At 34.5% G+C, this 72089-nt stretch overlaps 3 protein-coding genes across 4 annotated transcripts; 1 reads left to right on the forward strand and 2 right to left on the reverse strand.

Moving 5' to 3' along the window:
* Positions 1 to 28169: 28169 nt before the first annotated feature.
* Positions 28170 to 29256, forward strand: LOC114174143. The gene is made up of 2 exons (XM_028058914.1): positions 28170 to 28734; positions 28850 to 29256. The coding sequence occupies exons 1-2, from the start codon at positions 28335 to 28337 to the stop codon at positions 28900 to 28902; spliced, it is 453 nt and encodes a 150-aa protein (XP_027914715.1). The 5' UTR covers positions 28170 to 28334; the 3' UTR covers positions 28903 to 29256.
* A 298-nt stretch (positions 29257 to 29554) lies between these two features.
* LOC114174184 (transcription factor TGA2.2-like) lies at positions 29555 to 34048 on the reverse strand. The gene is made up of 11 exons (XM_028058973.1): positions 33801 to 34048; positions 33548 to 33651; positions 33237 to 33307; positions 32914 to 33117; positions 32183 to 32260; positions 32028 to 32087; positions 31627 to 31704; positions 31491 to 31542; positions 30768 to 31039; positions 30422 to 30667; positions 29555 to 29993 (listed from the first exon to the last, which is right to left on the reverse strand). The coding sequence occupies exons 1-11, from the start codon at positions 33872 to 33874 to the stop codon at positions 29847 to 29849; spliced, it is 1386 nt and encodes a 461-aa protein (XP_027914774.1). The 5' UTR covers positions 33875 to 34048; the 3' UTR covers positions 29555 to 29846.
* A 16537-nt stretch (positions 34049 to 50585) lies between these two features.
* Positions 50586 to 55085, reverse strand: LOC114174199 (CTL-like protein DDB_G0274487). 2 transcript variants are annotated; one of them, XM_028058990.1, is made up of 7 exons: positions 54637 to 55085; positions 53709 to 54204; positions 53422 to 53605; positions 53093 to 53317; positions 52855 to 52971; positions 51962 to 52195; positions 50586 to 51070 (listed from the first exon to the last, which is right to left on the reverse strand). In XM_028058990.1, exons 2-7 carry the CDS (start codon positions 54119 to 54121, stop codon positions 50855 to 50857), a joined length of 1389 nt encoding a protein of 462 aa, XP_027914791.1. In that variant the 5' UTR covers positions 54122 to 54204; positions 54637 to 55085; the 3' UTR covers positions 50586 to 50854. The 2 variants fall into 2 exon arrangements, with proteins under 2 accessions (XP_027914791.1, XP_027914789.1); XM_028058988.1 differs by having other exon boundaries at positions 53709 to 54209.
* Between the last annotated feature and the right edge of the window lie 17004 nt (positions 55086 to 72089).

Here is a 72089-nt window from a genome sequence, read left to right on the forward strand (position 1 = left end):
AAACAATGTGTATATCAAGGCAGCCAAGTATCCAGCCTAGGCTGAGTTAGCCTAACTTGTACCGGTTTTAACCTATACATCTGAAGGAATGATCTACACCTCCTATAACCAATATAAGTCGTCAAGGTAGGTAGCCGGTCCGGGCCGCCTACTCCAGGCTGATAACTCTAAAAGACAGTAAAATAGAAGCCCCCACCTTCAATAGGTCTTAAGGGCCTAGGTTAGGGCCCAGGCCCACTCATGGCCCAAGCTAGGACCCAAGTCAAGGCCCAGCCCATGAGGTAATCAGACATAATTAATGCTCTATAAATATGTATGGACCCCAGTAATTAAAGGTACGTATTCATTAATCACTGATTTGACCTTCTGAGAGTTTTGACTTACTTGAGCTTCGGAGACTCTTCTGCAGGTAACCCCTCCTGGGTCCAAGCTGACATGTATCAACCGGGGAGAAACCAACCGAAGAGATAGCGGTCTACATGGTAAGGTGACACTTTTGCCTAACTCATCTTATTTGTTCTCTGCAGGAACAATTGGCGCCTACCGTGGGGCACGAGACAAACACCTGTAGTACCCGTTTTTCTCTGAAGATGGTTTCCACTCGTAGCAAAGCTGGAGTGAACAAGCAAGCGGATGCTGGTCCCTCTGGATCTCCTGGCATCACCCCTGATTTGGCCACCATCCTAGATGGCCAAGCAAAGATGCAACAGGAACTCGCAGATCTGAAGAAACGTAGTGCTGAAGAAATGGAGGCATTGAGACAAGAAAACTCTCGCCTCAGGCGAAGGATCGAGGTTGATCCCAATCTGAAGGGAAAAGCCAAAGAAATCTCAGAAGCTGTGAAGTCTCCGGCTTTCCAGCCTACAGAGGAAGAAAGTGAATACAATCCCGCCCCTCACACCTTCACCACCACCCAACAGACACCCGTTACCTCTGCCCATCCCCATTACTTTCCATCTGGTCAACCGGGGCTTACCGCACCCCCAACCCCCACCGCCACCCTTCCTACCACCCAGATCCCCTACAACATACCCACCACCCTACACACCACACATATTCCACCCTATAACCCACAATACCTTCCCACAACCCACATTCCCCCTCACAACATCACCTCCACCTTTCCCACTATGATCAACCACCCCGTTCCGCCTCACATGCTCCCTCCTCACCAGCCCAGACGCCGTCACCCATTCACGAACTTTATCGCCAACACCCCTCTCCCAGCCCAGTGGGAACCTTTCACCCTGGATCGCTATACTGGCGAAACTGACCCTGACAAGCACTTGAAAGTCTACATCACCTATGTCGCCTTGTACACATCTCAAGACGCAGTGTTCTGCAAAGCTTTTCCCACCACCCTCAAAGGCCCTGCCCTAGAATGGTTCACAACTCTTCCGCCCTACTCAATCGACAGTTTCGACATCCTCTCCCACATGTTTTCCACCCACTTCGCCAGAAGCCGTCCCCATCAAACCACCACCATATCCCTACTGGGCATCAGACAAGAACCTAACGAACCACTCAGAGCATTTATCGATCGCTTCAGTAAAGCCGCCCTTCGTACACCACACTTCAACCAAGAGATGATTCTCCAGTGCATGACTCTTACCCTACAACCCGACCCCTTCGCCAACAACGTCTATCTCCACCCACCTGCCTCTATGCACGAACTCAAGTTGCGTGCAGCCGACTATGTCCGCATGGAGGAAATGCAAACACTTCACACCAAATTCTGCAACGACTACGTAACCACCACCGCTAACCCCACCCCACAACCTAACCCACGCCCTGATACCCGCCCACACGAACCCCGCCAACCTCGCTTCACTAGATACACCCCCCTTACAGTAGCCTGTTCCCGCATTTTGGACGAAGCCCTCCAAGCCGATCTAATCCCTCCACCACGCAAGACAACCACACCTCCCAACGCCGACATGACCAAATATTGTCGTTACCACCGCAACCATGGCCACACTACAGAAGAATGCAAAGCACTCCAGGACAAAATAGAAGAACTGGTCCGTGCTGGCCACTTTCGCCGCTTCATCCGTAGAGACGACCATTCCTCCTCCTCTCAATCCTGTCACCCCCCGCGACTTGACCACAGACGTCCACCAAATGACTCCCATCACAACAACCACCCCGCCCAACCCAACAATCAGCAACCAGAGCCCGCCCGCACCGACATCACCCCTGCCGACCCCCCCTTACGAGGCACCATTAACACCATCTTTGGTGGCTTCGCAAACGGAGGCTCCACCTCTTCTGCTAGAAAAAGACACCTCCGCATTATACAATTCATCAACCACATCACCCATTCCCACCACAGACGCCATATGCCTCCTATTGTATTCACAGATGATGACTTCCACGGCCTCGACCACCAACAAGATGACCCCATGGTCATCATTGTCGAAATCGAGAATTATGTCGTTAAGAAAGTCCTTGTTGATTAGGGCAACTCTGTTGATATCCTCTACTAGGCCACTTACCAAAAACTCCAACTTCCTGACACCGCCATGGTCCCATATGACGAACCAATATATGGCTTTTCCGGCGAACAGGTATCCACCCGGGGCTATATAGACCTCCACACCGTCTTCCGGGATGGAACCCAAACCAAAACCATCCTCGTCCGCTTCCTTATTGTCGATGCGCCAACATCTTACAACATCCTCCTGGGTCGTCCTTCCCTCAATACCCTTGGTGCAGTCGTCTCCACCCCTCACTTGGCCATGAAATTCCCTGCCCCATCCGGTGACATCCTGACCATACACTGCGACCAGCGCTTGGCACGCGAATGCTACATGGCAAGCTTGCGACCACAACTCCCAATCCAACAAACCAACCATATCGAACGGCCCCCTGGTTCCAGCATAGCCCTATCCGGCGAAGACCTTAACCCCAGAATAGGCCGGGATGTCCGCCTCGAACTAGGACACCACTCCTCTAGAGCTTCCCAATGGTCAGTCTATTAACCTAGGCACCAGTTTAAACTCTGACGAGCGTGCCACCATCACACCTATCCTCATCAACAACACAGATCTTTTCGCCTGGTCGGTCGCTGACCTCCCTGGAGTAGACCCCCAGGTGGCATCCCACAAACTATCCATATATAAAGAAGCCCGCTATGTATCCCAGAAAAAATGCAAGCTTGGTGAAGAACGTCGGCAAGCGGCCAAGGTCGAAGCTGACAAGCTACTGAGCGCAGGATTTATAGAAGAAGCTCAATACACCACTTGGCTTTCTAACGTTGTCTTGGTGAAGAAAGCCAATGGCAAATGGCGGATGTGCGTAGAGTACACGGACTTGAACAAGGCTTGCCCTCGCGACGCCTACCCCTTACCCAACATTGATCGACTCGTCGACGGCGCGGCAGGAAACAAGGTACTTAGCTTTTTGGATGCATATTCGGGGTATAACCCAATCCCCATGGCCGTAGCAGATATGCATAAAACCGCCTTCATCACGGACGATGCCAACTACTTCTATAGGGTCATGCCCTTTGGCCTAAAAAACGCTGGGGCAACTTACCAACGACTAATGGACAAAGTGTTCAGCCACCTAATAGGGCACTGTGTCGAAGTATACGTCGATGACATGGTTGTCAAGTCCCCAAGTCATCACCAACACGCTGAAGACCTGTCAGCAGTGTTCTCCGCACTGCGCCAATATAACCTTCGCCTCAATCCCGACAAATGCGTATTCGACGTTGACTGGGGCCAATTCCTTGGTTTTATGTTAACCCAACGCGGCATAGAGGCTAACCCTGAAAAATGCAAGGCTATCATTGAATTGCGCAACCCCACTACTGTCAAGGAGGTCCAACGTCTCATCGGCCGTCTCACAGCCATCTCTCGCTTCCTACCCAAACTAGCCGAACAAACCCAATCCGTAATCCAACTCCTAAAGAAATCCACCCGGTTCACGTGGACTGATGATTATGAACAAATCTTCCATAAACTCAAAACAACCTTAACCTCCCCACCTATCCTCCACAAGCCGGACACCAGCCAACCCCTGCTGGTATACATCACGGCCACCGACTATACCGTCAACGCCGCGCTTGTTCAAGAAATAGAAGGCACACAACATCCTGTGTATTTTGTGAGTAGAACACTGCAGGATCCTGAAACCAGATATCAGATGGTAGAAAAACTAGCCCTATCTTTGGTCCACGCGGCACGCCGCCTTCGCCCGTATTTCCAAAACCATACCATAACCGTTAAGACCGACTACCCAACCCAAAAAATATTACAAAAACCAGATCTAGCCGGACGCATGTCATCTTGGGCCGTGGAACTGTCAGAATTCAACATCCGCTATGAACCCCACGGCCCCATCAAAGTCCAGTGTCTTTTAGACTTCGTTAATGACCTACAACAAACACCCATTGAGGACCAGTGAACACTTCATGTAGATGGTTCCTCAAATCCAAGGGGTGTCGGCGCCGACATCATCTTAGAAGGCCCCAACGACATCCTCATCGAAAAATCCCTTCATTTTGCTTTCAAAACGTCAAATAACCAAGCCGAATACGAAGCCATCCTCTCCGGCCTTTCCCTAGCCCGTGAAGTAGGCGTCAAGAAGTTAACGTGCAAAACCGACTCCAAACTCACTGTAGGTCATCTAAATGACGAGTTTCAGATCAAAGACCCCATCCTTCTACAATATTACCATCTGGTCCATGCAGTTATTCAATCTGCCTTCGAACAAGTCCGCGTCGAACACATCCCAAGAACCAACAACGTCAGGGCCGACATCCTTTCCAAATTGGCCAGCACCAAGCTCAAAAACCGTAACTGATCCTTACTACAACAAACACTATCCACACCTTCCATCACACACACTTGCCTAAATTTAACCCACACCCAGCCAACAACGTCACCCCCTCCCAAAGCCAAAACTGGACCACCCCCTACATTCAATACCTCAAAACTGGCAACCCCCCCCACTCGATGCGGACAAAACTTGGCTGGCTAAGGCCGCCAAGTACACCATGATAGGAGACGACCTCTACAAGCGCGGATATGGCCAATCCCTACTTAAGTGTGTCACAGCAGAGCAAGCCCAATATATCATCAAAGAACTACACAAAGGAATTTGTGGTTACCATTCCAGTGCACGCACCATGGCTACCAGATTCCTCAGAGCCGGATACTTCTGGCCGACCATAGAAGCAAACTGCCAAGATCATGTCAGGAAATGCAAGCCATGTCAGAAACATGGCAACCTTATTCACCAGAAACAAGAACACCTACACCACATACTGTCCTCATGGCCATTCGTTAAATGGGGAATGGACATCCTCGGCCCCTTTTCACCCGGCAAGGGGCAGGTAAAATTCTTAATTGTAGCCGTCAATTATTTCACTAAATGGATCGAAGCCAAGCCCCTAACTACCATCACGGCCCAGCAAGTCCAACAATTCGTGTGGAAAGATATTATATGCAGATATGGCGTACCACATACCATCATCACAGACAATGGCCGACAATTTATCGACAAGGAGTTAGCCAAATTCTATACTGGCCTAGGCATCAAGCACATCACAAGTTCTGTAGAACATCCACAAACCAATAGGCAAGCGGAGGCGGCAAATAAAGTCATCCTCGTAGAGCTTCGCAAGAGATTGGATACCGCCAAAGGCCGATGGCCCGAAGAGTTAATAGAAGTACTATGGGCTTACAGATGCACCCCCTAATCATCAACAAACGAATCCCTATTTAGCCTAGTCTACGGCGTAGACGCCATGATACCAGTAGAAATTGGCGAACCATCCCTATGCCGAGAACTATACGACCCAACCCACAACCACCAAAACATGGCCTTACATCTCGACCTTCTACACGAACTCAGAGAAAAAGCCCAGATACGAAATTTAGCTACCAAACAACGAGCTGCCAGGAAATATAACGCAAAACTACACCCACGATCATTCGTCATCGGGGACCTAGTATGGATAATGGCCAGCAATGCTAGAAAGAAGGATGGCAAGTTCTCCGCCAATTGGGACGGCTCGTACCGCATACGAGAAGATGCAGGAGGAGGAGCTTATCGCCTAGAACAATTATTTGGGGAAGAGATTCCCAACACTTGGAATGTATCCCACCTCAAGTTCTACTTCAGCTGAATCTGTATTGTAATCGAACCAATACCTGTAACCCCGGGTGTACTCTTTTTCCTCACTTGGTCTTTGTTCCCTAAGGAGGGTTTTGGCCAAGGAGGTTTTAACGAGGCACCCCTATTCAATAAATAAAAAGAAGGGTTCCCTACTTTACGACTCTCTATGTGTTTTTCCTTTTAATTCGTTTAAGTTCCCCACCCTTACCCCAAGTAAGCGGCCTAGGTCGAACACCCTTATCTCATGCTTAATTCGTTTAAGTTCCCCACCCTTACCCCAAGTAAGCGGCCTGGGTCGAACACCCTTATCTCATGCTTAATTCGTTTAAGTTCCCCACCCTTACCCCCAGTAAGTGGCCTGGGTCGAACACCCTTATCTCATGCTTAATTCGTTTAAGTTCCTCACCCTTACCCCAAGTAAGCGGCCTAGGTCGAACACCCTTATCTCATGCTTAATTCGTTTAAGTTCCCCACTCTTACCCCAAGTAAGCGGCATGGGTCGAACACCCTTATCTCATGCTTAATTCGTTTAAGTTCCCCACCCTTACCCCAAGTAAGCGGCCTGGGTCGAACACCTTATCTCATGCTTAATTCGTTTAAGTTCCCCACCCTTACCCCAAGTAAGCGGCCTGGGTCGAACACCCTTATCTCATGCTTAATTCGTTTAAGTTCCCCACCCTTACACCAAGTAAGCGGCTTGGGTCGAACACCCTTATCTCATGCTTAATTCGTTTAAGTTCCCCATCCTTACCCCAAGTAAGCGGCCTGGGTCGAACACCCTTATCTCATGCTTAATTCGTTTAAGTTCCCCACCCTTACCCCAAGTAAGCGGCTTGGGTCGAACACCCTTATCTCATGCTTAATTCGTTTAAGTTCCCCACTCTTACCCCAAGTAAGCGGCCTGGGTCGAACACCCTTATCTCATGCTTAATTCGTTTAAGTTCCCCACCCTTACCCCAAGTAAGTGGTCTAGGTCGAACACCCTTAACATACAATTGATTGCGTCACACATACACCACATATAATCAAAAATCGACATACACAATATCATACAGAACCTTAATTGCATTTAAACATAAGTGCAAGAATGTACCAACATAACAAAATGTAGCTAATATTACAGACATAGGCTCATAATATTCTCGAATCAAGTAAAACTAAAATCCTATTCTGCTGCATCAGCTGCTACGTCCTCGGCATCACCCGCCTTCTTCTCGTCCTCTACCACCTTCTCTTGCGCCTCCTCATTCCCACTCTCCTCATCCTCCTGGACCAACTTTACGTCAATAACATCCTTATTTACATCAAACCTCGAGTCTGTTATGTCCACATCTTGATGAAAAAAGTCAACTGTCGCAATCCCTTCTCAAAACCATTGATGTGCTCCTGTATGATGTTGTTCTTCAGATCATGAAGCTCACCGACAGCTCCATCGTACTTGTCCTTCAAATCATCGTAGTCCTCCTCCAATTCCCCTATACGTTTATTCAGTTTTTCCTCAGAGTCCAAGCAACAAACCCTCCATGTTGCCAACCTTTTCCTCTCCGCTTCCCAGCCTTCTTTTGCCTTCTCCAATGCAGCCTTTTCCTCCTCCAGCTTATCCACCTTCCCCTGCAACTCCTCCACCTTCTCCTGACCACCCTCCCTCTTTCACTTCCATCCTATAAAGTGACCCCACACGCCGGCTCAAGACTAAAGCCTTGCTCCCAAATTCGACCATTGTTCTCACAATGTGCTCCGCATCCATGTTGTCAAAAGAATTGACGATGGTATCTAGGAGGGTAATTGAAATGTCCTTCCTCACGGATATCTCCGGCAGCTCGATCAACCCAGCTTCCGGCCCCTTCTCTCCACTAGTCGACCCCGTTCCAAGCAGGGTCGCCCTTACTTTCTTCACATCTTTTCCCTTTTCGGGTCGAGGCGAAAGCTCAGCCTTCCTTTTTGTCCCGTCGTGCACGTGCACCTCCACCACCGATTCTTGTAAGTTGGGAACATCAGTCTTCCCAGCCGCCTTGGCCTTAGAGGCCATCTCTTTCCTCAACGTTTGAAAGAGCGCCGGATTCTTCTTTCCAGACTACGCCATATGCCCTACAATAACACATCACAACTCAGATAAAAACAACTTAGCATTATTAACACAGTTTAAGTAATAAACAGATACCTTCGATATCTATTATCGGATGCACCGAATTATAAACCCTAACTAAGCCCTTAGTGGGCAACTTATCGACAAACTTCAACAACATCCCCACCACCTCCTTATCACCAGCCAACAACTCCTCCATCCCCATGTCTTTATACCGGGAGGGATTGCTGGTCCAACTAAAGGAAAACTTGGTACTCCCATCCGCATTCAAAAAGTGAGCTTTGCCTTCTTCCTTGACAACGACCTTGAAGTACCTATCCTTGAAGTGCTTGAAAGACTGGGAGAAGGCATCCAGTCTGCTGATGCTAGGACGACTTATCAAAGATAGCCAAGTAGCCAGCCGCCGAGGTCTAGTGTCGTAAAAATACAAGAAAGAGTAAGGAGTGGGCTCCAAGTATAGGGACTGGCACAGAATGCGGAAAGCCTGCAAATAGGCCCAACTATTCCGATGTAGCTGTGTAGGTGCCACATTCAACGCCCGCAATACGCCCATAGCAAAATCATCTAACGGCAATCGCACATGAAGTTGAGAAAAGTGGCAGATATACATGTAGAAAAACTTTTCGGTAGCCCCCTCTTGCCCATGGCATACCCGATCAATAGCACTAACCCTCTCCAGAGAAACAATGTCCCCACTGACACCCTTGGAGATAACAGGTGTGCAGTTCAACCAAGAGTTCAGTAGACGGGACCACCTGAACAACGATGATTGCTCACGAACGTCAGCAGCGACCCATCCGTAGCCGCCTTTCGCCGGCCAGTTGCTCTCCTCCAACTCTTCGGGGGGATCCTCTCGAATCTCCCTCACAATCTCCATGGGCATCCCACTTGTAACAATCCTAGAACTCGTACCCTCATCATCAAGTCGCCTATCTTTACTTCTCTCTGACTCGATACTCTCACTATTACTAGACGTAGACATGTTATCACTATTAGACATACCTGGTTTCGTTTTTATGGGAAGATGTCGGTTGATTTTGGGAACTAGTCGGACAGTATAACGCGCACAAGATCTCTGAATTCAGGATTCTCACAAATGAAACAAGTAACCCCTCATCTATTTTCAAATCCATATTTATAGTCCATGATACCAAATGACGAAAACTCTTCCCGCCAAAATAATGCCCCAGACCAATCGACACCATCATTGCGAAGGATATGACATTTAAAAACGATGGCGCCAAAACTTTTTTGATTTGACCACTGATACCCCTTCACCTACCTTCTGACGGTTACCACTTTTTAGCTTTAACACTATTCACCACACTTAAAGGTTGGGGGACTGGTGTATCACACCTAGCCGGTTCTGCTAGCATACCAATACATATCACCCTTGACCGACAACCCATATCGGATAAGGCTGGGGGACTGGTGTACCACACCTAGCCAAACTCGACCAAATAAGTAAACAATGTGTATATCAAGGCAGCCAAGTATCCAGCCTAGGTCGAGTTAGCCTAACTTGTACCAATTTTAACCTATACATCTGAAGGAATGATCTACACCTCCTATAACCAATATAAGTCGTCAAGGTAGGTAGCCGGTCCGGGCCGCCTACTCTAGGCTGATAACTCTAAAAGACAGTAAAATAGAAGCCCCCACCTTCAATAGGTCTTAAGGGCCTAGGTAGGGCCTAGGCCCACTCATGGCCCAAGCTAGGACCCAAGTCAAGGCCCGGCCCATGAGGTAATCAGACATAATTAATGCTCTATAAATACGTATAGACCCCAGTAATTAAAGGTACGCATTCATTAATCACTTATTTGACCTTTTGAGAGTTTTGACTTACTTGAGCTTCGGAGACTCTTCTGCAGGTAACCCCTCCTGGGTCCAAGCTGACATGTATCAACCGGGGAGAAACCAACCGAAGAGATAGTGGTCTATATGGTAAGGTGACGCTTGTGCCTAACTCATCTTATTTGTTCTCTGCAGGAACATGTATCATTCTTGATTCATGCATTTTAACTAACTAAAATGTGAAATCAACATATTAAAAATATAGCCGTAAATCTTAATATTTCTCACACAACAACTATATGTCAGATTTAATTTATTTGATATTAAAGATCATTCCTAGATTTAACCACCACAAAAAAAAAATTGTTGATTGGTTATACAATTGTACCAAATTTGGTATGAAACATACAAATTTTTTTTATTTTCTTGACGAAATCAACTATAACATTAATTCTATAGAAAGATAAAATCTGTGCACACAAGTTTTATATTGGTTCACTCCAAAGGAGTTACATCTAAATAGTCAAGACAACCTTAACTTCACTTTTTCACTATTTTAAGGAATTAAAATATCCTTACAAAGATTTCTTTAAAAATGAAACTACACCTAATACACTTTTCTTGAATCACACAATAAACAAGCATAGCACAACAAAACCCTCTCTTTGCATACCTAGACTCACCGGAACACCAAAAAACACAACGATATACGGGTGATGAAGGATTGACCCCAACCAAGGATGGAGGCACATGCTTAAAAAGACTAAGCATGTTTAGAAAGGAAGTTCACTAATCCTTCATCCCTTTCATTTGTGTTTGTTATTTTTGATTCCCTAAGTTGACTTAGTTGAATCAACTTTAGTTGACTTGTTGACCTTTGACTAGGTTTGACTTGTTGACTATAGTTGACTTGACTTAAGCCAACATGCTAATCTATGTTTATTTGCTTTGTAGGTTAATTAGGAGTAAGAAAGCAATGCTAGGTAGCGCATGGTGATTGGGGAGTATAAATGATGTGGAGGAGAGAGTAAAGCAAAGGCATAAAGCATAAAGTAAAAGGCATAAAACAAGTGTACCTATGTACCTTTGATCTCCTTTGTTTTTAGCACACTTTGGCCACATTTTGGAGACATATGAGACACATTCTTTGTCTCCTTTTGTGCTAGAACGAAATTAGCCTTGCACACACCATAGTTAGCTCTTTTGTCTCTCATTTTTTGTAACCTTATTTGACCTAGTTTCTAGAAGCTAGGGTTAGGTTTTTGTAGAGGCATCCTTAGGTATCTTTTATTTGCTTAGAGGCCCCTAAACTCTTCTATATAAGGGGTGCTCCTAGACATGTAAAAGGGTTAAAGATTTTGAAGTAAAAACACTCTTGTGTCTCAACCATTTGTGAGAGTTTCCTCCTTAGGGAGTGAATACTTTTAAGCCTTATCTTGCATAGCAAGTGGCGGCACACATCCATTCATCTTCAAGGTTGCCATGGCTTCTAGCCTAGCCTTGTAGTGGCGTGCTTCTCACATTTTTACCATTTCTTTCCTTTCCATTTTATATTTTCTTCTTCCTTTAATTGTTCTTGCTTTTCTATGGTTTATGTGCTTTCCATTTCCTTTTTGTTTTGAATCAATCCATCATCTTCTTCTCTTGAGCTTTGTGAAGGAACCTTCACATTTAGATAGCTTGCTATCTTAATGTCCAGTGGGGATTTCACTTAGCTTTCTTAATCAACTCACACCATATTCAATAATCTTAAAAAAAAACAACATAATCCTTCATCATTTGGTATCTAGAGCCTAGGTTATCTTGAATATGGTGTTTTTCATGTGCTAACCTTGTCTTGTTGTAGCTATCTTTGTATGGTTCAAATCCACTTCCATTGCACACAAAAACAATGCTAGCAAAAACTGCTCACGATTGTAAAAGATTAAACTGCACCTGCTCAGTGATCCAAAAATTACGTTCTTGATGTCAAAAGAAAGCTCTGTTAGTCTAGTTTCTAAAAAAAAAGAACCAATGCATTTGGAGTTTTGTGGAGAGAGTTATGATTGAAATAGTGAGCAAAGGTCAGAGCTGTCGAGATCACCGCGAATCAACGTTTTTCAGGTTATGTTGGGCAGTATTGGCTACTGTTTTTCTTACTCTTCTTACTCCTAAATGTGGTTGGATAACATGTCTTTGGATGCTTAGTCTTTGAGCCTCAAATACATGAGTTTAAATGCATGATAGCTACATGTTTGTGTCTTTGTGTATGTCATGTTGAGTCTTTAAATGTGTCTAACTTTTGCTTGAGTCATATGTCATATGCTTCTTTGAGTTTTCTTATTCTTGTTTCCAAGTATTTGAGCTATTGCATGAGATCTATGCCTTTTGTTGTAGCATGCTCATTGAAATTGATTTTGACCTAATTTTTAAGGAACTAAGTGTTCAAGACACCCAAAAATATCCTTCTCATCATCTTAAGTACCTAGTTTTGAAAAGAAAAATTATTTTCATGACCAAAAACATTTTGGCCAAGAGCTAATGTGTTGCTTGGTGAATTCATTTGGCCATTTTTACTAGGTGTTATGCTACCAAATTTTATACTTGGATTTTGGGTGATATTGGCAAATTAGTTCCATGCTTTAACTTGGTTATGATCTTTCTTGGTGTATGCATAATTTGAGGTATAATCTTGGCTTGTTCAAATGCTTTCGGTAGAGTCTTTAAAAGTGTTTTTCATTGCTTTAGTCTTGTTCAAGTTTTGTCGTTAAAACAAAATTTCCTTAGAAGTTAAACTTTCTTTTTTTTGTGCTTTTCTTGCTTGTCACTAGGTGTTCTTTGTTGTGTCTTAGTAGTTTTATTTTCTTGAAACTCTTGGGATGTTGTGGCCGAATCACTTGTCTTGCATTTGAAAGGTTTTGAACAAGTTTTTAAAAGTGTTTGCTTCACTCCTTTGGTGGATTTTGAGTGCTAGCCTTGCCTTGTTACTTTGGGCGAGTGATCTAAACACTTGGGTTACAATTTAGGTTGGATTTGGTCTCGGTTTTCATGTTGTCTAACCTCTAATCCATTTATTTTTTCTCAGATTTGAGTGTTTTTGTTGTAGGAATCATGGCAAGTTCATCAAATGCACCTACAGCAAACAAAAACAATACATTGATGAGATTGCTTCGGGATTTGGAGTTGTCTAGGAAGGAGGCCTTTGAACAATTGAGAAAAGATAAGGAGCAAAGTGACCTAAGAATCCAAGAGCACATTCAAAGGCTTGAAGCTAGGGAGAAAGAAAGAGATTCTAGGAAAAGAGGGCATTCTAGGCGCAACCCATCACAAGAGAAGCAAACTTCAAAGATTCCTAAGTTCTATGGTGGAAGTGATCCCAAAATCTTCCTTGATTGGAAAGCTAAAGTTGATCAAATTTTCATTGAAAATCATGTAAAGGATCAAGCACAAGTTGATCTTGTAGTTTTAGGATTTTTGGAGTATGTCAATACTTGGTGGCATAAAGTTTGTAAGAATTATGACCAAGGGCCACCCGCGGCTTCTTGGATGGACATTAAAACTCTTATGCGTGCTAGATTTGTTCCTCCCTCCTATAGGAAGGAACTTATTATGAAGCTCCAAAGGCTTCACCAAGGTCCTATGAGTGTGAGTGAATACTTTAAAGAATTAGAGTCTCAAATGCGTAGGGTTGAAATAAAAGAAACTAACAAATCAAAAATAAAAATATTTGTGAGTGGTCTTAGGAGAGACATAAAAGACCAAGTAGAGTTGTATGAGTACTCCACTCTTGAAAATGTTTTCACACTTGCCCTTGAGATTGAAATTCAATTGAAAAGGAAAAGAAGGGCAAAGAAGAGTTACTCACCCAACCACTACTTTAGTCACTCATGGAAGGGAAATGATAAAAAGAAACATGATAAATTCCCTTCTAACTCTCATCAAGAACCACCAAGTTAAAGTAAGTCTCCAAGTGATCACATTCACCATTCCACTTCTTTAAGATCAAGTTCCATTAAATGTTAAAAATGTTTGGGTTATAATCACATTGCTTTAAATTGCCCAACCAAGAGGACCATGATCTTAAAGAAGAGTAATGATGTTGAGAGTGAACACTCATCTCCCCATTCTCTTTCAAAAGAATCTTCTTCCTCTAGTAAAACTAAAATTTTTGAGAAAGGCCCTATGTTATTAAGGTGCATGATAGGTCAAGATCAAAGTGAGATTGAGCCAACTCAAAGAGAAAACATTTTTCAATCTAGATGCAAAATTAACAAATGGGTTTGCTCTCTAATTATTGATGGAGGAAGTAGTACCAATGTAGCTAGCACAAGGTTGGTGAAAAAGCTTAGCTTAGAGACCATTCCTCATGCTAATCCCTACAAGCTTGCTTGGATAAGTAAAGAGGGTGAAATAGATGTCAATAAACAAGTCCTAATTAACTTCTCTATAGGAAGCTACAAAGATGAGGTGTTATGTGATGTTGTTCCCATGGAAGTCACACATATCTTACTAGGTAGGCCATGGTAATTTGATAAACAAACTTTACATGATGGTCATACCAACCAATACATTTTCTTCATAAATGGGAAAAAGACCACTTTACAACCTCTATCATCTCAAGAAGTTAATAAGGATAGAAATATAATAAGAAAAGATAAAGAAGAAAAAGAAAAAGGGCAAGCTTTCACTAAGGTGTTACTTGCCTACAAAAATATTCTTCCAAAGCAAGATGTGCATCACTCTTCCTTCTCTTCTCAAGCCAAAAAGGAAGCCCCAAAGCACAAACAAGAGAGGAAGAGTACTCTAGAAAATAAAGATAGCCTAACCAAAGCTAAGGGTAATATCCTTAGAAAGGATGGAACAAGAGCTCATAAAAGGGAGGCGCAAATCCTCCCCCAAATCAAGTCAAGCTCACTCTACAAAGGCTCAAAGAATTTGTGGTCAAATTCTCTCCAAGGAGGGGAGGATGATGAAGGATTGACCCCAACCAAGGATGGAGGCACATGCTTAAGAAGACTAAGCATGTTTAGAAAGGAAGTTCACTAATCCTTCATCCCTTTCATTTGTGTTTGTTATTTTTTATTCCCTAATTTGACTTAGTTGAATCAACTTTAGTTGACTTGTTGACCTTTGACTAGGTTTGACTTGTTGACTATAGTTGACTTGACTTAAGCCAACATGCTAATCTATGTTTATTTGCTTTGTAGGTTAATTAGGAGTAAGAAAGCAATGCTAGGTAGCGCATGGTGATTAGGGAGCATAAATGATGTGGAGGAGAGAGTAAAGCAAAGGCATAAAGCATAAAGTAAAAGGCATAAAATAAGTGTACCTATGTACCTTTGGTCTCCTTTGTTTTTAGCACACTTTGGCCACATTTTGGAGACATATGAGACACATTCTTTGTCTCCTTTTGTGCTAGAACGAAATTAGCCTTGCACACACCATAGTTAGCTCTTTGGTCTCTCATTTTTTGTAACCTTATTTGACCTAGTTTCTAGAAGCTAGGGTTAGGTTTTTGTAAAGACATCCTTAGGTATCTTTTATTTGCTTAGAGGCCCCTAAACTCTTCTATATAAGGGGTGCTCCTAGACATGTAAAAGGGTTGAAGATTTTGAAGTAAAAAAACTCTTGTGTCTCAACCATTTGTGAGAGTTTCCTCCCTAGGGAGTGAATACTTTTAAGCCTTATCTTGCATAGCAAGTGGCGGCACACATCCACTCATCTTCAAGGTTGCCATGGCTTCTAGCCTAGCCTTGTAGTGGCGTGCTTCTCACATATTTACCATTTCTTTCCTTTCCATTTTATATTTTCTTCTTCCTTTAATTGTTCTTGCTTTTCTATGATTTATGTGCTTTCCATTTCCTTTTTGTTTTGAGTCAATCCATCATCTTCTTCTCTTGAGCTTTGTGAAGGAACCTTCACATCTAGATAGCTTGCTATCTTAATGTCCAGTGGGAATTTCACTTAGCTTTCTTAATCAACTCACACCGTATTCAATAATCTTAAAAAGGAACAGGTTAATCCTTCATCAACGGGAAAGATCAAACCTCGAAGATCAACTCTACTTAGCCATCCAAGAACCTTCTTCCAAAATTGCAAATGTTGACACTCAACTTAAACACCCCATAATTGATCTTTTGAATTGCAACACCTCTAACTTTTCCTAAGATAATGATTTGAGCTAACTTTTATCCAAGTGTTTTTAAAAACTTTGTTTGAATTGGCCCTTTTAAAATTTTTGTTCAGTTTAAAATCAATGAGATCAAACCTCAAAGATCAGTTCTTCTTAGCCAACTAATAACCTTCTTCGAAAACCACAAATGTTGACATTCACAACTCCAACACCTCACAATTGGTCTTTCGAATTGCAGCACCTCTGACTTTTCCTAGGATAATGATTTGAGCCAATTTTTTTTAAAGTGTTTTTGTGCTTTCTAAATCTCTCTCCTTATCTCATAGAAAAAAAATAAGAAAGACTATAAACAAGGCAAACTGACATATTAAATCGATTAAAAGTAAATGTCAATCGATTGATTTCACTTTAGTAAGTGAAATCAACTGATTGATGCTTGATTGTTATTTCAACTGATTTGATAAGTTATTCATTTATTTATATGCACACGCTATTTAACCTATTAAACACCTTTCTAATAGATTAAATAATTACAAGAACACATACATTAAGCTACTAGACTTCTATTCTAAGCCAGATTTAAACATAAGTCTTCAAGCTTCTCCGATCTTCAAGCTTCATCAAATTTCAATTCCTATTTAACTAAATATTCAGATGATATTTTATTCATTTTAGTATTATCTACTTATAATTTTCTTATTTTTTAAATTATTTTGCATAGAATTATATATATATATATATATATATATATATATATATATATAATTCTACGATAATTTTAAGCAAGTTTTCAATTTCGTATTACACAAATGTCAAATTTATTTATATTCATAAATATTGCTATTATTACAAATTAAAAAAATAATGTTATTTAAAAAATTAATAAAAATAAATTTTTCTTTCATTTCCATAATTATTTTATAATTAATTTTTCAATTTTTCAATATTTTATTTAAAAATATTAATTATTCACAACATAATAGTTTCAATTATATCAAACACTTTCCATTAATGTTTTATAATTCTTTATTTCCTCTTCCTCTTCATAATTTTTTCATATTTATATTTATTTATTACCTATTTTATCAATTTAATTTCCTTAAAATATATCTAAAAGTAAATATCATTCTTTAAAGATTTATTTTTCTAAATAAATATATTAAATATGTAAGGCCCAGTTTTTCTGCCCTAATGTTTAAGGGCTGCCTTTAATTTAATGGGCCTAAGGGCTAGCCCAAAGAGGAAAATTCGACCCTAGTCTGTCCTAACTCACACTTTTTACTCACTTTCAGAGAACCTTAAGCTGCAGCCATCAATCCCTCTACTAGGGTTTGTTTCCTCACCGTTTTTAAGTTTGTTCGAGCTCTTTCCTATTCAACGTAAGTTACCCTTCATCTCGTACCATCCCTTGCTATGTTTTCGTATTTTTCCTAGTTAGGGTTCTGTAGGGAGCTCCTCTTATGTTTTGTTCCACTGTTTTTCCAGTTTCCTAAACTGTTCCGGAGCTGCTATGTTCACTCTTGTGGTGTCGAGGTCCCCTATTAAACCCTTTCCAGGTAAGGGAAGCTAGAGACCCTTGTTTGAAAATTGATTCCTGCACATTTATCGTTGTTTCTCATGATTATATGGTTGTGGTACTAGTGTAAAACATTGGATGAACGTGTGTTGTTGTTGGGATGTGATTGTGTGGCTGTTGTAGGATGAACAGTGGCGAGACCCGAAGTTCTCGCCCAAGCAACCCAGCCTCGCCTAGGCGAGACTTGCAGGAACTGGTTCGAACTCGCTCAGGAGAGAGAGGCTCACCTAAGCGAGGACGAGTGATGGGTTTGAGGCACATTGCTGCAGGAGTAGCTCAGGCGAGGAACCTCGCTTTTGAGCGAGGGGTACTCTCGCCCAAGCGAGTAGCGGCTCGCTTAAGCGAGAACCCATGAGTCTCGCAGGGTTCCCTGATGACAGTCTCGCCTAAGCGAGACTCTATGGCTTGAGCAAGACTGGCACGGGACTTCTCTATATAACTGTACCTTTCATGTGTTGGGGCTTAATTGTATGTTTGGCTTGTTATGCTTTACCTTGGGTATGAATTGTATGAATTGAGTGACCTTGTACGAATAAGATGGAGTTATGATTCATGAGTTTTAATATGAGGTGAGCATGATGTTTGTATGAGGTGATTCATGGAATTAAAATGATGGATTTGGTATGGGTTTGACATGAGACATGAGTGAAGGTGGATCAATGAATGTGACATGGTGCTGGTAGGAAATACATTCCTACATTTGTGATTTATGAAGAATGAGTGGAATGGATCCAATATGAAATACAAGTGAGGATGGATTGTGAAGGTCTACATGATATATATATATATATATATATATATATATATATATATATATACATTGTGCATGTTAAATATTATTGGTTTGATTATGATTGGTTCGTGTCAGTGCGTAATCCTTGGAGTCTCTAGGTGAGACTTTTAGGGTCGCGCTTCAGTGGTCGGGACGTAATTCCATGGCCCTGTTAATGAGTGTCCATGGTGGTGCCCCATTTATATGGTCTGGTAAGGATTCAAGGTAAGGTTGCATCCTGACGCTCTAAGGAGTCAGTTAGTCTCACTTAGAGCGGACTGACTCCTGTGGTGAGAGTAGCAGGAGGCCTGAAACTCATTAAGGGCTAACCTTGTGCGTGAGGGAATTGATTCATTGTAACACTTGTAACACATAGCTCGGGGGTGAGCAGAGGTATCCACCACAAGTGCAAGCATCCGCTGAATCCGACCAGATTTTATGTATCTGGATGAGTCGAGTCGAGTCGAGTCTTAGTGTATTGATTTGGAAGGTCATAACATGCTTGGGTGATGTGTGTATATTGGACTGCGAAAGTATATCTGATTGCATTGATGAAATCTTTATGGCTCTAGCTTACCCTTTTGTTTGTTTGATTGTTTTGTATGTTGTTCTTCTACCTTTGCGATGATCATCAATTTAATGATGGGAACAGATGCGAGAGGTACTCGTGATCAACAGAGGAGAGATGATCCCGCTACATAGTCTACTCGGATTGGAGTTCTTTTATTTGGGCTTTCCTTTAGGGCCACGACCCATGTTTTGTTTTAGCTTTTGGGTGTATCATCAACTACTGTCATTTACTTTTGTACCTGTTTGGCATCGTGGTGTGCCTTTTATGTTTGAACTTCCTTGGATACTTGTAAGGAGTAGGGTTTAAACTCCGGGACCATTTCTTTTATTAATCAGTGTGATGCTTCCTTTAATTATATTTATTAATTAAATGGAGTGTTACAAAATACACTTTTTAAAATAAATAAAACTCAATAATTTGGATCATATCATAAACTTTCTATTATTTTCTTACAAATTCTTTCTTTTCTCTCTTTTTTCATACATTTTTTATTATTTACATATTTTTCTAATTTAAATTTTCTTAAAATATATGTATTTATAAATATTTATTTTTCCAATTTTTTACAAGTCTAAATATTCATATCCTACACACTTATTGTTTAAATTAAATCTATTTTCTTACAAATTTATTTGCTAAAAAGTTATTTTTTACAAAAAAAACTTATTTTCTTTAACAAAATATTTCCTTCCATTATTTTAAACATAAAACACCAGTTCGAAATTCACTTTACGAAAAATGAATTTTAACTGGTTTTTTCATCAACCTGTATCCAATCACAATTTAAAATTGAGTTATCCAGAAATCTAATTTGAAAACTCAAGGAAGTGCCCCCTGTATATACGTAAGTAAGTAAAGAGAAGAACACTATTTGAGAGGACAAAAAGCAAAATGTGCTATTTAAATGTAAAAAATCATTTTTTTTTACATTTAATATTACTCTTTACTTAATGTCTAAAAACTTGTATGTTTCTTTATAAATGTCAACATTTTAGAACATTTTTATTCTATTTATTTTCGCAATTAAAATTTTAAAAAAACATTATTTTTACTTTCTGTTAATATTTTAATTAAATTATAATTTACAACACTTCAAAAAACTTATTTTAAAAATAAAAATTTACTTCATTTCTTCTTATATATAAAACTTTAATGGTATGAGGACAATATTTTGATGTTAATGTCTCCTTTTAATCAATCAATGTCATCTCATTCTGAATAGAGAAGACGTATGATGGATATAGACATTAGGAAAAACCAACCTTTTCTCACATGGCCCTATTTATATACCTCATTACATCAATTTCTTCTTAATTATCATTACAAATGGAACCAATTCCTTAATCTTTATTTAGAACGAATAACATATGCTAGAAGTGTGAGATATTCTATTAGTTTTCTAATTAATAAAATTTGATGATTGTTTCTAGTAAAATCTTTCTTTCAATCACATTTATCAATAACTTATTTTAGTTGATTAAGTTAAGTATTACTTTTCAGACTAACAATTTGTTAGTATAACTAATTATGTCAATTTAAACTAAAATATATTCAAACTTTTTAACCTATATAATCATTAATTTAAAAAAAATATCGTAATTTTTCAACCATTTTACAGTAAAAAGCAAAAGTAAGAATTAGTTATAGCTATAATGGTATGAATTAACGAATGATGTGGGTTTTATGACTGTTATCTCCTTTTTAATGCAAGTGGTAAAGTTTTCTTGTTTTAATTATATCTAGCGGTATTATTGTAAAATAAACTTAGAGGTTAAAAGATTAAAATTTGAAAAGAAAAAGAAAATAATCCATTTTTGTAGTCATTATTTATTAGTTTTTATTGATATTTGTGGAATTAGCTAGGATTGTGACAGCTAGAGAATAATTTGTTTTACCCAAAGCCAAAACACAGTTGAATGTAATGGGCCCTACCAGAGTTTTCACGCTGTGCTTTAAGGAATCTTTATTTATTTATTTCAAATTTGTTTTATTCTATATATTTTAAGTTTTTTTAATTTTATTCTAATAAAAAATTGTAATATTTATAGTTTAATTAATATTTTATTTAATAATTACTATTTTAAGACATAAATATAGTATTTTATTTTTATAATAAGAATCTTATTTAAAATGTAATTTTTTAAAATTTTATATTATATCATGACATTTCGATAATTTGTTTATAAAACATCGTAGCTTTATAATTCTACAAATAGAAATGTTATTAATTATATTTCTCTGATACAAATTAGCACCTGGAAAAGTACATATAACCTACATTTATTTATTTAAGTAAAATTCTTTTAAGAATTAAACTTATGATAATTTTTTAAGAATTAAATATTTTACATTAGTTAAAGTGGACTTGTTATATATATATATATATATATATATATATATATATATATATATATAAATAATAGAAATAGTGCAAAAATATTTAATTAGTTAAGAATGTAAAATCTTTATTTTTCAAAACTTAAAATATTCATAAATATAAAAAAAAATTAAAGATAGAGAAATTCATTCAAAGTAATTGGACTTGTTCGATTTATCCAAATCTTTCTTGATCTTTTATATATGTAATTACCAATTTATCCATGAAGGTTGAGTGATGGTGGTAAGTTAAGTGATGGTGGAGTGAGGGATAGCTTTGTTAATGGGATAATGATAGGATGACTACTGAATTTTGGCATATATTTTCAATTTTCAATTTTTCTTTTAAATTCCACGTTGGCAATAGAAGAGGGAAGTGAAAGAGGCATTTTTGTTTGAAAATTAGGGTATTGTAGATTTCTGGAAGAAGTTATCCAAGACTTTTCTTTCTCTCTCGAAGAACCTCACCCTTACCAGTGGATTAATCTAACGCACTAAGATTCTCACCAATACAACACATTTGTTTCTTCTCCACCAAACCCTCATGCATAGAGGAGAGAGGCCTACATTCACCATGAATCTTCAAACATTGTAATCTATTTTCTTTGGTTCGACCTCAATTTCAAGGTCACACTCATCAATTGGAAGCGTTGGACTTTCTATTATTGGCAAGCTTCAATCATCACGCCCACCAATGTCCATTATTGAATCTTCACCTGGTTGGGTTATCTATGATGAAACCATTGTGCATTGTGCGTCTTCATCATATTGGGTCCATTTAGCTAGGAGCCACCACGCACAACCTCCATTTTCGCCCCGAACCACTTTGCTTGGGCTTAGTGTTGGTTCCTCTGAGGTTGAATCTTGCCCCCATTGTTGAGCGTCACAAAGTTATCCCACATTAAACTACAATAATTTTAATTAACCTAGCTTACAGTAAATTAACATTCTTTAATTTTCTAAAAGTGGTCTACATATTTTCTCCCTTTATCAGTGATCTCTGATTGTACCACTTAATTGTTGACTGGTCATCAATTAATATTTGCAATGAAATAATGTCATGTGATGTGAGATATTTTGGACAAATTATCTCACATGGAAGTACAATATTTTTAATTAACCTTGCTCACAACAAATTAGCATGCTTTAATTTGTAAAGGTGGTTTACATATTTTCTTCCTTATTAGTCATCTCATATTGTAATGCTATATAGTAAATGATTTTAAGGTCATCACTTAATTGTTGAGTGGTCATTACTTAATATTTGCAGTAAAATAATGTAATGTGATGTGGAATATTTTGGATAAGTTATCTCACATCGAAGTACAATATTTTTATTTAACCTAGCTTACAATAAATTAGCACGGTTTAATTTTGTAAAAGTGGTCTACATATTTTCTCCCTTATCAGTGATCTAAGATTGTAATGTTGTACAGAAAGTGATTGGTAGGTCACCACTTAATTGTTGAGTAGCCATTAGTTAATATTTGCAGTGAAATAATGTCATTTGATGTGGGATATTTTGGACAAGTTATCTCACATGGAAGTTCAATACTTTTAATTAACCTTTCTTATAGTAAATTACCATGGTTTTATTTTCTAAAGGTGGTCTACAACTTCATTCCCTTATCAAGGATCACAAATTCTAATTTTGTGCAAAATGTTATTTGCAGGTCATCATATAGTTCGTCAAGGGTCACCCGTTTATATTTCCAGAGTTTTGATGTCTGTATTATTTCACATATGGACTTACCTTATCCACTTTTGTTGTTTCAATTATAGTGGGTTACATTGATATAAAAAATGCACAAAATAAGTTCAATGTCATAGATTTAGTACATTGATCCAAACACATATATTCAAAAAGTTCAAATTACATATGACAAGATAAAACCGGCAACTTAAATTTAAATACCACAGAAATACAAGACATTAAATAGTTATCCCACATTAAATAAGGGATATATTATCCAAAGCAGATGATCCATCCTTAGAGCTCTCCCCAACCTCAAAACATGGGTTATTGGTCAATGGAGGAACCATCCTCTGCAATATTTCATCCACATTGATAGTCACAATTAGTTGCACATTGTGGTCCACATTGGCCTACACATTGTGTTCCATAACTAGGGTTCAATTCTTTTACGGTGACTCGCTTTGAGTAAATTGTTGGCTTGAAAAATGTATTTCGTGTCACACTTATGCACAATTCTAACCTATATTTACACAAGAAAACAATTTAGATGACAATTCAAAAGCAAAATTCAATTTAAATGTACACAAGGCCTGAAAAATTACCTGTTGGTCCTTCTCTGCCATATTTGCCTTCTTACTTTTACTATATGCTTATGGAGAAGATTTTCCTTTCCGTTTACGAGCCATCTCACAATTCCAACAAATCAATAATTGTACAAACCTCACAACACAAGAAAAATGTCACTATGGACAAATATTACACTATAATATTAATTCTCACAATTGTGCATAATATTCAACTTAATCCAGCACTTAAATGGAAAAATACTTACTCTTACAACATCCTTGCAAAATATAAACCTATGGTCATCACTTCATTCAACAAAACTCATCATGAATTTGAATATTTAGTAACTTTCAAAGTAACTAAATAACACACATTATACATTAATTCAAAGTAATACATATTGACACAATGGTTGTAAAAAATAAAAACCAAGGGTATTCACTTAAGTTAGCATAATTCATTTATTAAAATAATGGGTATCACCAAATCAAGCAATGTCATCATGTGCAATCTCATCAAGTGCACCAATTCCTACACAACAGACCAGGTGTATTGAAATTCATTAAAAACATATCTTTAAAAAAACATAAATCATTGTAAATTGCACAATGCACCAAAGTAAATGACCACATTCAAAACTTATTACTGTTATAATATAAAAGTTCAAAAAATTGAGTCATCCCACATGAACCAAAAAATGCACCACAGGTCATGACTTCTATGCACACACGTCATTAGATAAAATTAGACAATTGGAATCACCCTAATAATCATATATTGACTCACCTATCAAACTATTTGGTTCATCAAAAAGGAACTTAGACTTTGTCATACTTAAATCAAATGCAGACAATAAATTGTAAACTGACTCATACCACACATTGAAATTGACTCAACCTAATTTCACAAGCAACCAATTTCACACCCAATAAAAACATTACTAATTCCATCACAGGAAGACATTCACAACAACACCAAAAACTGAAATCCTACAATCATTCACGCACCTATCAAAGTACTTTGATCATCCAATGATCTAGTCCACTTACTTACAATTCATAAATAAGACAACAAGTGCATTGAAATTCATCAAGCACATATGTACAAAGGAACACAAATCACTATAAATTGTACATATGCACCAAAGTTAATCACCACATTCATAACTTGTCAATGTTATATCAAGAAAGTAAAAAAAATTGAGTGATCCCACATGTTTGTAAAAAATGCACCACATGTCATCAATTGTGTGCACAAAGGTCATCAGCAAAAAATGTAGATAGTTTTAATCAACAACATGAAACACATATATAGAAATAAACAAAGATGCACCAAAGTTAATCACCATATTCACAACTTGTCACTACTATAAGATGGAAGTTCAAAAAATTGAGTGATCTCAATGCTTGCAAAAAAATGCACCACAGGTCATTACTTGTTTCCACACAAGTCATCAGCAAAAAATGCAAACAGTTGTAATCAAACATATTCAGCAAAATGGTAATTCACACACCTATCAAAAGTACTTGGTTCATCAAAAAGCAACTTCAACTTCAACCAATTAAACGCCTAAAAACAACTAAACAACTCCATCACAAAACTCACAGAAACACAACAAACAAAAACCCTATAATCAACAACCATCTACTTCAAATGGAAAAAATCAAAACTTTGGGTGTTTTACAAACTAAAACACGGTAATTCACGCACCTATCAAAAGTACTTGGTTCATCAAAAAGCAACTTCAACTTCAACCAATTAAACGCCCAAAAAAAACTAAACAACTCCATGACAGAACTCACAAAAACACAACAAACAGAAACCCTACAATCAACAATCATATACTTCAAATGGAAAAAAAATGAAAACTTTGGCTATTTTACAGACTAAAACACACCCTAACGCAACAAACAGTAAAAAAAGGATTTCATACCTCCAATGTCTCCCTCCATTGTCTCCCTCCAATGTCGTACAACCACCATGCTTCTTACAACCAGAACCTTCGAAAATAATGTCCAAACAACCCAAAGAAATCGCCTTCACCTCTTCTCCCTAATGTCGTTTTGTGCTTTGCGAGAGAGACAAATAACCATAGTCAATGAAACCAAAAAATCTTCTCCCTAACCTTTTCCACTTCTACGCGAGAGAAAATGAAAACGACCCTTCACCTCTTCTCCTTAACACTTTCTCTGTCTTTGTTTTTTACCTGTCTTCGTAAAAAGACCCTAACAAATTTCGAAGAAAAGCTTTCGTTGGGTTGGGGGTGAAAAGAGAAAAGCGTAGAGCACGAGATAGAAACCACGAAAGACTCCACAAAAATTGAAAGTGGTAAAGTGAGAAAGGTTGTTCACTTCTTTTCCACCACTTCCTACCTCAGTATTTTTTTTTTTAATATTAAATTAAAAGATAAAATTCATCTCACTTGGCCACATCATGGAGTCATTTTGTAGTCAAAATTTGGGAGTCAAATAATCATAATCCCAATGGTGGTAAGGTAAGTGATGGTAGAGTGGGAGAGAGCTTTATTAATGTGACTGGAAATTAATTTTGGAAAGTGTCATATTGATGTAGAAAATCAATTCCATGTTATGCAAAAGCATTCAAGAATCAATTATTGTGTTAAAAAAACTTTATAAATTATTACATTAACTAAATATTATTCTAAATTAATATTTTAAATTTTAAATAACAATTCACAAATTATTTAACATAATTTTCACTGCTTATCTTTAACTTTATATCATATTTATTCTCAGAGTTAAAATTGTAATCATCTAAATTTATCAAATAAAATATTTTTTAATCTTTTATTCTAATCACATCATAGACAAACTTTTATAAACTTTCATTTTAAATCCATCCAAATCACACTCCCTTACTCAAAACAACTTCATATTCTCGTCCAAATTCATCTCTCAATCCAACACAACATTAATGTTCTTTTTACTATGATGGTGATTTTTTTTTTCGTTTTGTCTTATTTTTCTAAATAATTTTAATTTAGTTTTATTTTTTAAATAACGAGTTAATATGATTTTTCTCTCGTGATAAAATCGTTCCAACAATAACCTATGATATAAAAAAAATACATTATTAGTTAAAGTTAATTTGAAAACAAAATTAACAATATATATATGAAAGATATTTAAAAAAGAATGAAATAAAAAAAATATTTTAATAAAATGATAAAAAAGCTATTGAACCTAATAAAACCTATATGTTAAGATTATCAATCAAATGAATGGTAAGTCTTCAATTTGAACACATCAGATGGGTGAGTTTGGGATTTGTCCTTATCATTCTCTCCAAATCCTATAATCAAATACACACATATTAGGAAATATTACTTTATATTTAAATATATATATTTTTATCCGTAAAAGTTAGGTAGATACAAACGCACTTATATATAACTTTTTTAACTCCTCATGGATTAATCTATCAATCTATCTAACAAAAAATCACTTAATTACAAAAACAATGCTGAATTAAAATTTTAGTTCTTTAATATATTAGTTCTTGTGTGAATAACTTGAAATTTTGGAATTAATATTAAAACCTTGAAAACTTAAAGTTTGCTAGTAGTGAAGAATAAGTTAATATACTTTTAAGTCATTATCCATGATATCTTATATAAAAATTTCACTACTTAATCATTGAGTCTTAATTTCATGTATTATGTTATGCTAAATAAATAAAAAAGTTATTTTTGTATTTTATTTCAAAAATAATTATCAGTGATTTGACTCGATTAATCTATTACATTGTGGAGAGTTAAACCAGGCTATTTTTTTTTTTTTTTGTAAATTACACATCTAATGATTGGAGTTGGAGCAACTGATTTATAACGCGAGTCAATGTAAACCGAGTTTAACAAATTAAATTAACCAGTTTTAACAACTATAATTCAAGGTGCAACAATTTAATCCAGTAAATCGACCCACCTAATATTTTTTATTTGATAATTCTGAATAGTATACGAATATCGTTGCCTTTATTCAACTTTTAGATTATTTAAAAGAATTACACTATTTTTGGGCTCTTAGTGATTAGAAATAATCTGACATAACTTTTAAACTCATTATTACACAAATTAATAGTTTTATGAAACATGATAATCCATGATTAAACAACAATGTAAAACATATCCCTACATTTCAATCAAATTCTTTAACCTTTACAAAGATTATGCCAGAATCATTCAAAATATAGAATAAGTTTGACCCTTTAAATGCTAGTTAATTAGTCATGCTACGTGAGTGGTGATCCACCACCAATTTGATACTCTTGTTTAGCCACTTCGTAAAGCACAAACCAAGTCAATGTTAAGAAATAACACATTCCGAATATTATATTATATAATACATGGTTCCCAGAGCTACAAGTATGGTTTATGTTTATATTTGAAGATGAATAACCATTACATTACATTGTGCCATTATTAAAGTAACCTCCAAATACCTTCTAAAATGCTCATACATTTAATTTGGCTCATGTGTTAAATGATTGCAACTTAAAATTCAAAGCACTTAAGGCATACGAGACTTATTCACATATTTAAATAGTGCTTATTCTCCCAATTTAGACACTATTTGAAATGAATTTTGTACAATCCTGCTTTCTTGGACCCAAAACAAAACATTGTCAACAAACAAATGTGTATTTCTATGTTTTATGTGATTCTTTCGTCTATATATATGAGCCTCAATTCCTACGTTTGTTTAATCCCCAAGTTCAATTTTTCATGTATATTCTTACAAACTCAAACCCTATTTATGGAGGCACAGTTTGATGATGATACTTTCTATGCTGAGATTAGGAGGCAGATTCTGCAATTGACATCAGAAGATGAAGATTTATCAGCTGAAAAACAACCTTTCAATGAAGCTTGTGTTGGTGGTTCAACAAGGCCACCACCACTTGCAAAATACTCTTGTTCATGGGAAGCACAAAGTTCGAGTTCATCTCCTTTGCCTGTGAATTTTTGGAAGAGTGGAAGAGGTACTGGGGTGTTCATTCCCCGAGTTGTGACTGGTAAAAAATATCAGAGACCAGGTACAGATTCCTTGTCTATTTCAATCTTTCAACTCTGATTTTAGTCCAAACCAATAGAAAAAGATAGTTAACTATAGCTCATGTTATGTTTGTACTTTTTCTATAAATTTTCCAGGAACAATGAATGGCAGAAAGCGAATATATAAACCAGTGGCAAATAAGTATTGAAGAAACTACTATTCTTTCTAAGTTTGTGTCTAGTGAAAGTAGAAGATTCTACCTTGTTCATCATAACTCAGCCCATTTGAATAATCTGGAGTATCATCAATCACAAGTACAGAGGGGAAGCAGGTGCAGAATATTTATTTTACATCACAAATCTGAGACAGCTATGTAAATAATTTATCACAAACCATCTAGGATATACATACATGTGTGAAGTTGTTTTTTCATATTTGTATTAGTCAATAATGTGTGTAAATTATTAGATTTGACTAATCTTGTTTAGAAATGATTTTGGGTATGTAAATACATAATAATATAGCATATAGATTCGTGTTCATGTATTTTACATTTTGAAAACTACATGTGTCAAAGGATTCGTGTTTGTATTGTATCTTATGTCCGTGTCAATATCCGTGCTACATGGATTATTATCATAATAAAAAAATAGTGTTGATTAATGATATTTACAATTAAAGATGGAAAAACATTTAATTTTATTTATCAGAACTTCATGTGAATGTTTAATAGAAAAAGAAAAGGGAAAATACTGAGGCTTATCTTCCGATTATCACGTTACCATGTTTTTATGCTTTGTTCAAAGAAAATTCATGCTTTTATGCAATAGTACGATTGTTGGTGAAAGGGTGAGGTTGATACTGATATGCATTTACACCAGTCTCAGCTTTTAGATGTAACCCTTGTACAATAATGACCACATAAATATGCCTACTAATATACAGAACATCCAAGGTGATAGAACAGAACATAAACATGGCTACCAGTGACAAGGTTTCTTCACAATAACAAAGGTTTCTTCACAGTATAATGGATTTATTATCAACACTATATTTGAAAGTGGCAGCAACTCTTGACTTTGTTCATATTTAGAACAGACAATGCCATTTAGTTTGAAGGCAACATATGGTGATAGATACTAATGTGAGTCCTTATTCTTTAGGGCGTGCCAACCATAATGAACTAAGTGCTCTTAGTCTTGAAATGAAATCATTTTGGACAAGGAGTGCTCTTGCAGTTTGGCGTACCGTCAAAATTCGTTGCAATTGTTGAAGATAATGTTGCTTCAAGAGATCAGCCTAAGAACATAAAACATACTCAGAACACTGCTGTTTGTATAAACTTATGAATCTGATCATGTTGATGGTGGTGCTGAATTTTTTTTCTTTTTTCTGATAGAAGGAAATGAGAGAAAATTTTCAACTAAACATGTACTGTGATATGTAGCACATTCTAAGACTCCTTTCTCAAATTTTCCTCTTCCAAATACATGAAGCCTTATTTAAACTAGTGAATAATTATGAAACAAGATAAAAGGTTTCCACATGAGATAATCCATTCACAAAAGAACTAGTAAATGAAAATGGAAGTCCATTTAATATCTTAAAAATTTCTAACCAAACAATATTTTTCATTTAGTAAGCAGTAGAAGGACGAGTAGAAAAAACTTCTAAGATGGGTTTGAAATTCTAATCAAATTTAGCTCAATAAAGTTAGTTTTTCATACCTGCTGAAGGAGACCTTCTAGTTCACCAAGCTTGGCCATTGCAAGAGCCATTTGGTCCATATAATCAGCAACATTTCCATTACCATTGGGTCCAAGGGAGGTGGAGGAAAGTGTTTCCACAAGATATTGATGCAATGCTTCCATGCCTTTATCTAAAGCATCCTCAGACTGAAGAGAAGATTGTTGCAAATTACAAATTCCCAACAATTGCTGCTCTGTCAAAGGCTCAAGGTGGTTCTTGATGATCTGAATCCCAAAAGACAACCAAAGGAATTGAACCAGAAAAAATTTAGACACTAACACAAGTGAGCACAAATGAAATGAAAAAGCTAAATTGGTGAATCACCTTTAGCAGTTCAGATGAACGGAATCCACCAAGCCACATAAAACGTGTTTCCACTGGAGTTTTCCACATTCCACTAAGTATGTGAAATATATCAGCCTTTGCTCCTATTCTCTTTAACCTAAATAACTCATTATAATGTGCCCTCACACCTTCAACAAGGATGTGTAACTCATCATCACTCATTTGAGAATTCACAGCCAATCTTAGATCATTGAGCAAACGTTGGTGTTCTTCAACCCAGTGAGCATATTCCAAGTCAAATGCTAAGGCACCTGCATGTTCAATCAAATATCATCAATCACAGTCCTTCTATGATAAAGTAAACTTCAACAGATTGCACTTTAATATATCACACAGCATGCACCATATGAACCTCAACTCCATGCTCATGAAATCTTGTGTCAACAACTAGAAGCAATCTTTGATCTTCTGGCCATAACCTCAATACAGTATTTATTCAGCTGCAAGTATTTCTATGCATTAAACTACTCCAAAACAATGCTGTATATTAAGCTGTTTCTTCACTTTGGATTACAAGTACTTTTAAACGACATATTATCATAAATGAATACAGGAGATTAGTAGGTAACAAGTGAATTATACTCTATACACCATTTGTCTACCAAACTTAAATTTCAAGAGAATGCAAGGAAAGCAATATAAGCATTATGTTTTGGTTACTGCAGGAAATAGTGTGCAAGAAATGTTTCTTTTTGTAGGTACCATTTCCAACAGCCAAATGACCCTGATTCCCTTCAGTGGCAATAAATATACCCTGCAATGAAACAAACCAAGTTAGAAAAAAAAATCAAATTATCTGTGCAACAAACATCAACCAGAAATCCAATACTTCTTACACCTGCTGACGTGCTCGTTGAAGTTCTTGCTCTAATTGAACAAGCTTGACTCGGCTGTTCTCCAATTGCTGTACATATGCCTATTTAAAACCAAAACCTATAAGTGAATGACTGCTCAAATCTTGAACCTAACTAAATTGAAACTTACATAATTTTTACACAAGTATGTGATTTTGCTATTTGTACACTTAACTTACACAATTCTATCATAGTATACCAAAACTTGTAAATTTATAAAAACTAGTCATTGAATATAGTAGTCTCTTCATCAATCATATAGATAACATACGTATGAAAAAGGGTTATCAAGTCAATTAACTTAACAAAAGGATCTCAATTATAGTTTTCTACAAGTCAAAGTTTAAAATGTGAACAATCCAGTGTAAAACTTTGAAGCAATTACCTTTTTCCTTAACCGACTCTTCTTTGCAGCCTCTCGATTCTGAGCTAGTCTACGAAGGGTCTAGAAAAATGGCACCCAAATATATAAAGCATTAGTAATGAAACACAACTTAGTAGCTAACCAAGTTGTAATCAAGTTGTAATCAAACACAAAACCTTCTGATCTTCAGGTTTGATCTTTGTCTGATCCTTGGACTGCATAACCATACGTGAGCCATTCTTACCTCTATTGCACTAACACATGGTCCACAAAACACAATAACACATCATCAAGATTCAGTTATTAATCCAAAACATAAATCTGGTAGAAATATACTCCTATTCACCTGCTTAATAGCCTCACACATGCAGACAAGCACACTTTCTCTAATTCATGGAAAGCATAAATTTCTTGTTTCCCAAAACTGTTTTAGAATGCATAAGCACTTGATCCAACATGTATATAAAAGAAAACCTTATGTTTTCAACTCAATTGGTGATTGGGCCTAAAGGAAATTCTGCAGACACAGTTATTCTGTTCCAGTAGAACTGTAGAAGTATTAACCAGGCTTTTGGTATTGAAATTATCACTAATTTTGAATTTTGAATATATAGTCTCATGCTTCTAGTCCTTAAGAGGGGGGATATTTTTAGTCTCCAGCGAGGACTAAAGCCACATCCTTGTTCTGTAGGAACTAGAAATGAGTGAAATCTTGATAGAACTAAAACCAGAATTCCTACGGATAACAAGTTTAAACCAAGTATGGACAAAATTCTCTAAAATACTCTAAAATGATTGTCTTAAGCATCCTTCATACAAACCAAAAGAAAATGCAAATCAAATAGTCAAATAGAGTTATATACCAAAGAAAATGATTACATGATTGAGAAAGAGACTTTATACTTACTTGGATTCTATCATCAGTATCAATATCTGTGGAAGTATCATCAGTTTGTTGGCTATTATCTGCTATGCCCGAATCAGCCCAATTGTCAACATGACCATTCCCCAAAGGCAAAGTTTGCATAGCCACTCCTTTGTGGTACATCAGTTGCAGCCCTGTATCCATGCACCCTCCCCCACCTGAACCAATCTCCGAAGACCCAACATTCTACACAAAAACAACATTTCCAACCCAAAATTTCAATCAAACACGACCCTCACAGAATAAAACCCATCTACAATGTTTCAACAGCAAAGCGAAAAGGTAAGAAGAAGAAGAAAAGCCACCGTGCTCAATGTTCCATATTGCATGTTACTTCCACCAACAACATTGCTTGACTTCACACTAAACATAGAACCTGCAGAACAATACAAAATCCAAATTACAGACAAACTCACACATAAAAGTTACTACTTCTTAAATTTACGGTTAACATGTGTTTGGAAGCAACTACTTCTTGTTTTTTATTTTAAAAAAAAAAAAAAAAAAGACTTTTTATTTAGAGTTGCAGAAAACAAGAACTATTTTCGTAAAACAACACTAAAGCCATATTCATTTTGTTCATACGGTGCAACCAAATACAATGAGAGTAGGTTACTTGAGCCTAAATCAACACCATCTTGATGAAAAACGGCAGAGGAATGGTGAAGGTCCCCAAGATCACAGAACCCGGTGGTGGGGTTTCGGTTGCCGTCGTTTCCCCTGTTTCAAAACAGAGATGCTCTGTTTCATCAGCACAGACAGAAACTTGCCAACACCAAAACGGCACAAGTTCATTGAACACAAAGAGATACAAGAAGAACAACAAAAAGAAACAAATGAACAAAAGGGTGGCAAAAGCTACTACACACCGAAGCAAAAAGGAAGAGTGGCAGTAGAGTTGTGAACTTGGTGGTGCTGTCTTGAAGCCTTGCATATTTTTCATCAAACAAGGGACCGACCAGAACAAAAATGCTATTTTGTTTCTCTCGTCACGCAAACATCATCGTCATCATCATTATCAGAATAGGTTGTTGTGTTGAGATAACAGAAGATTGTTATGGGAACAAAGAAGAAGGTTGTGTGAGATGAGAAGTGAGAAAATGTTGGTGTCTCTATAAGAAGAGGATGGCATGTAGGTATGTAAGTAGTTTTTGTTTTATTATATATTTTTATTGGTTATATGGTATAGTAGTAGGGTGTTTATTAGTCATTATTATTGCTATCTGACTTGGGATTTTATTTTTTCAATGCCTCTCTCTGAGGCACAGTTTCACACTGTTCAATGACCATCTCAATCTCTTCCCCATTAGACGTCTCCTTCATGCTTTTTATTCCTAGTCCTATATAGTTCCTACCTACGTGATATTGTGCTGTGCTGTGTATTTCATGTAATAAAGGTGTGTGATTATTCCTAAGAAGAAGTTTGGCCACTCACCAAAGGGACATTAGAATTTAGAAACGTAAAAAAAGAGTGGTTAAAGCTACTAGACACACTCACCTAAACACTGCTTTTCTTAACAAAAGAGAATAACAGTGAACAGTGATGTGTGAATTCGTATCAGAAAGTGGTCAGATTCGAATTTGGAGGGCATAACTTCTAACTCAGATCGTTTACTCCACTACGGCTTAAAATAACTGGAGTAAAAAAGCTTAAACTTCATATTAAAAAATTCAACTTTTTTATCTAAAGGTAAAAAAAAAAAAAAAATACCTCTCACTATTTTTATTTGTATCTCTTCCTACTTTCTTTTTTTTCTCTTTTCACTCCAGCTTGTTCTTAATTAGACACGTATATCAATTCAAACTTTTTTTTTTTATAATTTTACATAGAATGAAGCTTTGGGTGCAAGATAAGGTGCTATGTAGTGAAGTTCGAATGAATTGTTAAGACACATCAAATGTTAGCATGTAAAACATAAACAACAATGAAATTATCAAGTCAAATAATTATAATAAATAACGATATAAGAAAAAAATTATTGGTGAAGAAGAGATTAGAAAAGGTCTTAATTGAAGTAAATGGATGTTTTTTAGAGAGAAAACACATTCAACATAGAACAAAACAAAATAATAATTGCTTCTTTTGCAATATACAAGAGTTTATCATTATCGAAAAATCTTTAAACCATAAGAAAACCAACAGTTTAAAAATATAATATAGAACAAGAAATTGAAATTTTATAAGAGTTGTTGTGTTTATTGTTGTATTTTTCTTGTTTGGATATATTGTATTTATTGGTAAAATAAAATACATATTGGATATATTTTATAATGATTACTCATTCACTCGTAAAAGTATTGTTCAAAACATTCAAGAAAGCAATATCTACCTATAAAAGTAGCACTAACAGTAAGATTAAAATTAATTTTTTAGTTATGCTAATATTTTCAAAAATCCCCATATACTTAAAAAAAAAAGCTAAATTTTTGTAGAATATATTAGTTTTTTTAAAACACAAAATATTGTATTATAGCTTAAGGAACCTTATAGATTTTTGTCTTATATCTGGCACACATGAACTTCTACCATGAAAGTGTAAAAATTTAATTGTTTTGAGCATCTTCTTTATCTAAATTACATTTGATATCAATGTTAAAAGTTGTGGTTATGCATTATAACTTTGTGCGTTTATCTTGTTTAATAAGTTTTACTTAAAAACCTACTCATTTTTCAGTGGTGGTCCATGATGATTACATTTTTATTCACATTTAGAACATCTAATCTTAATTTTCTTGGAATGTATTTTAGACTAAAACCATTTGTTTTAACTAGAATTTTCCAAATTGGTATTATGTAAGTTTTAATTGAAATTAGTGGTTAAAATTAGTCTTTAATCCTTTATAGATGCTAAACAATCCAATCAAATGAGTCCCACCAAATATATTATTTTTTACGGTTAAAAATCGTCACAAAATATATGGTCTTTTACAGTTAAAAACTGTCACAAAACAATCACTTTTTACGGTTAATAACCACCATAAAATATATCATTTTGTAAGGTTAAAAATTACCACAAAATATATCATATTTTGATGGTTAAAATAATAATAAAATAAAATAAACAATAATAGTAAAACAATAATACTTATAAGATAAAATAATAAGATAAAATAATAATAATAAAATAAAAATAAAAATAAAAAAAACAATAATAATAAAATCATAAATAAAATAAAAGAATGATAATAATAAAAATAATAATAAAATAATAGTAAAATAATAATAATAATAATAATAAAGATAATTATAAAACAAAATAAAATGAAAATCATAATAATAATAAAAATAATAAAAATAAAAATAGTAATAATAATAATAATAATATAAATAATAATAATAATATTAATAGTAATAAAACAAAATTTTAAAAATAAAAATAATAATAAAATAAAATAAAACAATAATAATAAAACAGTAATATTAATAAATAAAATAATAATAATAAAATAATATAATTAAAAATAATAATGATAATAAAATCATCAATAATACAAAACAATGATGATAATAACAATAATAATAAAATAATAATAAAATAAAATAAATAAAGTAAAATAATAATAATATCATACACATTTCATATAATTAATTACCACAATGTCATAATGTCATACACATTTCATATAATTAAGTACTCTCAACTATTTGAACAAATAAGATTCCTTGTTTTTTCTCTCCATATTAATTAATTTAGAAATTTCCTCCTTCATATTTATTAAATAAATATTTATTTATTTATTTATTTATTCCGATCTTAAAACACAATGGTCAACCTAACATAATAATCATGCTTAGAAATACAAAAACCCATGTTAGACACATCCTTAAGAAACACTATTATTTTAAATTTTTTTCTTGAATATTTTAAGATGTATCGTGTAATCGAATAATTTTAAAATATACTAGAAATTTCATTTAAGATTCCTTGAATTAAACTCGAAATGAATTTCTTATAGAATCCATCCAATATAAAAATGTGTTTCTTATTTTTCATCTTAAACTTCTTATCTTATTTTTTATTCATTATAAATATTTTATTTATCTATTATTATCATTCTCTCCTTCTCTCTATATGTTTGAATTTAGACTAGTAGTTCTCACTCTTTTTTTTTTTTTTTAATTTGCATGTGGTATTTAGAAGATGCTATATGTTCTTACCACAATATCCATCAACGTTGATCGGTTTTTTTATTATGAAACAATTTTTGGAGGCTAACTATGATCTTTACATTAGCTTATAACAAAGAACAACATTTCTTTAAGTTTTTCCTCATACTTCCAAAAACTAGTGGATTCCATGAATTTTTTTCCTTCGTCCAACTCCTACAACCAGAGGCGGACCAAGGAAGGGACAGGGGGAGTCGTGGCCCCCCAACGTTTTTGATTTTTTTTTATTTATGTTATATGAAATTTTTTTTGTTTTTAATTTTTTAAATTATGTATAAGAAATTTAATGTTTTGGAATTTTTTAAATAATAAAAGTATATATTGGGAATTGATAAGAATTAAAATAGGTATCTTTTTATTTATTTTATAAAATATAACATTTAATGCTAATAAATAATAAAGCATGAAATTAAATTTAATAAAAAATAAATAAATTTATTAAGATATTTTTTATTTTCTCTCTCACTGTTTTTTGAGTTTCTCACATATTGTATCCACTTTAGACTTTTACTTGCTTTGTTTTCTTTTGTTTATGAAGAAAAAAAGAAAGTTGAACACAAATTCATTATTTTGTGCTCTCATTTTTGTATGCTTTCTTCTATTATTGAAGAGAAAAGTAATTCTTTTTTTCTCAATTGATAGTGAAATATTAGTTTAATAATTAATATTATTTGTTATCTCACGAGCATTTGGTATATTCATTTTTATAAATATCGAAGAAAAAACAATGCACTAAGTGTTTTTTAATAACTGGTTTTTAATTGTGACTTGATTATCATATATTTTTCTTTTATTAATTACATATCACAATTTTTATTTAGATTATGATAAATTATCCTTTAGTATTTTTTTAAAACATAAGTATATTGATGAAGAAATAAAAGAATAAATTAATTATTTAAAAGTGATAAAATGGAAGCTACTGTGAGGAAGAAAATAGAAAAAATCAATCTTTGACAAAAATAAAAAGTCAATTACATCTACTTAATTGATTTTTTAATCCGTCTCATCTTATTTTAATTCTTCTTATTTCTACAACTATATCAGAAAGATAATTTTCTACAATGAAAATTATCAAAATAAGACTGCAAAATAAAACAGAAGATGAATTTTTTTGCTGACGATATGATTATTTACATTAAAAACAAAATATAACTAAAAATTTTAGTATTGATTCAATTATTATTAAGTTAAATAATCTTACGGATCCATAATTAAATATATAAATTAAATATATAAATTTTAAGTATATTTTGGCACTCCATAAATATCGAGCAAGTTCCGCCACTGCGTACAAGACAAATTGTATACTAATTGAGTTGCTATCAACATATTATCATGATAGTAGCAAATTTCATTACACCTCAATATTATTTTGCTTTCTAGGTCATTTTAAGAAGTTGTGGTCTTAGAAAAAGTAGAAGACGTATCAAGAAGCCAATATAGCAAAGTTATTTATATAGATGATTTTTCTTCTAATATAATTTATATTTTAACACTGTGAGTTGACATTTCAATTGTATATTGTATCATATTGTTACAAAAAAAAAAAACTACACTTTACTGAACACAAGCATATGTATCTATTATGAAAGAAAAAATCCAAACTAATACATATAAATAAAACATAAAATCTTGTATCAATCACTATTTTTCAACCCCAATTTAACTAACTTATACACAATTATTTCTTTCATGAAAAAATATGAATTTTTCTACTAATATGTAAATATCCACACCATATTTTCATAAAATGCTACGACACAATTATTAAAAAAACTTGACAAAAGATGAATTACATTTTAACCAAACCCTCCTAATTCTCACACTCCAAACATGTTCCAAACATAAATTACTCACATAAAATCAGCATAAACCCTTACAAAACACAAAAAACGTGCTGACATTATTCTTCTAAAAATATGAGCATATACAATATACAACTAGTTCAAAATATCTACCCATTGCTCCATCAATATTCACTAATTAGTCTCCCGGAAATGCTAAATAATTTCTTTAAAACCAAAACCTTCTCTACCTGGTATTTATATTAAAAAAACTTAAACACCAATAAATCTGAAACAGTATGTGCATGAATTTTTTAAATAACTACCGGCCAAACCATTTCTTTAACCTATGCATTGCAGAGCTAAAATCAATAAAACTTCAAATCTGCTGTAATCTCTCACACGTCTAACAATCATTACTAAAATCACATATGACAATTTTTTTATTAAAAATTCATTATTTATTTTATTTGCTCAAAATAAGAGTAAATGTTGAAAAACAAAATGGTAATTTCAAGCCATCATCTGAAGCACTCACCCGAATTAACCTACAACTTAACTAACTATATTTAACTAATCCAATAAATCAAATAACCATATATGAGTTTTGAAATATTAAATTGATATGGTAATCAATTTGTCATATTAGATTCGAAACCGATCAAACAGAAGCGAAGCGCAGACCTTTTTTCAACAGAGGATCATTTAATATTATGGTGAAGAAAAAAAAAAAAAAACAAGTCCAACGTAGCCTTGTGGGTCGGGTCCAGTTTTATTAAAACTTGTGCACATGACCGTTTTGTTTGGTTCATTCCTCGTGACCATCGAGTCACATTAGAGGGAGCGGATGCAAAAAAGAAGGTATGGGTAGCATGCATGAAGTTGGAGAATAGGCCAACGGGTGAGCCACGAAAAGTTTTGCTTGAAAGGAACCTCTTTCTTTCTTTCTCGGAGAAGTGTGTATTTGGGGTGCTCTTTCTTTGAAGAAAAACAGAGTGTAGTTGCAGAGTGTGTGTCAGAAACAGAGTAATACAGAGGAAAACAGAACAGAGAAGAAAACAGTGGATGAGTGTTGGAAGCTAAGCCTGCGTAGAACGTAGACTAGGTGAGGCCCAAATTGGAATGCGTTATGACACATTCCTACTCTCATCTCTGTCTTTTCTTTGTCTCTATTCGCATTACGCATTCCAATTCTTTTGTTTCCTTTCCCTGCCTATTCGTGATCAACGCAATCCACCATCTTTGGCTAGAGGCTACAGAGTTTTACTCTTTTCTTTATTTCAAAAAATATAAATATACTTTATCTGAGATTTGTTTTTTCTTCAAAGAAATATATGTTATTGTTGTTAATTTATTTTTATGTACTTGATTTTTCTAACACTAATTTAAAAGTAATGTTTAAGTGAAATATAAATTAAGTTATTTTTGTTCTTTTGTTAAATCATTAATTTTATAAAACAAATACTTTTTTAGTAGATCAGCTCTTTATTGGGTCAATTCTGTGAGAGCTAAAGACTTTCATGTCATTTTTCATTGATCAAGCTAAAACAAGTTTGTATTACCTGTTTTTCAACACTAAATAGCTATTTTGATAACCTGATCAAAACAGGTGGGTTAAATTGAAAAAAAAAAAATGATAGTGTAAAATAATGTTGAAATATCTTGAAGTAGTGTCCTTCGCCAATTCAATAACCAATCAATTTTAAAATTCTGATTACATCATATGTCTTATATTTACTAAGTTTTTTTTTTAATAGGAGTAACATAGTAAGAATTCAAAACTATTAATTATTGATATTTTCGTCTAATGATAGTAATCATATCTAACTTTACTATTTTTCTTGTTTACTTGTTTAAAATGAATCTTTTGTTATGGGGTGTTTATACAATGTGTCTCCTTTACTTCTAGTGCAAACATATCAAGCGAAGCAAATGGAGAGAGTGATTTTATATTAGTTCGTTTGATAAACAAACTATATCTATCTTTTAATCAATTGATTAAGTTATATCAAACATATTAATATTGTGAAGTACATTCTCAATATTCTGAGAGTATAGAACAATCACAATATTCTTTGAATTAGTGGCCTTAAGATACTAGGAAATTATAACAATTAAGAAAATAAATAAACAAGATTAAACAAATATTTTAAGGATAATGTAGATATAATAAATCACATGTAGGGAAGACAACTAATTGGATCAGATAAGGATAATGTCTAACCACAACTTGACACGCATGTATTTTAAAAAATACTCGCATGTATTTTAAAACTCTTGGGTACCTGTGGATGCCCGTAAATATTTCGAAAATAAATTTTTAAATTTTTAAAATAAAATTTAAATAAAATTTAAAAACATTAAATTAAATATAAATTAAATTTTAATTTTTATTAAATTTAATCTAATAAAATATAAATTAACTTTTAATTAAATTAAATTTAACTTAAAAACATGAATTAAATTTTAATTTTAATCTTTTACAAGTAACGATTATTCGTGTGTACAAATAGTATAATACTCGTACCTAACCTGTTTATAAATTGATATTAAAATACCCGCTACTCGCGTGTAATAAATACCTCTGGGTACCAACTATCCATCGCAGATTTTATCTGTAGATATCCACGGACATGAATATTTTTTTCATTCCTAATCACATGGAAGTCAATAAATAATGACATTGCGTAGCATCATTAGGCTCGACCACCTTGGTGTTTCCCACCAAATGATATAAAATCCAATAAGCATCAGGGTCTTTATTGTTTCAGATACTGTTGGGCGCTAATGGTATTAAATTCCGAAAAGCTCAAGTTTTAAGTTTTTGTTACGCGAGGTTCACACTGGTTCAGTGAGAGAAGTTGCAAAGGAAGGCGTTGGGCGAGGTTGAGGTCTCATTGGACAAAATGAGTTGCAAAGAGTGGAAGTTGGGCGAGCTGAGAGTATTGTTTGGGCACAAATGAGGAATTTTAAAAATGAAAAGGCAATAATTTAGGGATTATGATAGGAAATGTGAAATTTAGTAAATAATTAAGTAATTAAGAAGATTATAAACAAATTCCTTAAATATTTAGTTGTTAAAAATATGTGTATTATTTGAATTTGTCCCATTAATATATAGCTATATCTCAACGCGGTTTTCTTTGTGAATTTTCCCTTGCATCTAGAAGAAAATAAAATTGGATTTCTGCTAAGGGTTTCCCCTATAAAAGGCGAGTTAGGGTAGTGGTTGTTGGAAATATTTTAATATAATTTAAAAAATAAATAATTAAAATAAAAATTCTACTGTTACTCATGATTTTATATACCTTTAATTTATGGGTTAATGTGTTTTATGGCTAATGGCTATATTCTTATTACTATTTACTCCTTTGTCTCCTTTTGCTGCCTATAAATACCACCTAGATGCACAGGGAAAGAGACAACACAACAACAACAGAAACAATAAACACTAGAGTTCTATAAAAAGTGTTCTTCTTTTCTTCTTTTCTTTTCTATATTATCTTTAAGACAGTGGGTGTTTATAAGGTTCAGATATCCTTCGCTGTACTCGATCGATCTGACGGGTTGTTGTATCTTGGGAGAGAAACACATATGATAAGATACACATATGATTGTGTATTGATATATTTGTTTAGCCCTGTGCAGTAGGGGCGTTTTCTCTCTAAGGATAGCGCTATGCATACCTCAACCCAGGATATTTTTACTCCTTTCCTTGTTTATTTTTTATTTATTATTGTTATTATAATCGTTGATCTATGATTAATATATATATATATATATATATATATATATATATATATATATATCATTATTATTGTTCTAATAATTATTATTATGTTATCTCATATTTTTATTATTATTAGTATTATTTGAGTAATCATTTTCTAACATTCTTAGAGAGAAAAGCTTATCTTGTTATTTCTATTTTTGATTACTCGTCTGCATTCTTTTCTAAAACAATATAGAGCTGAAGATTGTAAACACATTTTTATGAACTAATGTGTTTCTTATGATTATAATTAAATCAGTTTCAACTAAGTCTAAAAATATATATGTATAATTGTTTCTATTTCTATTGGTAACAATAAATGAAATTATGGATAAATGAAATTTCCACTCATTGAATAATTTTTTGTGATGTCTATAGCTAATGTTTTGTTGTTATATTAATTTATGCTTTAATATTTTGTATTCTTACCATTGATAAAGATGTTCTATATCATGTATATATTTTAAGTGTTTTGTATGAAAATAATTATGAAATAATTTGTCATATTAAAACTACTTAGACTAATAATACTAATAATACTAATTTGTCATATTAATACTAATTATGGAAAACACTTGGACTAAACTTTGCATTTGCAAAGGAAAAAAAAATTAGCTTGATATTTATGTGAAAAGAAATGATTGATAATAAATATAATATTTATCAAATTTATGAATTCAAAATTATTGTTTATGACATGAAATTAAAATGAATTATTTTAATTGATATCATGTTTAAGATCATGTAAATGCTGATAAAAGAAGAAATCTTCATATGATAAATTGAAAGGATAAAGTAAAAATCAAACTTGTCTTCTAGATTTTTTTTTTAAATGTGTTTCATGTTTCTGAATTTAGAAACTTCCTTGCTGCTCAACATAGTTATGAAGTGTTTCTTGAGTTCAATAAGATTATTATTTATAGACATGTGTTTTGGTTGGTAAATGATATATTTGTGATTATTTATTTGAGTTAAGTACCTTTTATCTTGTAATAAAATATTTATAAGTTTTCTTTTATTATTACAAAATGTTAAGTTGTGATTTATGACATGCTATTATTATAATTGTTGAGAAATTTTGGTTAGAGACCATTCAAATTATAAAATTTTCAGGTACAAAATTAATTAAATAGAGAAGTGATGATACATATCTTTATAAATGAGTGTTTTTTGTGTGAGACTCATGGTATTATTCATTAAGTAACATCTTTATATAGTGTATGGTGTTAATATAATGGTGCAGTGAAAGAAAGAAACAAAAAATGTTCTAATATGGTAAATGTTATTCTACAAGTCTAGCTTGTCTTTGCCTATAAAATCATATGGGATGAAACTTTATATTCAGCTTACCATATTTTGAACACAAAATAGTGATAAAACTTGTTATGAGTTATTAATGAAAAAAGAACTACATTTAAAATATTTCAAAGTGTGGGGGTGTCTTGCAATGGTTAACATACCTGTTAATAAAAAAAATCTTGATTATATATTATAAAGTAAATAAATATATACCTCACTATTTTGCCATCTAGTGTAATATTATTTTTATTTTTTCTAGTTATGACAATATGTCCAATTTCTTGAGATGATTGAATGATATTTTAATGTCAATTGGATATTGATTCTAGTGGCACAATATCAATTATTGGTTATGGTTATAGTTAAAATTGTTAAATTTTAACCTTGGATGAAGGTGTCCTATCATGGAAATATGTTAAAAAGTTGTTGTCATGATCTACTATACAAGCATAAATTAATCCTTTTTCCGATGCATCCTGACAATTAAATTATTATATTTTAAAGTTTTTAGTAAAAATGTTTATGAAAAATTGACATATAAGAATGAGAGACAAATGTATTAGAAACTTAATTACTCATGGTTATCTCTCTTGACTTTGTCAGGTAAAAAAGAAATATTGCAGATCTGCTTATCAAAGGATTGATGCATCAACAACAAGAATTTGAGTCGTCGAGGGGAATGAGATTATAGCCCATAAATTAGTTACAACAATGGACACCCATCTCCACATGAATGGCAATCCCATGGAATGTAGTTCAATGGGTAACAACGAAGTTGTTGTTAACTAAAGTACACCAAATAATTTGATTAAATTTTATGTTTTATTCCTATGGTGAGGTGTACTATAAATTGTGACAATAATAAGGTTGAGGTATGTGCATTATTATGCTTATTTTATAAAATATCTCTTAATAAACCCAATGGTTGAGGCATGTGCATTATTTTATAAAATACCTCTTAATAAATCCAATGACAATTAATTGTAGGGGTGAGTCACAAACCACCATTTGAGGGTTTACCTAATGAGTGTGATGGTGGGGCCGCCATTATGAGACATGGGCAAGTCTCTAAGTGACACTCATGAAACAAGATACACGCACAAGGTCGTAACGTGCACCTACTGATTAGAACCTATAATGAACACCGATATTGTATGTGTTATTTACTAAAACCCGGTCACAGGGGATGTATCTCAAGGTAATTAAGTCTCTGCATTTTTTCGAGTGGAAGTTTATAAGCACTAGGTGTAAGGGTCAAGCCAAAAGGTTCCTTACACTGAACTACAATATTTTGTTTTAAAAGATAATATATTTTTGTTTTTTTTTTAAATTATATAGGGGATTGTTGGAAATATTTTAATATAATTTAAAAAATAAATAATTAAAATAAAAATTCTACTGTTACTCATGATTTTATATACCTTTAATTTATGGGTTAATGTGTTTTATAGCTAACGGCTATATTCTTATTACTATTTACTCCTTTGTCTCCTTTTGCTACCTATAAATACCACCTAGGTGCACGGGGAAAGAGACAACACAACAACAACAGAAACAATAAACACTAGAGTTCTCTAAAAAGTGTTCTTCTTTTATTTTCTATATTATCTTTAAGACAATGGTGTTAAGGTTCAGAGATCCTTCGTTGCACTCGATCGATCTGACGGGTTATTGTATCTTGGGAGAGAAACACATATTATAAGAAACACATATGATTGTGTATTGGTATATTTGTTTAGCCCTGTGCAGTAGGGGCATTTTCTCTCTAAGGATAGCGCTATGCGTGCCTCAACCCAGGATATTTCTACTCCTTTCCTTGTTTACTTTTTATTTATTATTGTTATTATAATTGTTGATCTCTGATTAATATTCATTGTTATATATATATATATATATATCATTATTATTATTATTGCTCTAATAATTATTATGTTATCTCATATTTTTATTATTATTAGTATTATTTGAGTAATCATTTTCTAATAGTGATGAGGCATTCAAATCATAACATTACTTTTTCTTTATGTGACAAGCGATGTTGCCATATCTTGACAAGTGGTGTTGTCCCCTACCCCCACTGTCCTCACCACTCCTTTCGTCCCTCCACCCTTCCTGTAGCTGTCACTACGACGGATTTGGTGAGGGAGCAAGGCTATTCGGAGTCGCGGAGGTTAGCAATACGATTGTATTTTTCTTACTCAAAACATTCTATAGATAACTTTTTATTCCTTTTGTTTTAAAGACATTGTTTGATATCGATGATTTGTTGATGCTCTTTTGTTCATCTCTCTTGGATGTAAATTTAATAACTATTGTAGATCGTTTTAATACCATGTTAGCAAAGCCTCATATATTCCCCTAAGACTACCTTTGTTTTTATTTTTGTGGGTTATGCATATGCTAATACATTGATGATGTTAGCGTTTGGTTTCACAAAACCTGAAACCTTGTTAGTTTTGAGTTCTAAATGAATAAAAAACATATATGCTCTACAATAACTATACAACTACAATTTGGCCAAACAGATCAAAGGGGACCTTATATGGAGGAGGTAGGCTAAATTAAAGAAATGAGGAGAAATTTGAATCCAGAGAGATAAAAAGACTTGGGTGCATAACCAATTCACAAGAAACATTAAGTGTTCTTTGGAGCTAACAAGAATCAAAGGGTCATAGACGAAATGTGCAGCCAAGAAATCCCCATAAGCTTTCTTGTCCCATTGAATCTGGGATTGAAGGGTAGTATCATGAGGAAGAGCAACAATGTGGTAGGTGCGACTAAAAGGTTTTAGTTTTAGACCCATGATGACAACAAGTCGAGTAAGGTGGGAGTAGAGGGCTTGTAAGGTAGCTCGAGAGCATTGAGCTTTTTGTTTCAAAGGTGAACGACAACACTGAACATGTAAAAATTAAGGTAGGAAAGATTGTGTTTGGACAAATGCCAATCGTTTCCAACGAGTCATGTAGGAGGCACCAACCCTTGCTAACCATTTCAAGTAATTAGGTTTAGGGGAAAAAGGACCTAAACAGTAGATCTTACTTGCATTTTGAGATAAATCCATGTGTAAGGGATTAGGGGGATGAGGGGGTAGGTTCTAAAAGCATATGTTACATCGCCTATAATGTAAGGGATTAATACTTGGGTCTCTTGGGCCTTCTTGGATTCTTCCTTCAAGTAGAGAACAAGTGCAAATAGGTGTTCATCAAGCTCTACTATGCTAGTCGAGGAGGGTGGTAAAAGAGAGACATTTTGTGAGGAAAAAGCCATTGGAGCAACATAAAAGGTAAAAGGGAATGATTTGGGTTTAAGGATGAAAACAAGTACAATGAAGGGAAGAGAACAAAAAAAATAAAAGTACAAAGATAGGCGCGTAAAGAGGAACAAAAGAAGAACTCGATAAATTATAAAATAAAGTTTGAAAAAGCGTTACAAAATGAAGTGCAAATGGGTTGGGGCCATTAAGGGGTAATATATTAATACTTTAGTAACGACAGTTGGGCGTGGACATTGCATTAAATGCAAAAGTTGTAAAGAGATAGGTGATGTTTCTTACAATCAATGTGAAAGTGTGCAACGCAAAGAAGATGGAATGTCTTGGAGTTAAAGATTCCAATCAAGTATGAAAAGAATACTTCTTTGAGGGAAGAATAAATCAATATTCTCTTGTGGGGCATTTATTGAGGACGTCGAGAGGCAATTGAAACGAAAGATGTGACAAGCGCATTAACAAACAAAAATGTGGAAAATGGGATGTGTCAGCACAAGTAGAATTGGAAAGGAAAATTGATCAAAGCATAAGACATAAAAAGTTGATGGATCGAAGCATAGAGAGAAGGAAGATCAAAATTGAGACTAAAGCTAGTTAGAAAGGGAGGTTACATGTATTTTTCTTTTACAAATAGTTAGATCAAATGTAAAAAAGATGTGAAAAATTATGGATACAATTTCAACCATACTAAGAACGCCACAAACATGAATACATGGCAAAATCAATGTTGATTGTAGCAATTTGGGTCACTACTCTCATTGATAATTTACTTTTCCGCAATTTACATTCTTGAAAACCCTTCCCCATCATCCTTTTCTTTATCTACCATTCTACACTTTGCTTTTATTTTAACTCTTCCATTAGCCCATCCTTAACAACAAAAAATACCAAAAAGATTATCTATGAAATGAAATGTATGATTTGTTGATAACAATTAATATAAGGCAAGAATCCAATGAATTAAGGATTTTTGTGGCTTTGACCCACAATATAAGTGAATTGATTGTGAAATTTGTCTTGACAATGAATGCATTCATCACTTAAACGCTTTTAAATTCAAAGGTTAAATACTAATTTAGTCCATATTTTCATTCCATTTTGTATATTCAGTCCTAATATATTATTTTTTTAATAAGGTCCCAAATTTCGTTAATTTTGTCAATTTAGTCATTTTTTCTAATATCGTTTAAATAATTAATGAATATTGAACAATGTATGTCATGTGTCAGTTCGTGATTTTTTTAATTATTTTTTTATTTTCTTAATTAAAAAAATGTCCGTGTCTCAAGCTAACATTGTGCCACGTGGTAATAGCAATGTATGTGTCAAGGTTAGTGACATGTATTAGTGTTAGTACTATGTGTCAGTGTATTATATTCAATTTGATCTCTATATTCGTTATTTTTATTTATTTCAGTCCTATTTTTTTAAAATGGAGTAATTTTGTCCTTTTTCAAATTGAGACCAAATTTAATTTTTATATAAATGTTATATTGGTTTTTAGGTTAAATTATTTAATTGATTTTTGACCTAAAAATCACATAAAGTATTAAATACTTTATGTGATTTTTAACCTCTTAAATTTTTAAACCAATAGTGTTAGTTCTTCCTTCAAAATTTTCATTCTAGTTTTGAATCAACTCTAGCCCTAAATTAGAAATATTTAATAAAAATTGAATTTTAATAAAAATATCATTATAACATTTATAAAAAAATTAAATTTAACTTCAATTTTTGGAAGCAACAAAATTACTTCATTTAAAAAAAATTGGGATTGAATTGCATAAAAATAACGAAGATAGAAAATAAATTGAATATAAAAGTGACATTGAGAGTGACATGTGTCAGTCACCCTGACACATGACATTATTGTCACGTGACAGAATACTAGCTTAACATATTACTTTTTTTTAAATTAAGAAAAATAAAATAAATTAAAAAATTAATAAAACAATGAACTAACACATGATATAAATTATTCGCTTTCTATTAATTGTTTAAACGAGTCCACCACAAGTAGATTTGATTCATCTAAAGATACTATGCAAAAATCGAATCCTAATCCTCCATAAACAAGTATAGAATGACTCTTTCAATGAAGATGTAAGTCACTGCTGCCAAGGCCTTCTCGATACAAATTCTCTCAAATATAGTAATTGCAACGCATTCATCCTATTTATATGGTTTTGTAATTGTAAAAAAATACACAATTAAATATATTTTTTATTTTTAAATTGTTTTAAAATTTGTGTTTTATCTATTAATTAAATTATATATCTACTTTATTCTTACATTCTATGAAAATAATATATTTTATTAACAAATAACATATGGAGTTCATATTATAGATCAATGTATAACTTCCTTTTGAAAAATCATATAATACATTTTTCTCAAAACATATAAAGGTTATATCATAGATTATTCAAAACATATGAATTTATATTAGATTATTGTCAACTTCATTTATAACAAGGAGAAACATTTTTTTACCGAGATGACATATTATATTACTTTTATAAAATTTAAAAATAAATTAATATATAATTTAGTTTAAAAATAAAATAATTTATGATAATAATTTGGAAACTAGAATTATATTTAATTCAATTATAAAATTAGATAAAGCTTGCAACAGATTTTGGTGACATTTTCACATTACGAACACACGTATAGATGATCATGCATGAAGAAACAATATGCTTCTTGATATCAAAGATGAACATGAATATTGAAATACTTTAGGCTGATTCTTCTATATGAAGAGTTAAAAGTGTTGTTTATTAATTTTTTATTGTTGAAACAGTTTTTTTAATCGATTTAACCACCATCGATCTGGTTTCCATGACATATGTAATCATAATATTGCTAAAACTATTTAAGTCTCAAATATATAAAATCTCCTTTTGTATGACCTATTATATGTAATTTAAATCAAACTGAAAAATAACATTGTAGGTATAAAGAGTAAGTTTTCATCCTTGTAGTTATGATCTAAAGATTAGATTCTTCCTATTTTTTCTTTAAAATTTAATTATTACATCTAATTATAAATATTAGTTAAAATAATATTACATGGCCAATTAATCACATCATTAATATAACTATTAAAATATTTCAACAAATTTCCATACAAAATTTAGGTGGTTTATAATGACAATATAAAACTGTTTACAACATCTCTTAATTGCTTTTTTACTTGTTAAAATGGTTCCAAATTTGGAAGCCACATTATAGAACAATATTCTCTTATATAGAATTAAAATAGTATGCATGTAATGTAAAACCTCTACAATTACCAGCACCAACACTTGAGCCTCAAAAATATTGTTTTTGTATCTTAAGAGGTTGAAGATTCACTGTTTAAAATGTAATAATCATGTTGAAATTTTAAAACTGTCTCTAAAATGAAATCATCTCCTTTGGCAAGTAACTGTACATTTTGTAGAGCACATTAAGTATTCATTTATGCTGCCAATAACCAAGAACAGTTTTTGCTTTTGCTTGAGGCAACAAAAGGAGCATGGAACTTGCATACTCAAACTTGTAATGTGAAGTTACCCTGTTACCCTATAGTCACAAAATGAAACTAAAGGATTTGACATTGTAGTGTAACATCAAAAGATTCCTCAAATAGAAGAGAGTTCTCCTATACGTGAATCAAGCTGATTGTGGGTTAAAACTTCCCTGGCACGTGAACTTCTATGTTGAAGTCGTTGGTGCAGTGTCTCAGACATGTGGTTGAAAAATTCAGTGTCCCATCTCTGAATCAATAAGGGATCTTCTGCATAGCATATGTATATGGATGTAACAGCACTTTCCACCACCACCATAGCTATTCCAACCTGAAAATACATGTATTTCATGAAACATGCACGCATCATACTACATACAAACAAATAACTGTAGGTCAAAACTTCAAAATTTTCAATTATATGTCAATTGATGATTTGATAATAGTGCACAGATCCTTCCACCAGTAATATATCTTAATAATCTAAAAATTCTTACAACCATGCCGTTATTATTAACCAATTTTTAATTGGTTCACAAAAAATCAACTTCCACACATGGAATTTTCACCCCAGATTTGAGATTTCAAGTGTAAAAATAGTGCAATTCAACACCTGTACTACTACAATAGACTCAACAAACTTAGTTAAGATAACATGTGATATGCTTATACCTGATACTACAATATACCCAACAAACCAAGCTAAGATAAACTTTGATAAGCTATTATGCCACTTTAGAAAGTGGATTTTAAATGTAACTCAACCTAACGAAATTGAATAGAGGTGATATTTGCACCGTATTTATGTTTGGCTATATCTTTAGTTGATGTGAGATCCTGAACCAAACGTTCCACTCATTCCAATGCAAAAATCAGATTTCACAACAGGTTTTCTCAAAACAAGAAATTTCTGCTGAGCTAATGCAGAGTTTCACAATGAATGCATACAGATACTCACTAGCACAATGTTTTAGCAAATACAAAAATCCACAACGAACAAACAAGCAAACATATAATCATAAATGATGATGAGCAAGGCATGCATTACACTAAGTTTTGTCATTTATATAGATTGCATTGAATTATAGCCCTTAAATAAATCTCTGTAGTTTAATCTTTGCAAAATGCTAGCAAAGATTACAACTTTGTTTACTAAAACAAATATTTGGTGCTTTTGATGACAGAAATTTCTATAACAGCCCAAAACTTTAAACAAACTTACCAATACCATCCCCATGAGCATAGATGTCAACCCAATCATAAAAGCCCTGTCAGTCCATTTCATCCAGGCCCAAACACCAGAGCAAGTTCCAGTTATCAGGCCCCCAAATATGGTCCCCATTAGCAACACAGCACCTGAACAATCATACGCCACAATAGCTTCAACTCCAGTTGACTGGAATAACTCCCATGCATCTCTAGCAGATCGATTAAAGCTTTTACCATAAACTGCAATCTGCACAGTACATAACCATAAACCATAAACCATAAAGATTTCAAGTTTAAGATATTTGGGGTCTCTGCAAAACTAGCTTAGTTAATAAAACTCATATACTTGATAAATATGTTTTAGATAATCTTCTCTATAAGCATTTATAGGAGGAAAATAAGAAAGTAAAATCATTTGAGTTCCTCAGAAAAGTTAAAATCATTTAACTTTAATAAAGCTCTTTTATTTAACTTCACAAGCTGAGATGCACAAGTAGATTTCAACTTATGAAAAACAAAACAAAATATTTATTTGACAATCTTATATTCTTCTCCGTAAGTCTTCATGTAAAAATTTACCCAAAAATAACCCATATCAAAAATATACCCATCAAACTTGTGGAATTAAGCTAGAATGAGTTTATTTTGATAAGTAATATCAAGAAGCTTACCATAATAAGCCAAAACTATAAACTATTTTTATAGGTCTCTTTTGGAAGGTCTTCTAATTCTAATGGCCTTAAGTAAAACTGTCATTGTATTTTCACTTTTAGCCTCAATATAGTAACATGTAGTTAAATTAGTTGAAAATCAGTAATATCTCTCTCTTAGAATTTCAGTTCTCACAGATGACACAAAATACATCATACACAGTGAATGATTGCTGATATAGACACAGAAGTCAACCTGAACATATGCATACTTGTTAAAGAATCGGACAAGAGTCTCCACAAGATGGAAGAGGAAATCAACACAGCAAAGCAAACACTCATTGTTGCCAATCTTTGACCGGATTCCTCTTATCTGGAAGTCATCAAAAATTTTGATGAATTAAAAGTACTAAATAAATAACCTCCTCCATAAACACAAAGGAAATGAATTTAAGATAATTCACAGAAAGTAAATGGTAGCTAATAGCTAATACCTCCCATCGCAGTGTCCTAATAGCTGCTGTGAATAATGATCCATAACAAATGCTGCCAAAAGATGTTGTTAAAGCATACTGTAAAGATTTCATTAAGGAGTTAGCAGGATTAGACTCAGCCTCTCTACCACCATGGATAGTAACACGAACCACAGTCCCAGACACTATGACATGCACAGTATTGCACAACACAGCTCCTGTCCAAAATAAGCTTACAGAGAGGACCTGCATTCATGAATTATCACAGTAATATCAGTTTATCAGATTATACAATCTGCTGCAACAAAATAACCAGTTCTAACAAGTGTGAACAAAACTTGCCACCTCACCACAAGAAGCCACCAGCGTCCACCATCACCTATGCTTGAAGCCACAACACCAGCAGCTCCAAATGACCATAAAGCCATCCATAAAAGTACAACAAGCATAAATGCATATGCCACTCTCATAACTTCAGGAAGATTCCATACCATCTTCACAGCCTTTTGCAGAACCAACATTGTAAATGGTAGTCTGGAGAAGAGAAAAGCATGAAGGTTTTAGAGAAAAGGCAGTAACAAAGATTGAGGAAAAACAGCAACAATTCAAACACAGAATACATTCATCAACACCATACCTGTCTATGACAGAAATCACATACAAGAACTGCAAGGTTGCCCCAATAGCAAAGGCAACACCCCAGAAAAACTGTTCAGCCCAGAAACACAAAACACTGATTACTGCAAGGTAAGTGGTGAGGATGTGCACAGACACCTTCATCATCTGGGTAGCGCGTGAGCCTAACAGCAACAACCAACTCCATCCAAGTGCGGTTCCAATGCCTCCTGCCACCGCATAAAGCGGCCAGTAATCCTCTGTCAAACCAGCTTCATTTTCCATAAACCGGTAGGTGTACTTATCAATGTCAAGCCTGTTCTTTTGCTTGAACCTGTTTAGGCCTAAAACCCCGAGAACCAAACCCAAACCAACCAAATGGATAACAAAGGTTCCTAGCCAGAACACGTCGTGCCACCGCCGCGGTTGCTCCATTTCTTGCCACCAAATCACTATCACTTCTTTGAAGCCCCACAATACATTTTCTCATAACAAAAACTATAATGCTTCATCTCTCACTACTCTTCACACAGAAAAGCAAAAAATAATAAAAATACAAAAAGGAAAGGTTATTATGGTATCTACATACAGATCACAATCAGAGACAGAGAGTAAACAGCTAAAAACTAACGTTTTCATTTTTTTTTTCATCTGAGGTAAGCAAAATCAATAAAAATTATAAAAAAAAAATGTTTCCCCCCACGATCTCAAAGAGCCAGAAAGAAGATTTTTTTTTTTACCATGATTGAAAAGGAAAACTTTATGCCCTTATGTGATATTTTTTTCTTTAAAGACGGTAATCAGAAAAAGAAAGAAAGAAGTGATTTTGACTTCTGTTTTTTGTTTTCCAGTGAGGAGTAATTGAGGAAGAATAAGACCATGAAAAAAAATAAAAACTGAAAATGGTGATCGAAATCGAACAGATAAAGTGTACAGTGTGACCAAGGTACCTAATTGTTGGTGGTGGAACAATTGGAAGAGAATGAGGGAGAGTCCACCATAGTGAGAGAAGAAGAAACATAGTAACTTGATGTAGAGAGAGAAAGAGATGCATCAATTTGATCAATGGATCGTCATAAGGGACAAAGGCCAAAACTTTAAATGGGGGGCACTGAACAACAAATAGTATTTAAAAACAGTAATGAGAGAACAGAGTTGAACAGAGAATGTTGTGAAAATGGAGGGTAAATCCAAACTGAAACACTCTCAACGGCTAATAGAGGAAGTTGGGTTAGGAAATTTCAGAGAGTAAAATAAGAAGAGAGAGAAAGAAGGAAACTATTGTGGAAGGTGCCACGCGCCATGATTGTAGTATTGCCATGCGAATGAGGCAGAAGGTGTGTGAAGTTAATGGGTTGGCAGTGGCATGGTGAGAGTATGAGTACTCATTATTGCAAAGCAAATCTGAGACCTTTGTCGGTGTAATAATGAATATCAATATAAGAAAATGGAGGAATCTACCTAATTGCATAATGTTGGTCAAGCTGGTTTGAAAAATAAAAATTATTAATTAGGTTGTGTGGCTTTTAAAGCGAAGCAATATTGCACTAGCTTTAAATTTTATACCTTTTAAAAATTAAAAATTTTAATTTTTTTACCTGATGTGATATTTAGAGATGGCAAATAAACCCGTTCCCGTGGGTATTGTCCGAATCCGTCTCCGTTTTGACGGGAATCCCCGCATTGACTGAGTATGGGTATGGGTATGGGGAACCCGATTTTTTCAATTGGGTATGGGTATGGGGATGGAGATGAATATATCCCCGCCATAATACTCGTCCCCGCCATATTTCCATCATCGTTTAAATTATTAAAATATTCATAATTAATTAAGTAACCCTATATATTCTTTTTATTTTTTATTTCTTCTAAATATTTGGTTTGTCATGAAACTCATTCACATCTCTAATATATTTTTTATCTTATCATAATCTTTATGTAATTATGTTAAAATGATGTATGTCAATTAAAAAAAAATTATGTCTAACATTTGAATATTTCTATTATTTTTTAATATTTTTATTTATTGTATATTTTCCTTTCACATGAGAATGTTTAATACTCTTAATTTAAGTGTTTAATAGCATAAACATTTCATTTACTTGGTAATATAAAAAAAATCTTTACTTATTATTATTGATTTTTATTTCATTTCAAGAACTCTTTTATTTCGCTAAAAAAATTTTTGTTATTTCTCAACCATTGAGTATATATGTTGATATTTGAAAAGTTTTCTTACATCTTTAAGATATTTTTCATCTTATCATACCCATAATTATATATTTGTTTTCTTTTGTGTGATTCCTTCCAATAGTCTCCAAATTGTTTATAAGACACACATTTGTTAATTTTTTAATATTTTTTTGTTTATTTTCATCATGTAGAATACTATTTCGATAAATTTTATCTAATTATTTTTTATTTTCTAACTCATTACAATCATACTTTAAGTTTTTCACTATAATTGTATAAATAATTTTTATTTACTATAATATAAAAATTTAATGTAATTGCCATGAATATTTTTTTACCATCATCCAACATATATTGTGGTTCAAAAGATACAAGATTTATGTTAAAATTTTATTATTATGTTTATTATTTGTTCTTTACGTCATTTTGATCAAGTGATGTATTATAACTTTTATTAGTGTATAAAATATAGATTCATTGTAATTTAAAAAATTGAAGTAAACAAACATTTAAAATACATTTTATTTTAAATATTTTTTTCCTTTTATATTTTTTAAAAAATATTTTTTCCTTTTATAGTTTTTAAAAAAAATATTTTTAAAGTTTATCAACTAGGTTTCATTAATGTTTGCAAATTTAATAAATGTTTTGGTTCTCATTAAATTTTATTTGGTATTCTAATCTAAAATGTAAACCATTATAATTTATTTCAAAGTATTTGATATCAAAGAAACAACCATACTCCTAATATTGAATATTTGATAATATTATGTTTCCTTTACCGTAATTTTTATTATTTTATAAAAATTAGTTAAAATTAATATTAGAGTAGTAAGTAAATGGGTACGGGTATGGATACGAGATTATACCCGTTATCCGGTGGGGATGGGGATGAGACAAAAGTTTGATACCCGTTGGGTTTGGGTATGGGGATGGGGATGAATTTGTTTTACGGGGATGGGTACGGGATAGTGAAACCTGTCCCCGCCCCACCCCGTTGCCATCCCTAGTCATATTTAACGATAATAATCTCCGATTATATATAATAATTTATGAAAATACTCGATTAATATAAAATATATATCTATAACTATATATAAAGAGGATTCTTTTTCTTGTGTCCACTTTTCATTTTCCAATTTTACCATTAATTATTATTTTAAAAATTAATTATTTTATAATTAGTTTATCTTTAACTATTTTTTTAAATCCTTTTTATTTTGACCGTTATTCTAAAAAAATTTTTAAGAGTTATTTTATTTAACAACTATTTTAAAATTTATTATATATGTTTTAAAAATAAATATTATTGATCTTATAAAAATTAAAAATGCAGATACACAAGTGCAACAGCGTCTGTGTGTTCGCTAGTCTTAATAACACATCTAATTTATAATTATATATAATAATTTACGAGAATAATCAATTAATATATATATATATATATATATATATATATATATATATATTAATAACACATCTAAAAGTGGAGTACTTTTATAAATTAATAGATAAAAAATTTAATATGTAATTGTAACATCTATTTTAATAAGTTAAAATTAATAAAATAGAATACTTCATCATAATATTCAACACAAATTATAATGTATAAAGTATATTAATACAACATTACAAAAATAGGAGTATAAACATATACCATTTATACACTCAAACATTACTAACAAGTCCTATACAAAATTAACCACTCACTTAAAACTCCCTAGTACCTTCTACTATTTTAACTGATAGTTCTTCATCTCCAGAGGTGTCTTTAAACCTACAACTTCATCTGCTCCCACCAAATAGGTGATCATCTCAAAAGGAAGAGAAAAAGCATAATAATCAACAAGTGCAAAGATAAGCTAGCTAAAGAGAGACACATGTATTTACCCTAGTTACTCTTTTCATTTCCCATATTTCTCTCACGATCTGACTCTTTGCTTGCCACCATCCTTTTTCTTCCTCTGCACGATTTCACTCTCATAGGTATTTTTCATTATATTTGTATAATCCTTTGTTTTCACTCCCCACTATTTTGTTGATTATTTATCTTCATTGTTGCTGGTTGATTATTTATCTTCACTCGGTCATGAACCAAACTCTCAATCTCGTTCATGAATCGAGCTCTCAATCCTGCAAACACATTATAAAACTCCAAAGTAATTAATCACTCGTTCATGAACTGAGCTTTCAATCCTGCAAACACATTATAAAACTCCAAAGCAATTAATCACTCGGTCATGAACCGAGCTCTCAATCCTGCAAACACATTATAAAACTCCAAAATAATTAATCACTCGGTCATGAATCGAGCTCTTAGTGTTGCATATTATAATTTTCCAACACCTACAATTAACACATCATCGTTAAAACACCGAGGTCTCAGTGTTGCATATTATAATTTTCCAACACCTGCAATTAACACATCCTCAGAAAATTCCGAGTTCTCAATTTTGCATATTCTCACTTACTCGGGCACTCTCTAGTATATAATTGATCTTCTCATTTACTTGCATAAATCATCAAATGTTATGTTTTGAATCGGGCATCAGCGCCCGAAATTAATTATCATCAAGAGTCGCATCTCGAAATTGCCTTCGAGCATCAGGGCCTGAAATTATTTTTCATCAAGCGTCGCGTCTCGGAATTGCCTTCGAGCATCGGGGCCCGAAATTATTTTTCATCGAGTGTTGCGTGTCGGAATTGCCTTCGAGCATCGGGGCTCGAAATTATTTTTCATCGAGCATCGCGTCTTGGAATTGCCTTCGAGCATCGGGGCCCGTAATTATTTTTCATCGAGCGTCGCAGCTCAGAATTGCCTCCGAGCATTAGGACCCGAAATTATTTTTCATCAAGCGTCACGTCTCGGACATGCCTTCGAGCATCGGGGCCCAAAATTATTTTTCAACGAGCTTCGTGGCCCGAAATTATTTTTCATCGAGTGTCGCGTCTCAGAATTGCCTTCGAGCATCAGGGCCCAAAATTATTTTTCATCGAGCTTCGTGGCTCGGCATCGAGCTTCGTGGCCCGACATCGAGCTTCGTGGCCCAACATCGAGCTTCATGGCCAGACATCGAGCATTCCCATGAGGATTCTAGGCTAAAAGAGGAAGGAGACCAAGTGACCTTCTAAGACATAAACCACAAAGACAAAAGGAGACAAGGTACATGTCTACTTTTGCTTTTGCTTTATGCTTTTTGCTTTCCTCTCTCTTCCACTTCATCCTAGTGCTCCAATTACCAAGTGCCACCTAGCCATGCTCTACTTTCTCTTAATTACCTACAAAACAAGACAAACAAGGATTAACATGTTGGTTTAAGTTAATCTAATCTTGGTCAAAGGTCAACTTTGGATCAAAGTCAACAAGTCAACCAAAATAAATCAATTAGAAACCAACTTAGGGAATTCAAACTAAAGTAATGCAAAACAAAGATAAAGGTGATGGAATAGAAGACTCTCCTCTAGACATGCTTCTAGTGATCCTTCTTGAGGGAGCTTCTAAGGAGGTGGTCATGCCTTCATCATCCTCCCCTTCTTGGAGAGAATTCGACCACGAATTCTTAAACCCTACATCAAAGGAGAAAGGTCACAAACATTAAATGAGTTACTTATGTTGTAGCTTGGGGGTAAGTCTAACTCATAAGCATTGTTGTTAATTCTCCTAATGACTTGAAAGGGGCCATCCCCTCTAGGGAGGAGCTTAGACTTCCTTTGAGTAGGGAATCTCTCCTTTCTCAAGTGAAGCCAAACCCAATCTCCCTCTTGGAAGATGACTTCCTTTCTTCCCTTATTACCACCCTCTTGTTGTTTCTTAACTCTCCTCTCAATGGTTTCCTTGACTTGTGAATGCAAGTCTTGTATGTATTTAGCTTTGGTCTCACCATCTTGGCAAGTCCATGCCTCATGAGTGGGTAGGGGAAGGAGGTCTAAGGGAGTTAGGGGATTGAACCCATACACAACCTCAAAAGGGGAATGAGAATTAGTGGAATGCACAACCCTATTGTAGGCAAACTCTATGTGGGGAAGAAGTTCCTCTCACTCTCTAATGTTTTGCACTATCATACATCTTAGCATTTGCCCTAGGGTTCTATTAACCACCTTAGTTTGGCCATCACTTTGGGGATGACAAGTGGTGGAGAAAAGAAGCTTGGTGCCAAGTTTACCCCACAAGGTTCTCCAAAAATGGCTTAGGAACTTGGAGTCCCTATCACTTACAATGGACCTAGGTAGGCCATGTAGTCTTACCACTTCCTTGAAGAAAAGATTTGCAATATAAGTTGCATCATCAATCTTATGGCAAGGAATGAAATGGGCCATCTTAAAGAACCTATCAACCACTACAAAAATGGAATCCCTACCTTTTTTTGGTCCTTGGGAGACCTAAGACAAAATCCATAGAAATGTCAACTCAAGGCTTGGAAGGGATAGGCAAGGGGGTGTAAAGACCATGGGGTTGGACTCTAGACTTGGCTTTCATGCATGCTATGCAACCTTTGCAATGCCTATCTACATGATTCCTCATGTGAGGCCAATAGAAGTGTTCTTTCAATACTTCCAAAGTCTTGTTTGGCCCAAAATGCCCCATTAATCCTCCTTCATATGCCTCTCTAATGAGTGAGGCTCTTAAGGAACCTTGGGGAATGCAAAGTCTCTTACCTTTGAAAAGATATTGATTGAGAAGGTAAAAGTCTTTGTAAGCCCCTTGGTGGCACTCACTAAGAATGGGGGAGAAATCAACATCCTTTGGATACAATTCCTTAATATGATCAAAACTAAGAAATTTAGTTTCAAGAATGGAAAGGAGGGAATGCCTTCTTGAAAGTGCATCCGCCACAATGTTAGCCTTTCCTTGCTTATGTTTGATCACATATGGGAATTGTTCTAAGAACTCTACCCACCTAGCATGTCTCTTGTTTAACTTGCCTTGGCTTTTCAAAAACTTGAGTGACTCATGGTCACTATGTATCACAAACTCCTTTGAAAGAAGATAGTGTTGTCAAGTTTGCAAAGTTCTCACAAGAGCATAAAGCTCTTTGTCATAGGTGGAGTATTTGATGTGACTCCCCTTGAGTTTCTCACTAAAATAAGCTATGGGGTGCCCTTCTTGGAGAAGCACGGCCCCAATGCCTACATTGGATGCATCACACTCAATTTCAAAAGTTTTGGAGAAGTTAGGGAGGGCTAAGAGTGGTGCATTGATCAATTTTTGTTTTAAAGTTTCAAAAGCCTTTTCTTGATCTTTGCCCCACTTATAGGCCACACCTTTCTTGACCAATTCATTGAGAGGGGCAGCTATGGTGCTAAAGTTTGGCACAAACCTCCTATAGAAACTAGCTAACCCATGGAAAGACCTAAGCTCACTTACATTCTTTGGGGGAGGCCAATCCTTGATGGTCATCACTTTTTCTTGGTCCACATGGACCCCATGTTGATTTATTTTGAAACCTAGGAAGATCACATGATCCATCCCAAACATACATTTCTCCATGTTAGCATACAAGGATGCCTTCCTTAAGGTTTCTAACACACTCCTTAAATGATGCAAGTGGTCATCTTGAGACATACTATAAATGAAAATGTCATCAAAGTATACCACAACAAACTTCCCTAAGAACTCTCTAAGAACATGGTGCATGAGTCTCATGAATGTACTAGGTGCATTGGTCAAGCCAAAAGGCATGACTAACCACTCATATAATCCAAACTTAGTCTTGAAAGAGGTTTTCCATTCATCACCTTCTTTGATTCTAATTTGATTGTACCCACTCTTCAAGTCTATTTTGGAAAATATGGTTGCACCATGTAACTCATCAATCAAATCATCTAACCTAGGAATGGGATGCCTATACTTGATGGTTATGTTGTTGATAGCCCTACAATCTATGCACATTCTCCATGTTCCATCCTTTTTGGGGACTAGGATCACAGGCATTGCACAAGGACTCATGCTATGTTGCACCCACCCCTTTTCTAACAACTCATTCACTTGTTTTTGAATTTCTTTAGCCTCCTCGGGACTAGTCCTATAGGCTGGCCTATTAGGCAAATATGAGCCTTGTATGAAATCAATTTGGTGTTCTATACCTCTTAGGGGTGGGAGACCCTTTGGAGTTTCTTGAAAAACATCTTTGAACTCATCTAAGACTAATGACAAGTCTAAGGGACATCTAGAGTGAGGGTTTTGGAAGGAGGGGGAAGATTCACTAGGATAAGCTAGGAAGATGGGTTTTTGGGCAAGCATTACCTTCTTCACCCCCTTGAGAGTGATCATGCTCTTCTTGGACTCATGCCCTTGCGCCTTCTTTTGCGCCTTCTCTTCTTTTCTTTTCTTAATCATTTGCAATTGGTCCTCATTGACTTCTCTTGGTGAAAGAGGTAGTAATGTGATATTTTTGCCTTGGAAGCTAAAGGTAAACTTGTTAGCATGGCCATCATGAAAAGCTTTTCTATCAAATTGCCATGGCCTTCCTAATAAAATGTGAGTTGCTTCCATGGGCACTAAGTCACATAATACCTCATCCTTGTAGTTTCCAATGGAGAAGTTAATAAGGACTTGTTTATCCACTTTAATTTCACCTTCCTCACTAAGCCAAGAAAGCTTATAGGGCTTGGCATGAGGGATGGTTTTCAAGCCAAGCTTGTCCACAACCCTTGTGCTAGCCACATTAACACAACTTCCACTATCAATTATGAGGGAGCAAGTTTTGTTGTTGATTTGGCACCTTAAGTGAAAAATATTTTCTCTTTGGTTTTCAAATTCTTTAGGCACTTGGCCTAGCATGCGCCTAACCACCAACAAACCTCTTTCATTAGGTTTGATTTCATCCTCACTTGAAGATTGGGAAGAAGTGTGGGAGGAAGAACTTTTAAGGGAGGTAGGGATGGCAACGGGGTGGGGCGGGGACGGGTTTCACTATCCCGTACCCATCCCCGTAAAAAAAATTCATCCCCATCCCCATACCGAAACCCAACGGGTATCAAACTTTTGTCCCATCCCCATCCCCATCGGATAACGGGTATAATCTTGTACCCATACCCGTACCCATTTACTTACTACTTTAATATTAATTTTAACTAATTTTTATAAAATAATAAAAATTACGGTAAAGGAAACATAATATTATCAAATATTCAATATTAGGAGTATGGTTGTTTCTTTGATATCAAATACTTTGAAATAAATTATAATGGTTTACATTTTAGATTAGAATACCAAATAAAATTTAATGAGAACCAAAACATTTATTAAATTTGTAAACATTAATGAAACCTAGTTGATAAACTTTAAAAATATTTTTTAAAAAAACTATAAAAGGAAAAAATATTTTTTAAAAAATATAAAAGGAAAAAAATATTTAAAATAAAATATATTTTAAATGTTTATTTACTTCAATTTTTTAAATTATAATGAATCTATATTTTATACACTAATAAAAGTTATAATACATCACTTGATCAAAATGACGTAAAGAACAAATAATAAACATAATAATAAAATTTTAACATAAATCTTGTATCTTTTGAACCACAATATATGTTGGATGATGGTCAAAAAATATTCATGGCAATTACATTAAATTTTTATATTATAGTAAATAAAAATTATTTATACAATTATATTGAAAAAATTAAAGTATGATTGTAAAGAGTTAAAAAATAAAAAATAATTAGATAAAATTTATCAAAATAGTATTCTACATGATAAAAATAAACAAAAAATAAAAATATTAAGAAATTATCAAATGTGTGTCTTATAAACAATTTGGAGACTATTGGAAGGAATCACACAAAAAGAAACAAATATATAATTAAGGGTATAAGATGAAAAATATATTAGAGATCTAAGAAAACTTTCAAATATAAACATATATACTCAATGGTTGATAAAGAAACGACGCAAAGAACAAATAATAAACATAATAAAATTTTATCATAGATCTTGTATCTTTTAAACTTCAATATATGTTGGATGGTGATAAAAAATATTCATGACAATTACATTAAATTTTTATATTGTAGTAAATAAAAATTATTTATACAATTATAGTGAAAAACTTAAAGTATGATTGTAATGAGTTAGAAAATAAAAAATAATTAGATAAAATTTATCGAAATAGTATTCTACATGATGAAAATAAACAAAAAAAAAATTAAAAAATTAACAAATGTGTGTCTTATAAACAATTTGGAGACTATTGGAAGGAATCACACAAAAGAAAACAAATATATAATTATGGGTATGATAAGATGAAAAATATCTTAAAGATGTAAGAAAACTTTTCAAATATCAACATATATACTCAATGGTTGAGAAATAACAATTTTTTTTAGCGAAATAAAAGAGTTCTTGAAATGAAATAAAAATCAATAATAATAAGTAAAGATTTTTTTATATTACCAAGTAAATGAAATGTTTATGCTATTAAACACTTAAATTAAGAGTATTAAACATTCTCATGTGAAAGGAAAATATACAATAAATAAAAATATTAAAAAATAATAGAAATATTCAAATGTTAGACATAATTTTTTTTAATTGACATACATCATTTTAGCATAATTACATAAAGATTATGATAAGATAAAAAATATATTGGAGATGCGAATGAGTTTCATGACAAACCAAATATTTAGAAGAAATAAAAAATAAAAAGAATATATAGGGTTACTTAATTAATTATGAATATTTTAATAATTTAAACGATGATGGAAATATGGCGGGGATATATTCATCCCCATTCCCATCCCCATACCCAATTGAAAAAATCGGGGATTCCCCATACCCATACCCATACTCAGTCAATGCGGGGATTCCCCGTCAAAACGGGGACGGGTTCGGGCAATACCCACGGGGACGGGTTTATTTGCCATCTCTAAGGGGAGGGGGGAGAAGAATGTTCACTTTCAACCTCTCCTTTAGGGTTCAAGATCATGTTCCTTTTTGTTGGGCAATTTGAAGCAATGTGACCATAGCCCAAACACTTAAAACATTTGATGGAACTAGTTCTTGAACTTTGAGAAGAGTTTGCATTTTCATGGGAGGTTCTAGACGAATTGGTCCTAGGTGGGTGGTCTTTGGAAGGAGGTTTCTCATCCTTTCTTTCTTTTCCTTTTCAAGTTCTAGAGTAGTATTCATTGTATGAAGTATTCCTCTTGGCCTCTTGTTTCTTTTTCAATTGACTTTCAACTTTTAAGGCCAAGTGTAAAATTTTGTCAAGAGTGGAATACTCATACAACTCAACTACATCTTGAACTTCTCTTCTAAGACCACTCACAAATCTAGCTATCTTTTCTTCTTCACTTTCAAATTGGAGTCCTACTTTGAGAAGCATTGACTCCATCATTTTAAAATATTCATTCACACACATAGACCCTTGTTGAAGCCTTTGGAGCTTCAAAAGAGTCTCCCTCCTATAGTAGGAAGGAACAAATCTAGCGCGCATCAAAGTTTTAATGTCCATCCAAGAGGCCGCGGGTGGCTCTTGGTTAATATTGTCCATACACAATTGATGCCACCATGTCATTGCATTATCTTCAAATTCTAAAACTACTAAATCTACTTGTTCTTGATCACTAACTAAATGAATATTGAAGATTTGGTCCACTTTTTGCTCCCACTCTATGTAGAGGTTTGGATCATTCTCCCCCTTGAACTTTGGAATCTTGATTGGTGGAGGTTGTTTTTGTGGGAGTTGATTGCGCCTTCCACCACCATCATAGCCGTGTCTTCTTCTTCTTCCACCATGGCTAGAGTCCTCGAAAGAGGACCTCCTCCTTCTCCTCTTATCTTCCCTAAGCTCAAGTCTTTGGATGTGCTCTTGTAGGAAGATCTCACTTTGCCTCCTATCCGCCCTCAATTGGTCAAAAGTTTCTCTCCTACTCACTTCCATCTCACGTAAGATGTTGGCAAGGATCATTTGTCCACTTTCTTGGGCCATAGGAGTCACCATGGGAGGGGAATAAGGTGAGGCCGACTCCTCCTCTTCTTCTACCTCCAAGATTGGATCCATATTCATGTTCCTACACCAAAAACTCACCAAAAACCGAGACAAGGAAGAGGTTAGCTAACAAACAATTCCAAACCCGAGACCAAGTGTGGTCTTCTCAAGCACCCAAGTGTTTTTGATCACACTCCCAAAGCACACAAGCAAGGCTAGCACTCAAAATCCACCAAAGGAGTGAAGCAAACACTTTTCAAAACTTGTTCAAAACCTTTCAAATGCAATACAAGTGATTCGGCCACAACATCCCAAGAGTTTCAAGAAAAAAAAACTACTAAGACAAAACAAAGAACACCTAGTGACAAGCAAGAAAAGCACAAAAACAAGAAAGTTTAACTTCTAAGGAAATTTTGTTTTAAAGACAAAACTTGAACAAGACTAAAGCAATGAAAAACACTTTTAAAGACTCTATGGAAAGCATTTGAACAAGCCAAGATTGTACCTCAAATTATGCATACACCAAGAAAGATCATAACCAAGTTAAAGCATGGAACTAATTTGCCAATATCACCCAAAATCCAAGTATAAAATTTGGTAGCATAACACCTAGTAAAAATGGCCAAATGGATTCACCAAGCAACACATTAGCTCTCGGCCAAACTGTTTTTGGTCATGAAAATAATTTTTCTTTTCAAAACTAGGTACTTAAGATGATGAGAAGGATATTTTAGGGTGTCTTGAACACTTAGTTCCCAAAAAAATTAGGTCAAAATCAATTTCAAGGAGCATACAACAACAAAAGGCATAGATCTCATGCAATAGCTCAAATACTTAGAAACAAGAACAAGAAAACTCAAAGAAGCATATGACAAGAGACTTAAGCATCCAAAGACATGTTATCCAACCACATTTAGGAGCAAAAGAGTCACAAAATCGAAGCCAAAATTGCCACAACATAACCTGAAAACGTTGTTTTTCGTATTCTCGGCAGCTCTGACCTTTGCTCACTCATTTGATCATAACTCTCTCCACAGAACTCCAAATGCATTGGTTCTTTTTTTTTAAAAAACTAGACTCACAGAGCTTTCTTTTGACATCAAGAACGTAATTTTTGGACCACTGAGCAGGTGCAGTTTAATCTTTTAAAATCGTGAACAGTTTCTGTCAGCATTGTTTTTTGTGTGTAATGGAAGTGGATTCAAGCCATACAAAGATAGCTACAACAAGACAATGTTAGCACATGAAAAACACCATATTCAAGATAACCTAGGCTCTAGATACCAAATGATGAAGAATTATCTTGTTTTCTTTTAGAGTTATGAATATGGTGAAGTTGTTTAAGAAAGCTTTTTGAAAATTCCCACTGGACATTAAGATAGCATGCTATCTAGATGTGAAGGTTCATTTCTCAAGCTCATGAAAGGAAGAAGAGAGTTGGATTCAAGCTTAAACACACACAACAATAGCAATACTAAAGAGCAAAATGAAAGAAGAAACAATAAAAATGGAAAGCATAGAAGATGAAGAATGGAAGAAGCACGCCACTCATAGGGGGGGATCTAAGCCAACCAAGCCCTAGAGATGAGTGATGGTGTCGCCACTTGCAAGCAAGATAAGGCAAAGGTGAGTTCACTTATAGGAAGGAGAGCTCACGAAAATTGGTGGTTGAATGCACAAAGTTTATAACAAAATGATCAACCCTTTTACAAGACAAGGAGCACCCTTTAAATAGGAGTTTATAGGGGTCCTTTAGCAAATACAAAAACATGAAAAAGGATTAACTAGCAAACCCTAAACCTAATGTGAGAGTGAGTCTTGGCCAAGTGAAGGAAGATGATTGGTGGAGGCATTCCCATGAGGATTCTAGACCAAAAGAGGAAGGAGACCAAGTGACCTTCTAAGGCATAAACCACAAAGGCAAAAGGAGACAAGGTACATGTCTACATTTACTTTTGCTTTATGCTTTTTGCTTTCCTCTCTCTTCCATTTCATCCAAGTGCTCCAATCACCAAGTGCCACCTAGCCATGCTCCACTTTCTCTTAATTACCTACAAAACAAGACAAACAAGGATTAGCATGTTGGTTTAAGTTAATCTAATCTTGGTCAAAGGTCAACTTCGGATCAAAGTCAACAAGTCAACCAAAATAAATCAATTAGAAACCAACTTAGGGAATTCAAATTAAAGTAGTGCAAAACAAAGATAAAGGTGATGGAATAAAAGACTCCCCTCTAGACATGCTTCTAGTGATCCTTCTTGAGGGAGCTTCTAAGGAGGTGGTCATGCCTTCATCAGTAAGATATTTAATTATATGTGTGAATAGATAGTAGTTGGGATTGTATGCATGTAAAAGCCATGTTTTCCCTTAACTGTGATGTGGTTCATTGACTGTTGGTTACTGTTATGAAGTGCAAATTGTGATGTCGGTTGAAAATTAGTGTAGTATACTTCATTTGGTAAAAGAATAAGTTTATGGTGAATCCATAACTAATCGAGGAAATACATGATTTTAATTATGAAATGTTGGTAAAAGGATGTGTGAATTGTGATTCAGTCATATGACTATGATTGGATAAGTGCGATTGATAATATGAATTATGTGTTGTGTGATTGAGGTTCATTAGAACCTGTTCAAAAGTGTCAAAAACCAGTAGCATTATGCTACTCGTATGGCACTTGGCGACGCGGGACAAGCCGCCAAGCTGTAAGAACCCAAAATAGTGGCAATGGCCACTGGAATCGTGTGGGGCCTGGCGAAAGGGGTGGTTCCGCTAGGCGGAATTAGTCTGACAAAGGTACTGGAAGGCGCATGGCATATGGCGGCATGAGATTATTGTTAGGCAGTCTGGAACTAGTTTTCACCAGATGATGCTTTACTAAGGGCCTAGTTGTAAGACCCGTAAAATTTAATTAATTAAATAATTAATTAATTAATAAATGTGGGTAGGGAGAGCCTTTATGGTATTACATTCTAATTTGTATGACGTGGAGAAGTATTAGCTCAATTGGTTGAGCATAAATTTGGCTTTGGCATGGTTGTGGGTTCAAGCCTTGGAGAACCCAAATTAAAACTTATTTTTGCTATTTTGGTTTTGACTTGAATTTGAAAGGTTAAAGGAGACCCTAGTAGACATGGCAGCCAAGGGTGGCTGAAAAACATAAAGCATTATGCCGTTGAATGGTAATTAACATTTGATTAATGCTATTTTCGTTTTTATGCAATTAAACCCCATTAAGACCACATTAAAAGGCTAATTAGAGGTAAAAGAAAGGGTTTTGGTGGGTTGCCATTATGGTTGCAGAAGAGAGCACAAAATTGAGAGTGGTGATGATTGAATGAAGCTTTGAGGGCTGAATTGAGAAGAACTAAGGAGGGTCTTTGGTGATTAAGGGAGAATTTTCCAAGTGTCAAAGTTTTAAGCTAAGGAAACTAGGTTAGGAGAGTTTTACGCGTCTAATTTACATTAAGTCTGAATTGCATGATGTATATATTGTGAAATGCATGTACTTGTTCTGTTTCTGCTAAATTTTCGAGTTTCTTGGATTTTTCCAGAAATCGCCTGGCGGGGCTATACATAGCTGCCAAGCGGCTCATCCATTTTTGTGTGCTTTCTAGATTCCCACGAGGAACTGCTTGGCGGTGAAGCCCTGTACCGCCAAGTGACGCATGCCTATGACCCAGTTCTGGGTTTTCTTGTTGAACTGTTTGGCGGTGATGAATACCCATCAAGTGACGCGAGCTTGTTTGGATCAATTTTGATGTTTTCTGGGTTCTGGAAAATCCTGGATCAGTGAAAAACGGGATAAAATCATTAGCCAAGCAAATGGAAATAATTAATCGTGGAAGTAGGGGGTAATTAGAGACGAGTGGATGATTTGGGTGTGTTCTCGAATTAGGGTTCAAATGATCAGGTAATCTTAATGTTTTAGAATTAAAGGTTCGTGTGGTGTGGGGAGGAATTCTGTTTTTCCAGATTTTGGTTGCACCGCCTGGCGGCAGGCTCTGAGTCGCTAGGCGCCATCGCAGACTGTGGAGATTTGAGTGCCAATGAAGTGCAGAGAGGAAATGGGGTTTCGTTTCAACCTTGTTTAGAATAGGAAAAATGGCATTGAGTGATGTTTATTTCCAAAATGGGAATTGACAAGCCTCCAATGCATGAATTAAAGTAGTTGGTTAAATTTAGAATTTGATTGATAAACCTTGAGTAATGATGAATGGTAACTATGAGGGATTAGTTGTATGATGTAAATAGGTATACAATCTGCTAGTGTGAATTATGATGGAGATGTGTAAAGTAGGAAATATTGACATAAAAGTGGTAGGACTTTGGATGGCTCGTTGTGAAATATAAGGTGTAAACTTGTGAACTCTTTGAAGTTGTGTAATTAAATTGTTAAACCCAAATAGAGAGAGAAACATAGCTAAGTAACGGATCTTGTGGTTTTGTACCAAATACAATTGAGTATGAATTGTATAGATGCGAACCAACTTAATTGGGGTTGTAGAATATAGGTCCAAGTTTGGGTTACCAACTGTTCAGAGTGCTTGAAATTTTGTACTGCACAAGGTACTAGTGTGGCACCTGGCGGAAGTATTTGACCCACCAAGCGATAGCTATGAAACAATGGGGTCCTGGTGTGAGTGGCACCTGGCGGAGAGGGAGGTTCCGCCAAGCGATAACGGCAGAGTCAGGGGGATCTTGGAGGGAGTGAGCCTGACAGTGTGGGCTAACCCGCTAGGCGGTATCTGCAACAGGGAAGAAATCTGAGGTGCTACACGCCTGGCGGTATGTGTCCCTCGCCAGGCGATCTGAAAGTGGCAACGCTTGGCGGTTCATGTCCCCCGCCAGGCGATTTTGCTGCTGCAACCTCGGTTTGTTGGATTTTTTGCATGCATGATCTACGAGGCTTTTGGTGATAATTCAAAGGTGGGATTGTTGGTGTTCCTTGAGTTGAGCTTAGAATGTATCCCTTGAGTTAAGCTCGGGATAAGGGTTAAGCACGTGACATTCATCGAGTTGAGCTCAGAATGGCATCCCTCGAGTTGAGCTCGGGATGGCGGATGAACACGAGGAACCCTTGAGTGGAGCTCGGGTTGGCGAGTGTTGTCGGTGTGAGTGTGCTGGTTGTGACCAGTACGAATGGGTCCAGATAGATTGCCCTCCTCAGTAGTTAGCTGACGAGTTTGGTAGTCTTGGGACGTTGCAAACTATGTTCACATTTGGGAACTCCACCTGGCGTTACGGTGTATGATCTGTAGCATTGGTTTCTCGCACGTGCTCTATCATTTGTGGCCGATATGTATGGTAGCAAGACACCTTGAGGTAATCACTAGAAGAAGTAGAACACGAATAACATGGTTGTGGCCATGTGATATGGAATCAATTGAAGGAATTCATTGGGTGATTGTATGATATATCTATGAGAAATAAGTGTGTTTATATGTGTATAAATATTTATGTGATTAACCTGTTAAGCTCACCCTATCTACTTGTGTTTGGCGATGATCGTGTGCGCGGTACACGTGAGAAGATGATGTTGATGCAGGTGGTGTTGGTGAGGCTTAGCCACGGAGCGGGGATAGCTTGGGAGTTTTATGTTTTATGTTTAAGTTTTATATTTTTGGATTTGTAATAAATTGTAAAGGCTTATGGCTTGTTTGATAATACTTCCAATTTTGTAATTATTGATTTCAGAGTACTTTAATTATCTAATAAAGTTTTAAATTTCATGTGCTTTTGGGAAAGGATGTTTTATTAAATGCGGTGTATTTATTGTTTTATCTATTTTATTATTTAAATTTGTAATATCTTGACGGGATGTTACATCAGTTACGAGTGTAGTTGTATTGGGGAACACGTGACCACTTGAGGTTGTAGCCTTGTGGTTTTGGAAGTTCAGTGGAGTGTGTGAGATCGTGGCTTATACGGATGGATTTCGAAAGATTTCCCTCTTCGGTGATATCCGACGAGTTTGGTAGTCTTGCGACAAATACGGACCGTGACTTATATTAGGGAACTCCACTTGGTGTTGCAGATTGTGGTTGTAACAAGATCATTCCCACGTTTTGACTATAGCTGGTGGCCTTTAGTCGGAGGGGCGAGTAGACACTCGTGGAAGCAAGGATCAATCAATGCAATCACTAAAGGGTGTAGAATCAAGAGGCGTCTAGAGGAAGAAGTGAATGTTGGGGTCTGAGGGTTGTAGTCCTCATAAAGGTTAAGTTATCTTCAAGGCTTTGGGTGATATCTTAAGGATGGACTTTGTTGG

Source organism: Vigna unguiculata, chromosome 2 (assembly GCF_004118075.2).
Source record: "Vigna unguiculata cultivar IT97K-499-35 chromosome 2, ASM411807v1, whole genome shotgun sequence".
NCBI classification, from domain to species: Eukaryota; Viridiplantae; Streptophyta; class Magnoliopsida; order Fabales; family Fabaceae; genus Vigna; species Vigna unguiculata.

Coding starts and splice junctions, on each gene's coding strand:
- LOC114174143 (XM_028058914.1), top strand. CDS start 28,335: ATGTGTATTTCTATGTTTTATGTGATTCTTTCGTCTATATATATGAGC. Junction 28,735..28,849: donor TAAAAAATATCAGAGACCAG/GTACAGATTCCT, acceptor TAAATTTTCCAG/GAACAATGAATGGCAGAAAG.
- LOC114174184 (XM_028058973.1), bottom strand. CDS start 33,874: ATGAAAAATATGCAAGGCTTCAAGACAGCACCACCAAGTTCACAACTC. Junction 31,543..31,626: donor TTCAACGAGCACGTCAGCAG/GTGTAAGAAGTA, acceptor GTTTCATTGCAG/GGTATATTTATTGCCACTGA. Junction 30,668..30,767: donor GTTCATCTGAACTGCTAAAG/GTGATTCACCAA, acceptor TTTGGGATTCAG/ATCATCAAGAACCACCTTGA.
- LOC114174199 (XM_028058990.1), bottom strand. CDS start 54,121: ATGGAGCAACCGCGGCGGTGGCACGACGTGTTCTGGCTAGGAACCTTT. Junction 52,972..53,092: donor TTAGGACACTGCGATGGGAG/GTATTAGCTATT, acceptor GATGACTTCCAG/ATAAGAGGAATCCGGTCAAA. Junction 51,071..51,961: donor TGCTCATGGGGATGGTATTG/GTAAGTTTGTTT, acceptor ATGTATTTTCAG/GTTGGAATAGCTATGGTGGT.